At 36.0% G+C, this 57129-nt stretch overlaps 1 protein-coding gene across 3 annotated transcripts; it reads left to right on the forward strand.

Annotated features, from left to right (window-relative positions):
* The first annotated feature begins 18261 nt into the window (after positions 1–18261).
* On the forward strand, positions 18262–38958 carry Cep97 (centrosomal protein 97). Of its 3 annotated transcripts, XM_026403552.2 has the most exons (12): positions 18262–18335; positions 20271–20413; positions 21336–21494; positions 22475–22576; positions 25200–25313; positions 25853–26019; positions 28848–29012; positions 29688–29821; positions 30265–31033; positions 34468–34543; positions 36305–36982; positions 38438–38958. In XM_026403552.2, the coding sequence occupies exons 1-12, from the start codon at positions 18293–18295 to the stop codon at positions 38444–38446; spliced, it is 2559 nt and encodes an 852-aa protein (XP_026259337.1). In that variant the 5' UTR covers positions 18262–18292; the 3' UTR covers positions 38447–38958. The 3 variants fall into 3 exon arrangements, with proteins under 3 accessions (XP_026259337.1, XP_026259336.1, XP_026259338.1); XM_026403551.2 differs by lacking the exon at positions 38438–38958 and having other exon boundaries at positions 36305–37098; XM_026403553.2 differs by lacking the exons at positions 18262–18335; positions 38438–38958 and adding an exon at positions 18606–18911 and having other exon boundaries at positions 36305–37098.
* The last annotated feature ends 18171 nt before the right edge of the window (positions 38959–57129 follow it).

Below are 57129 nucleotides of genomic sequence, written 5' to 3' on the forward strand. Positions count from 1 at the left end.
GGAGGGAGGGGGAAGTGCCCGGGAATGATATTGGGCAAACTGTATTGTTACATCGTGTGCATGTACGAATATGTAACAGCAAATCCCATCCATATGTACAACTGTAATGCACTAATAAAAATGTAAAAAATAAAACAATGACATCCAGAACTGTCTTCCATAGTGTTGGCACCTTGCGTTAATTATAATTAACATTCGTTGAGACCTCTCTTCGTGCTAGGATTTGTTTTATAGAGTTTACATACTTTAGCTGATTCATTTTTACAAAGTTCCTATTGAGTATGTGAGGAAACTGCAAAATTACATTAGCAGATCTGAGAGGAGTTCCTTTGTGGTGAATGGTTGCTTAGGGAAGCTGAAGGACCTGATGGAGAGTGAAGCTCTTTCCAGGCCTGTTGGAGGACTCAGGCCTCAATTTCTTGAGTTGTTTTTTTTTTTTTTTTTTTTTTTTTTGTAATTCTAGATAATTATCTAGTATGTGAAGGGGGACAGTCAAGAAGCAATCCTTGAATTCTTGAATGGGAGACTGGCATGCACAATACATGAATAGGAAACCAATGAAATGATTTAAATTGTACTTTCTAACAACAACTCGTCCAAAAATGTTTTGTAAGGTAGATGATATGAAGAGATTTGGAATGTTCAGTGAGATGACTGATGTCAAGAAAGTATAGAATTATGTTGAACCAGTCAAGAATGAGTTAAAAGAGATTTGTGTGGAATCAAAAGGCAGAGCAAAGAATTTTTGCTGGACTAACTCTGACCAGCTGTTGAAAATGCCTAGTATACTTGGAAGCTGTTTGCTTCCTTAGGCTTCTGTAGCTTGATGAACTTAGCCATGGGATTTTTATCCAGCTCTATTCTAAATCATAGCTAATTTTAAAATGACTTGTGGGGGTGGGGGGGATGGGGGGTGTTAATCTGGCATTGAACCCAGGGGTGCTTAACCACTGAGTCACATCCCCAGCCTTTTTTATGTTTTAATTTGAGACAGGGTCTTGCTAAGCTGTTTAGGGTCTCACTAAGTTGCTGAGGCTGGCTTTGAACTCATGATCCTCCTCCCTCAGCCTCAGGAGTAGCTGCGATTACAGGCCTGTGTCACCATGACTGGCAAATGTTTGATCTTTTAAAGAAAAAAATCTGGAATAGTCCTGACTTCTACAAGTTGCAAGTCTCAGCTGGATGTGAATAGGGGTTGAGTCAAGATCTACCTGCAGGATTACAGTCCCATCTGTTGGACAGAATCTCAGAATTTATATCCCTGTCCAGCATTTTAGAAAGATGTTGGGTGGTTTTGATCTTTGAAATTCATTTTAGCCTGACTAGTTTTATAAAGGAAAAGCAGGAAAGTGGATCTTCAGAGTTTGAGCTGCACATTTTGCCCTTTCCTGAAGGGCATTCTTGAACTGGTATTTCAAGGGTCCTTTGTAACAGGCTACTGGTATCACAATTTAAATTGTGATCAAAACACTTTTAGAGTAGGAAGAAATTATACAGAAACCCCTAAGAGAATTTGTCTTACTGTTAATAAGCGCAACTTCCAATACCATCCATATTTTTTTTGCTCATTTTATCTTTGCTTTCTCTTATCAGAGGCAAAAGGCTTAGCTGCATTCAGCTCTCTTTTATTTACTTTTGGAGTACTTATGAACCAAACTTGGTGCTGCTCTTTTCAGCCTCTATAACTTCTTTAGCAGTTTTAAACTGCTAAAGGCTGACATGGTGGCATGTTCCTGTAGTACCAGCTACTCGGTAGGCTGAGGGAGCCAGGCTGGGCAACATAGGGTAACTGCATCACAAAAACACAACAACAATAGATAATTTAGGGTATAAGAAAAATATGATGATGGGAGCTAGGTGAATAGTGGTATCATTGTTAAGGGAGAAGAGATAAAGAAGCAGGTTTCTTCAGGAGAAAAGTTTTTGAAAGACTAGGATGCTCATAATACAGGAAAATAGCTGTGTGGTGGGAAGTTCAGATGAGTGTTTAGGATATATTTTAGGAGTAATGAACTTATTTATGGTGACAGTAGGCTATGTAGGATACCCATCATCTAGTATCAAAGCCTGGCTTCTCTGGAAGCAGTTACTGAGACTGAGTTTGGGGTTCAAGGTATTTATTGCAAATCAAGTCTTGTGAAAGGAAGAGGGTGAAAGCAGTATTAGGCAGAGGAAGACATTGAATACATTATGGACTCAATTAAAACCTCAGTCAGCTCTGCAAGCAGGAGTTCCCTGAAAGGGATAGTTGGGCAGAAGTGAATTTAAGAATGAGGCAGAGACACATTCAAGGGACAATGGGCTATCACAAGAGTGAGACATCACTAGGGCAGTAGCGCACACCTGTAATCCCATCTACTCTGAAGGCTGAGGCACGAAGATCACAAGTTCAAAGCCAAGCTTAGCAAAAGTGAGGTGATAAGCAACTCAGTGAGACCCTGTCTCTAAATAAAAGGCAAAATAGGGCTGGGGATATGGCTCAGTGATTGAGTGCCCCTGAGTTCAATCCCTGGTACCCAAAAAAGAAAAAAAAAGAGTGAGACATCATTTGGGGATAAAGCAAAAAATACAGGGGCCAGGGTTGTAGCTCAGTGGGAGAATGCTTACTTGACACATGTGAGGCACTGGGTTTGATCCTCAAAAATAAAATAAAGAAAATAAAGGTATTCTGTCTGTCTACAACTAAAACAAAATATTAAAAGAAAAAAAAAAAGTGCTTGGCGCCGTGGTGCACACCTGTAATCCCAGCAGTTCAAGAGGCTAAGGCAGGAGGATTGAGAATTCAAAGCCAGCCTCTGCAATTTATAGAGTCCCTAAGCAGTTCAGTGAGACCCTGCCTCCAAATAAAATATTTTTTTAAAAGGGGTGGGGATGTTGCTCAGTGGTTAAGCACCCCTCAGTTCAATCCCCTGTACCAACAACAACAACAACATCAAAAAGATAATTCAAGGGAGAGTGAGAGAGAGACTCTCTTGCCTGGGATTCTGGGCTTTTCTTTCTTTTTCTTTTTTAGTTATACATGCACACAATATCTTTATTTTATTTATTTTTATGTGGTGCTGAGGATTGAACCCAGGGCCTCACATGTATGAGGCATGCACTCTGCCACTGAGCCAAACCCCAGCTCCCCCAGGGCTTTTTTTTTAAGAACACTTGGTGAAGAGTGGGTATGGGAAGATAATGTGGGGATGACATCAGTCTGAAATCACAAGATGTTTATGGCGGTTTGATCATTCTCAGGATCCTTAGGGTAAAGTGCTCTCCACTGTTTGATCTGAAATAGAGAATATTAAGAAGTACCCTACAGTACAGATTTCTTAAAATATTGTCTCTTTTTTTGCTTAGTCTGTTTACTAAATGGACTACTAAATAGTACACAAGGTAATTTTGATAAGTGAGTGAATTTACAATAACTAAGATTTGAAGGTTTCCCAGAAATTTGGGAATGACAGGCCTGGGACAGAGAACTGGATTGGGGAGTAACAGGCCTGGGAAGAAAGGTATGCAAAGCATTAGCATAAGGCAAAAGACTTTTAAATTCAAATTATATTTTCTAGCTAGGTGTGATGACACAAGTCTGTAATCCCAGTGACTTGAGAGGAATACAGGTTCTAATCTGAGACCAACCTGGGCAATTTAGCAAGACCTTGTCTCAAAAATTTAAAAAAGGACTGGGGGATTGGGGTTGTAGCTCAGTGGTTGAATGCTTGCCTCAAACATGTAAGACACTGGGTTTGATCTGCAGCACCACATTAAAAAAAATAAATAAAATATTGTGTCCATCTACAATTTACAAAAATGGACTGACATATAGTTTAGTAACTTAGTGATAGTGCCCCCTGGGGTTTGATCCCCATTACTACCCGCCTCCAAAAAAAAAAAAAAAAAAACCAAAAAAAAAAAAAAAACACCACCCCTAAAATTATATATATATATTTCTTTCTACCTGTTTTTGTTTGTTTGTTTGTTTGTTTAACCTCAGGGCAATTATTGCCTACCAGAATGTCTTGTGTTAGGCCAAATGGCCAAGTGTCATTTTACCTCCACCTTGCTCAGTCACAAGATGTGAGCTGCCACTTGAAGGTCAAGAGAAAGTGAGGAGAGATAGAGAGAGAGAGAGAAGAAGAAGGAGAAGGAGAAGAGAAAGAGGAAGAAGAGGAGGAGGAGGAGAAGAGAGAGGAGAGAGAGAGAGAGAAAGCGAGAAATGACACATGTTTGTCAGAGCTGACAAATAAAAGCCATCTCTCTGTAGGAGAGAGAGGCAAAACAGGCTTGAGTTCTGGGACTTTTATGAGGGAGGCTCAGGAATCAAAGCAGGGTGAGTCCTAATTTGGGCGTTAAGGGTTGGGTTGGTATGAGGGAATGGGTGACCCTTTCTCAGAAATGCCCATGGGCAGGAAAGCAAAACTTTTTCCTTAAAATGGCACCTTTCACTTAAGATGGCCATCCAGATGTTAAGCAAAGACCTTGTATTAGGCAGCAAGCCCTTGATTGAAGAGGGATCTAGAGAGTGCTTCTGTGTGTCCCACCCAAAGAAAAAGTGAGTCAGCAAAAAAAATTAATCTGGAAATATAAGTTTTTAAGGGATAGGAGAAGAGCAAGAAGAATCAGCTGAAGGAGAGTAAGCAGATGAGGTCAAAGATTTTCAACAGTGCTAAAAACTATATAAAGTTTAAGTGAGACAGTAACAGGAATGTGTAAACATGAATGCCTTTGGAATGAATGACTCAAGTGTTACTTTTTGTGTTTCCTTCTAACAGTATTCTCTTAACCTGTGAAAAGAGTCTAGCATTTTTAGACTCTTAGCACTGAAGGATATGGACAGTAGGTCCCAAGGAGGGAACTGTTCCTCTACCTGTCCTCCTGCCCTGCCCTAAATTAACCCTGCCACCAAAACTCCTCCCATGACCTGGCCATGCCTACCAAAATGGTCTGCCAAAAGTAACTAACTCCTCCCCAAAACTGGCTCTGGTAAAACCTTTTTTTTTTTTTTTTTTTTTATTGATTGATTGATTGATTTTATTTTTTTAAATACACGACAGTGGAATGCATTACAATTCTTATTACACATATAGAGCACAATGTTTCATATCTTTGTATATAAAGTATGTTCATGCCAATTCATGTCTTTATACATGTACTTTTTTTGCATTACAATTCTTATTACACATATATACCATTTTTCATACAATTTTTCATAATGGTAAAAACTTATAAAACCCAGATTCTCGTGGTGGCCTACTGCCATCCATTCCAAACCCCAGATGTGCCCCACCTGCACTGGCCTGTTGAGGTTTGCCTCCATTTTCTTTTTATTTTTGTATTCTCTTTCATTTGCTTTCAAACACCATAGTTTCCTGCAGTTCACAATCCCAAGACCCTAAGGCATTGACTTTAGGGAATATTTTTAAAGGAATGCCTAGTAACTATATTAGAAAATAACTAGGTTAAACAAATAATACAGTGCTTCTTGATAGAAGGGCACAATAGTACCTATGAAACATTCTTTAATAAAATCTAAATCTACTTAAGCTTTCATATCTACAAATCTTAGGAAATACAAGGGATGAAGGAACATGTAAATCAACTATAGAGATGTAGTTGGCAATATTTAGTGTGTGAAAAACAGGATAAGAATTTTTTCAACAACATATAAACTGAAAAGAGATTAGAACCTATAAATAGGACCAGCACATAAATAATCTGCAGGGGAGAATAAAAGTGAGCTGGAAAAAATATGACTCTATTTAGTTTCTTCTGCTATGTATCCCTGAACTTTTATAGTATTTTTTTCACTTGCAATATAATGTTAGGCTCTTAGACCAGGATATATACTAGGCCAGTGCAGCCTTCCCTGGTGCCCAGGAGCCCAACATGTTTGCTTACACTCAAATGGCCCACTAGCTCTCGGTCCTGGCTCCAACAGGCAGTGCCTTAGTGGGGACCAGAAATCCTAGCCAGCCATATTCCGTTGCCTTCCTGGCCAAACGTACAGCAGACAGGCAACCTCTTCTCCCTACACCCAATTTGTTTTGTACCTGGATCTTGGATGAATCATCAAATCAAGTTGTTTGCCCACTTGGGGGACAAGGGATGTAGTCATGGCAGCAGGGAGCATCATGGAACTGCTGCATGTGAGCAGAAGCACCAAACCCAAGGTACTATTCTTTATTATTTCATTGTACTTCACTTACAAAACAAAATCAAAGATAAAGTTAAAACTTTCAAGGTAGCAGCTGCAGAGTATTATACTCAGGTATGGACCTCTCCTTAGTTTGGTGCCTCATGCAACTATAGTGCTTGTGCTAATTGAAGCTGGTTCTGCCTGAAAAGAAATTTATAAGCCTTGTCACTAACTAATTGCAATGTATGGATTTTATTTAATCCCTGATTTGAACAAACAAGCTAGACAGATTATGGGGGTAATTAGAATACTACTTGGATTCTTTTTTGAGGGGTACTAGGAATCGAACTCAGAGATACTCGACCACTGAGCCACATCCCCAGCCCTATTATTTGCATTTTATTTAGAGAAAAGATCTCACTGAGTTGTTTATTTCCTTGCTTTTTGCTGAGGCTCCTTTTGAACTTGTGATCCTCCTGTCTCAGCCTCCCTAGCCACTGGGATTAGAGGCCTGTACCGCTGCACTGGGCCTGCTTGGATTTTTTTATATGAAGATTTACTACCAAGGCTGAGGGTGTGGCTCAGTAGTGGAGCATTTGCCTAGCATGTGTGAGGCACTGGGTTTGGTTCTCAGCACCACATATAAATTGGTTCTACCACTGGGATTGTGGGTTAGTGGTAGAACGCTTGCCTAGCACCTGCGAGGCCCTGGGTTCCATCCTCGGCACCCCATAAAAATAAATAAAATAAAGGTACTGTGTCCAATTACAACTAAAAAAATAAATATTTAAAAAAATAAATAAGTAAAATAAAGATCAATTGACAACTAAAAATTCTTTTTTAAAAAAGATTTACTATTATTTTTTAGATGTTAAAATCATACTGTGTTATGTACTTTTTAAAAACTCTTATTTTTAGAGATATATACTAAATATTTAAAGATTATATAATGTGATAGCTGGCATTTGCCTTAAAATAATCTGAGGTGTTAATAGAAAAGGGAATATCTGAAAAAATCGTTGTCCAGGCATGGGTAATGGTTAAAGTTGGTTGTTGGGTATCAAGTCTCATCAAAATAGTCTCTATATTCTTATATACTCTTTTAAACACTTTCCATGATAATTTTCAATTATGATATGCCTTAGGATTGAAAAACTTGAAGTCCCACAATTCAGTCCTGAAAAATGGAATAAGCAACATTTGTATTATTTTTAATTTAAAAAAGCATATTAGGGCTGGGGTTGTGGCTCAGCAGTAGAGCGCTGGCCTAGCACCTGCGAGGCTCTGGGTTCTATCCTCAGCACCACATAAAGTAAAATAAAGACATTTTGTCCACCTATAACTAAAAAATAAATAAATAAATATTTTTTTTAAAAAAGTATTTTAGGGGCTGTGATTGTAGCTCTGTGGCCGAGCGCCTGCCTAGCACATGTGAGGCACTGGGTTAGATCTTCAGCACCACATAAAAATAAAACAAATAAAATAAATGCATATTGTCCATCTACAACTACAATAAATAAATAAATCATTTTAAGGGACTGAGAATATAGCTCAGTGACAGAGTGCTTAGCATTGTTAGGCCCTTGGCTCATCGCCAGCCCCACACACACAAAGAATTTTTTTGCTTATTTATGTATTTGCAGTGCTGGAGTTTGAACCCAGGACCTTGTACATGCTAGGCAAGCACTCTACCATTGAGCTACAGTTACTCTCCCCAAATAGTTTAAAATAACAACTTCATACAAGAATGTTTATAACATATTTATCCATAATAATAACATATCCATAATATAACATTTTTATCCATAATACAGAAATATAGAAAACAGTCTAGGTGTCCATTACAGATAAATATGTAAACAAATATAATATACCTTTATTTAATATATTCAGTAATGAATTATTGATTTATATATCAACACTGATGAGTATCAAACATTATGTTCATCAAAAGCCTTACATAAAAAAGTAAATACTGTGTACCTCTGTGTGTGTGTGTGTGTGTATATATATATATATATATCTCAAGTTTTACATTGTACAAAACTAACCTTTAGTGGGAGAAAAATCAGAGTAGTGCTTGACTCTGACTGGGCAAGGAAAAGAGTAACTGGGAAGGAGGGAACTTACTATGTTAATGGTAATGTATACTTTCATGAATTAATTACAGCTTGTCAAAAATCAGAATATTCAATATTTAAACACTTCATTGTATATGAACTTTATTGCAACAGAAGAAACTAGTAGAGAGGCATTTTGCTCTAGTGTAATACATGCTGAAGTGTTTAAAGATAGGTATATTTAGATTAAAAACATGGTGGATAAATGGATAGATATGTGACAAATATAATAAAATGTTGACAATAGGCTGAATGGTAGGTATAGTGTTCACTGTGAAAGTCTTCCCAATTTTCCATTTGAAATTTTTCATATTTTGGGAAACTAAATAAAGGGAGCCCTCTTGTGGCAAAGTGTAGTATTACTGATTGTTTGAAAAAAACAAACCCAAGCAGGGCCTGATGGCGCCTGTCTGTAATCCCAGTTGCTCAAGGGGATCAGGGGTTCAAAGCCAGCCTCAGCAATTTAGCAAGCCCCTGTATCTAAATAAAATATTTAAAAGGACTGGAGATATTGCTCAGTGGTTAAGTAACCCTGGGTTCAATCCCTGGTACCAAAACCAAAACAAAACAAAAACTAACAAAGCATGTTTTTTATGTGATTTGATACAATAATAACTGCTTATTATTTTTCACATACTCTATGAATTTGCAGGGATGGGTACTGGGGATTTATCCTAGGGGTATTTTACCACTGAGCTACATCCCCAGTCCTTTTTTTTTTTCAATTTAGTTGCTAAGGCTGGATTTATAATCTTCTTGCTTCAGTTTCCCTGAGTTGCTGATATTTGAGGCATGTGCCACCATGTCTTGCTTACTCTATTGATTTTCTTATGTGCTCAAGTTGTCTATTTAACTGGAAAACTTTCTTCCTCCTCACTGATTAACGTCTTACTTAGATTTTACTTAGATTTTGCTAGAATAAAGTTTGGCAAGCTTTTCCAGTAAAGGAACAGAGAGCAAATATATTAGCTTTCATGGGCTAAAAGGCAGAATTGAAGATATAGCACAGGTACTTATAATATAAGAAAGAAAAATAATTTCCACAACACTTTAATTACAACTAAAAAATAAATATTGGTAAAATTAAACTTCTGTGAGGATAGACATCTTGCTTTTTATTTTGTAGCAATGTAATTTTTGTGTGTGTGATTAAAAAGTATTATCAAATGATCAGAATTAACAAACTTCCAAGAATTAATTCCCATGTCACTCAGTGTTCCATAAAATGATTGAGAGTCTTCATTTAGAAAAATTTCAATCTTGGCCTTGAGCTTTTTTTAAAAAAAAATTATGATAAAACATCATTGCTGTGTAACAGGTTAAATCAGGATATTCTACTGCTATTTTGATAAAAATTCATGGGCTGACAAGTTATGTTCATGAGGGTGAATGAAATTTATTGTTGATATTGCTCATTCAATAATACATAGTAGATTCAAATTCTTTCCAGTGTATCAATTAAAAATATAGAACTTAAATGCCCTCATTTTCATTAGGCATGAAAATCAGTGAAACCAAGCCTTTTAAAAATATTCTTGGGCTGGGGTTGTGGTTCAGTGGTAGAGCACTTGCCTAGCACAACTGAGGCACTGCATTTGATCCTCAGCATCACATAAAAATAAATAAATAAATAAATAAATATAGTGGAAAAAATATATATTCTTGCCTATTTTATGCAGCTATTTGTGAATTAGCCTCCATAAGTCTGTTTCTTCAGTCCATTAAAACACTGACTCATTGAATAAACAGAAATAAATGAGCTTTGACAGTAATTCAAGACCACTCTCAGCAACTTAATGAGAACCTGTCTCAAAATAAAAATAAAAAGGACTAGAGATGTACTTAGTGGTAAAACACCCCTGGGTTCAATCCTCAGTAGCCAAAAAAGTTTATAAAATAAAAATGTTACAGGAAGCTAAAGTTAATTTATTGGAGAACTTTTTTCTTTCTCTTTTCTTCTTTTTTTTTTTCAGGGGATTGAACCTAGGGGCACTTTACCACTGAGCTACATCCCCAGCCATTTTATTTTTTATTTTTATTTTGAGATAGGTCTTGCTAAGTTGCCCAAACTGGCCTCAAATTTATGATCCTCCTGCCTCAAACTCTCAAGTTGATGGATTTAAAGACTTGCACCACAATGCCTAACCAAGAAAAAAAATTTAAATTTATTGTAACCTAAATTTAGTGTTTATAAGTCTATAATGATATACAATAATATCCTAAGACTTCATATTTGTTCACCACTCACTCACCTAGAGCAACTTCTAGTCTTACTAATTCCATTCATGGTATGTGCCCTCAACAGATATATACCTTTTTGTTTCCTTTTTTTTTTAATGTACCATTTTTACTGTATATTTCTATGTTTAGATACACAAATGCCATTGTGTTACAATTGCCTAAAGTATTCATGCTGTACTAGTTTATAGCCTAAAAGGAAAAGGCTATGCCATAAAACCTAGATGTGTAGTAGGTTGTACTATATGGGTTTATATAAATACACTCTATAATGTTTGTTAGCAACAGAATCACCTAACAATACATTTCTTGGAACATATCCTTTTTGTTAAGTAATGTGATTGTATGTATGATTGATTTTAGAGAATTGGCTCACATGATTTTGGAGGCTGACAAATATAAAATTTTCAGGGTAGGTTGATAGGCTAAAGATCTGGAAAAGAACTAATGCTGTATGTGGTTCAAATTCTAAAGCTGTTTGCTGCAGAATTTCCTCCTGCTCAGGGGAGGGCAATCTTTTCTTCTATTCAGACTTTCAGCTGATTAAATGAAGCCTACCCTTATTATGGAGACAGTCTGCTTTACTCCAAAGTCCATGAATTGACATGTTAATCTGATCCAAAAATACTCCCACAGAGACATCCCAAATAATATTTAACAACATATCTGGGCACTGTGGCCCTGCCAAGTTGACATATAGATGAACCATCACACTTACTTTAGTTTTCTTTCTTTTTTTTTTTTTTTTTGGTACTGGGAATTGAACCCAGGGGTACTTTACCACATAACTATATCTCCAGTGTGAATATATATATATATATATATATATATATATATTAATTTTGAGACAGGCTCTTGCTCAGTTGCTGAAGGTCTCACTAAGTTACTCAGGCTAACCTGGAACTTGTGATCCTTCTGCCTCAGAATCTTAGGAGAGGGATACAGCCATGTATCACTGTGCCAGGCATAACTTCTCATAAGTTTAATTTACAGCTGGAAGATTTTGAGACTTTTTAAAAGATTAGAATTTGCTGGGCTTGGTGGCACATACCTGTAACAAGTTCACAGCCAGCTTCAGCAACTAATTGAGGTGCTAAGCAACTCAGTGAGACCCTGTCTCTAAATAAAATACAAAAATAAGGCTGGGGATGTGGCTCAGTGGCCAAGTGCCCATGAGTTCCAAACCTGGTACCCCTACACTGCCCCCGACCCCCGCAAAAAAAAAAAAAAAAAAAAAAAGATTAGAACTTTTGCACCTGTAATCCAGCAGTTAGGGAGGCTAAGGCAGGAGAATCACAAATTCCAGGAAACCCTCAGCAATTCAGTGAGGCCCTAAGCAATTCAGTGAAACATTGTCTCAAAATAAAAACTAAAAAAGTGCAGTTGTAAAGTGCCTCTGAATTAAATCCCTGGTACCCAAAAACAAAAGAAAAAAAACACATAATTTTTTAAAAAAATTTCACTTAATTTTCCTTTCTTTTTTCTTCCTGTTTTTTTGAGACCACATTCCCTGTCATCCCGCTGTGTTTTTTTTTTTTTTTTTTTTTTTTTTTGAGACAGAGTCTAACTTGCTTAATTGCTGAAGCTGGCTTTAAAATTGTGATCCTCCTGCGTCAACCTCCTGGGCCACTGGGATTAGAGGCTTGCACTACCTCGCTGGCTCTAAAACATTCACTTAGTTTTTAATTGGATCATTTGTATTATTTTACAAAAAATGTCAAAGGGATGAAATTAAAACATCACAGATTCCTTTATTACTTTAGAACAATAACACAAAAACTTCCTTATCTAAGTAGATAAAGACACCAGACAAGGGCTGGGGTTACTGTAGCTCAGTGGTAGAGCACTTGCTTAGCATATGTGAGGCACTGGGTTCCATCTTCAGCACCACATAAAAATAAATAAATAAAATAAAGGTATTGTGTCCATCTACAACTAAAAAAAAAAAAAAAAAAGACACCTGACAAACAACACAGTGGCTTTGTTTTTTTTTTTAGAGAGAGAGAGAGAGGAGAGAGAGAGAGAGAGAATTTTTAATATTTATTTTTTAGTTCTTGGCGGACACAACATCTTTGTTGGTATGTGGTGCTGAGGATCGAACCCGGGCCGCACGCATGCCAGGAGAGCGTGCTACCGCTTGAGCCACATCCCCAGCCCCGTGGCTTTGTTTTTGAAATCCACTTAAATTTCACCTATTATTTTTCTCATTTCTTACTAATATATTGGGGAAAATATTTTAGAATCTCATCTTGAGATGGCTAATTCGTCTATAATCATTATTTTGGGCCCTAGGCATGCATTCTGTTTAGGATTAAGAGTGTTTTGTCCACCCTCCTGAAATTTCATTGTTTGGGGAAGAATGGGTTACCTGCTCACATCTAGAGGAGTGGTGGAGGCCATCATTCACTGGTCCCTAACCTGTTTTGTTTTCCTCTCCTTGACAGAGCTTCCTATTTGTCCATCAATCTCTGGCCAGAAACTCAGCTGGAACCTCCTTATAATATAATGGAATAGCCATAGCCAGTCCCTGGGTTAAAATAGTACTGTAGAATTTTATTGTTGAAATTCTTTTACTTTGGTTCTAAATTTCCTTTTGATTTAGAGACTATGTCTGCAAGATCATAATTTCAAGAGCTACAACTCTTCTTTTAGACCAGTGTACAGACAACACACATGAAACTATCAGTGCATAACCCTTTCTACTCTTTGGGGTTAACGATCATGTGTGTAACTCCTGTTAAAATAATAAAAGCATAATTCTGAATTTAGAACAATTGACTCTTGTTTTTATTGTTTTTCTGATTGTATGAACAATAAATGATTTCTTAAACATCCAAGAACACAAAATAATGTGTAAAATACAAGGTGAAATCACCCCCTTAGAGCTGCATTTTCTTATACGGTAGGCTTCTAGCCACATGTAAGCTAATGAGCATTTAAAATGTGGCTTGTCCTCACTGAGACATGCTGTAAATGTAAAATATACTTTGAATTTTAAAGACATAATTAAAAACAAGAATGTAGCTAAGCACAGTGGCATAGGCTTGTAATTGCAGTGACTTGGGAGGATGAGACAGAAGGATTGCAAGTTTGAAGCCAACCTTGGCAATTTAATGAGACCCTTTCTCAAAGTAAACAAAGCAAAACAAATTGCTGGGATTTAGTTCAGTGGTACAGCATCCCTGGGTTCAATCCCCAGTATTTACATAGAACCAAGAAAAAAAATAAAAACCCAAAACAAGAATGTAAAAACATTAACATTAATTTTTAAACATGCATATGTTGAAAGGAAAATATTTTTTGGTATATTGAGTTAAATAAAACAATATGTTTCTTTTTACTTTTTAAAAATATGACTTAGAAAACTGAAAATTTCATAAAATCTATACTTTTTTTTTTTTACTGCAAAGTGCCACCTCTTAACAATAATAATTTTAAAAAATCACTGCCTTTTATTGAGGTTTACCATACGCTACAGATACTGTTTGGGGTCTCTAAGATTTTTAATTGAATTATCATGGTGGTGATAATAGTTTGGAAATTATCATTGCCATTTTTCAGAAGGCAAAGCACAATTTAAATGACAAGTCCAAGATTAGGAGAAACATCACATATATTTCTATATGTAAATAGGTTACACATAAAAATATATGAAATTAGGGGAAACATTACTAACATATAAAGTAGTTATCACAAAGCCTAGCATATAGCAGGAGATAAATAATGATAATAGATAATAAAGAAAGTTAATGCTCATTTGGGGCTTCTAGATAACTTTAAAGTGGATATTTCATTGTAGCAGTCTCCTTCCTTGTTATGGTTCATAAATAAGGTTGCAAGACCTTAAAGGTCTACCAATGAATAATAACCAAGAAAGGGCATATTTAATTTAATGTACCTAAATCTTTGAATAAAGATTTGTGTGTGTGTGTGTGTGTGTGTGTGTGTATGTGTGAGATATTGGGGATTCAATCCAGTGGTACTTCACCACTGAGCTACACTCACACTTTGAGACAGGGTCTTATTAAATTGCCAAAGCTGGACTTGAACTTTCAATCCTATGGTCTTACCCTTCTGAGTAACTGGAATGATAGCCATGGGCCACTGTGCCAGGCTAATGACTTTTTTATGGTAAAAAAAAATTGGCATATTTTTAAAATCTTTACAGTATTACAATTCATTATATTAATAACAGTTTTAAAACTTGAAAACTTAAAAACTATTATGTTTATTTCTCTAACAGATAATTAGAAAACCACCTTTGTTTTGTCAAGGTAAATTGTACTAATGTTGTTCCAGTTTTTTATCTACTTAGTACTTTGCGTTGTCTAAACTATATAATACTCTCCAGAAATCCACTATTACAACAATCTCCTTCCTGCTTCGGATCTACATTTCAGTTTATCCTTGTTATATGAGCAGTGTAACTTTTCTAAAACACAAGCTCCATTGTATCAATCCCTTACTTAAAAACACCAAAAGAAAACTAGTAGATTGAAAGGTGGGAAGCAGAGTGAGGCCAGTAGTTTATAGGTGACCTTTGAAAGTTGACTTTCAAGTGGGAGCTTTTGAGAACGGGATTAATTCAATAAAAGGCATTGTTTTACTTGGTTCATGCCAGTATAGTTGGCAGATGAATTAGAGCCAGCAAAGATGAGTCAGGGCAATTGTCTGTTGGGGATCAGGTATACTGGACTGATAGAAACAAAAATGTTTCTTGTAGACCCTGGGCCTGCCAAAGAAATACTACCTTGCTGAGAGGCTCACAGTTTTAATTAGTAGAAAGCTCCAATTTTTTCAGAATTTGTAGGGTTAAATATATAGAAAATTAATCAATTTAGTTAAAAGGGTAGCCATTTGATTTTGGACATAAAATCTGTATCTGAAGCACAAAAGAATTTCTGTGCTATGACTGAAGGGTTGCTGAGTCATTTCTGCATGTGAGACCTTGCCCAGGAACATCTGGACTTTTTAAGAGCCATGACTATGCTTCTGCCATTAGGATCCTAGAGCAGGTAAACCAGTTAAAACTTTATTTTGGTTCTTGTTGGGGTTACCAGTACCCCGGGAGAGCAGATTCCTGTTTGGAGCTATGAACTGGCCAGGAAAATAAAGAGTCTGAAAATAATCAAAAAGGAACAGAAGACAATAGACAGAAATAGTTATAAAGGCAGGGCATTGGTGGGTCTTCCAGCCTTGATAGGAACTGGAACTGAACAAGGGAAAAAGGTCCAAATCCTTTTTTTAAGGGGAACTATGTCAGATGGGTTTCAGTGTGGTAGGCTTCTTGAGGAAAACAAGTTGGGGCTTGGCAGGTTCCACCATCTCCAGGCAGCTGCGTTTGAGCCTAGGGCTGTGAGCTAAGTCAGGGTACCAGTATGATCTGGGCTTTCTTGGATGGGGGAATTTCACCTAGGAGTTCCCAGAAAAATAGCCTCCCTACCTTATGATATTCAAACAAACCCATAATTTATACACAGTTTCCAACAAGTTCTTGCTGTAAATTTGCAGAAATCTGTGATTCTGAAGTACTCTCTAAACTTCCAGAATTCCCTCCCAAGTCATTACTGTCAACATTTTGTTCCTCCCTGAGCTAGATAGATAGTCTTTTCAATCATCCTGGCTCATTTCAGGTGTGAAAGAAATGTGACCCTTGTCAGAATAAAAAGGGAGTCACTTTTGTCAACCCTAACAACAACCATAAATAAAGCTGGAGAATTATGAAGGAAGGATTTCTTCCTCATGATTCTATTATAATAATTATCATAAGAGATTCTGGCAGAGCCACAAGCTTGCACAAAAGCCACCATAACCATACACAAAAACCAACAAACCAAAAAAAAAAAAAAAAAAAAAAAGAACATCTGCCCAGTAACTGTTCACCTTGGACTGACTCCACTTTTTAAAATTTACCTTTGTGACTCAGATTGTTTCAAAATATCTGATGTAATCTTCATTTTTGTCTTTAAAAACATTCCCTTGGCTTAGGGATGCATGTTGCTCAGTGATAGAGCACTTTGCCTAGCATGTGAAGCCTTGGGTTTGATCCCCAGATCCACAAAACCAAAAAATAAAACAAAAGCAAAAAATAAAACAACAAAAACAATTCCCTTCCCTCAACTTACTAGAATATGTTAGTAAATCAGGCCCATTTTACCTGCCATGCAGTAGGCCACTCACTGAAATGTCCAGTTTTGCAAAAGAGAACATGTTTTGTCACAATGTGGCCAAGTGTGTACAGCCAGGAGAGCAAGTCTCAAGTCTACTTCCAGGAAGACATGGTTTGAGATATGTATGAGCAGGTACAGGGAAAAGTGACTGGAGGTTAACTATGAGAAGGTGGAGGGTTAGGTCTAGGAGGTTTAATCAGTAACTAAGAGTGGGTGGTTTATTCAGGTTTCCCCTCCATTTCAAATATTCCCATAGTTTACTATGGTAATCACATTCCCATCAGAGGGCTGTTCTATTCCCAAATAAATTCATTGGAGAATCTCTCTTTGGTTGTTTTTTATTTTAGTTGACACAGATAACAGGCAATATTCTTATTTGCTGTTCTTACACATATAATAAGACTGTGTTCTCTAGGAAATGGGTCTCTTGATTAAAGGAAAAAGAATACTCTTTCTCATTGCCTCTTCAGATCCAGGTTCAGACTAATCCCGTGGGAAATAGAAAAAAGCTAAGGCAAATGAAGCCAGAGGTACTAGAACCTGGGAAGGAGGGAGTCCTTACAGAATCAAATGCCTTAAAATCTAGAGGCTTGAGTTACTCGATTTTCCCAAATTATCAGAGACTGGAGTACCATTTCAGAAAGAGGGGAGTTCAGTATAAAATGGGAGAGTTGGTAAAAGAAAGCAGAAGTTCCCTTTGTATATTTGGTATACAAATTTGGTATCAGATTATTTTTTCACTTCCTGTGAGCACAACTTCTTTAGCACCCTTCACCTGCATGCAGCCTGTGCTAATGTCTTTTCACTTTCTACTTCTGAACTGTTTTAAAGTAGTAAAGTAGCTCCATTTTGCTTCCCCAATCAAGTCATTCCTGAAGATTATAATTTACCTTTATTTCTCCATTTTTTAAATATTAAGTTCATACTTAAAATTACACCATTTAGTATGTAATAGGTATATAAAAAATGTAAGCCTACTCTCCTTCAATTAGATAATGTAATTCCTGAGTTTGGAAACTATATGTTAAACTTCTTTTGGATTATCTGGAAAAAAAATTATGAGCTCACGCTTATTAAATATACTCCCAGGTCAGAAGTTCTGCCAACTATGCAAGAACAACTGCTTAAAAGCAATGTATAACAGTTTCTCTTTCGGAATGCTTTAAACACTTTTAACTAAAATTTCATATAAACGTATCCATCCGTTTTGACTCAACAAGATCGCCAAGTTATTCTATGGCTGAGTTGATTGAAATCTTTAAACTTATTCAGAATTGTCACAAGAAGGGGCAGCCTTCACTGAGACTTCTAGCAATCAGCTCCCAAATTCGGTCCTCAGTAAGGAGCATCCTTATAATCATCCTACGATAAAAGCTTCAAATTTCGCAAACACCTGGGCAGGGTGTGAAACGATCATCTAACAATGCCATTTGCTTACCCGTCAAATAAGGCAGTTGACTAGGGTCCCTGAGCTCACTACCGCTCAGATCTTAGCTCGGGTTCACATCATTAGGCAGCCAATTGAGCCGTCTGGGTGCCGTGCATCCTGGGAGTTGTAGTTTCCGGCTCTTTCCTGCAGACCACAAGCTCCACTGAGCGGCTGGAGGACGGTTGCTTGGTGTTATTAGCAAGCGGCAAGTATGGCTGTAGCACGCGCTGATGCGACTTTGCCTCCCGGAGAAGGTAAGGCGATCCATACCCCAGAATCCCAAAGTTTACTCCAGCCAGCCGAATTAAACAGATGCCTGGTAGAGGGGAGAAGCCTGGGTTTAGAGATGCAGTTCTGGACCAGTTCTTTTGATGCGGAGCTGTGGGCGACGCGCAGGCGCGCTGCCTTCTGGGAGTTGTAGTCCGGGTGCGCTGTCCGGCTCCGCAGCGGCGCGGCGAGGGCTGTACTGGGGACTTCAGTCCCCAGGAGCCTTCGCGACGCCAGTCGTCCGCGTCCCGCGCTCCCAAGCCTGGCTGGGCGGTGGGCTTCGGGTTGCTGTGACCTTTCTTAAACGTTTACTTTGAATTCGGGAATGCCTAAAGGGAATTGGCAGGATCTATCTGTTTTGCTTCACGCGTCCGTGTTCCCCCTCGGTTCTAAGAACGTTCAGGAAACATTTCCTCAGACTCTTCTCCGTAGACTGACTTGGAACCCTTGGAAATGGCCACTAGCCGTGATAAAAATCTAGGGGTGATCCAGAGCCCACGGTTCTCTATCCCTCGTTCTGCATCCTGGGTCGAGTTTGATCGTTGCTGAGCAGAGCGCGAGGTGTAAGTGCTTTTGGGACCCGGAGATACCCCTGTGGAGTGCCGGACCTGGGCTCCTTTGTTTTGGTTACGGCTCTGAGGCTGGTAGCCACCTTGTGGATTCTTGGCTGGACCGAGGTCGAGGCTCGTCTCCACTACTCAGACCCGGGACTGGTTGTCTGGGAGCCGTAAATTCTTGGGGCAGGAGTCGGTAGACGGTTCTAAGAGGTCTGTCGATCTCTTGGAATAGTGTGAGGAGATTGCACTTTCCTGGGACATCATACAGCTTTCAACAACATTCCCAGAGGGGCTCAAGACCCCTCACATGCTAAAAGCCTTTAGGTAATAGGAAATGTTGAGATCCGCCGGGAGTGCAATCACGCCTGATTATTTTCCCGCAGTAGTCCTAATCGAGGTAGAAATTTGAAATTGGCAGTTTCTCTGGCCCCGCCCCTTCTGATAGTTGCTTTTCTTAAGAAATCTCCACCTCCATAGCCCACCAAGGCAATTTAACTGACGATAATAGCAGTTAACGGTTATAGAGTGATTTTTTATGAGCCCATTTTCTGAATGCTTTGCTCACCTCATTTGTGTGTGTGTGTGTGTGTGTGTGTGTGTGTAACAGCATTTATAAGGCAGGTGTTATAGGATAAATTCCCATTTTACAGAAATAGAAAAAGTGAGCTCAAGAGACATCGGAAACTTGCTTAGGATACCAAAGTGGTTTACTGGTGGAGCCAGGATCTGAATGTCTATTATGTTACCCTAAAGAGCTTTCCTCAGCATCAGACTAATGTAATAAGTGTATTATTCTATTTTATAGAATTAACTGAACTATGCTTTGATTTTCAAATAGTTTGGGCACTTACAGATAGGCCTATAGTTAGGTTGTAAGCAGGTTGATATTTATCAAACGTTTATTTCCATTAAAAAATGCCATTGTTACTTACGTACAAAATATGGAAGTAATAGCTCATACTTAAATGTGAACAATTTCAAAGGATTATAGAAACTTGAATATCACAAATCTAGTTGTAATTTGATATTTCTGAGGAAAAATTAGTTATTGAATCTGTGGTTATTTAGAACTCAAGATTGCTTTAGCTTTACATTTTTAAAAAAAATTTATTGATTCTTCTTACTTATATATGACAGTAGAATCCATTTTGATAAAATTATACAAGCATAGGATATATCTTATTCTAATTAGAACTTCATTTTTGTGGATGGGGCACAATAGTGGGAGCTTTAAAATTTTGATGTTTATTATGCTGTAGTATTTTTCTAACTTGTATAGAGGTTTTATTAGTATAATTCCATCCCTCTGCTCAGCTGTCATATTTTTTGTGTGTGTTTTCTAACAAATTTTCTTCTCTTTTCAAGGATCAGTGGTCAATTGGTCAGGGCAGGGACTACAGAAGTTAGGTTCAAATTTACCCTGTGAAGCTGATATTCATACTTTGATTCTGGATAAAAATCAGATTATTAAATTGGAAAATCTAGAGAAATGCAAACGATTAATACAGGTGGGTGTTGCTATCCGTGAAATAGCACTGATTTATTATTAAACAAAATAAAGCAATAAAATAACCTGACAAAAAGTAATTCTGCAGGCCTGGAAATCGGTAAATGTTGCCTCAAATTTTTACATGACAGTTTCTCTTGAATATGAACACATATGTGCTACATTTAGAATAGACTAGAGAAAGAAGCATTATTAAAGAGAGAAAACATTTTATGTTGGTAAAATACTGTGTTAAGATAAACTTTTTAGGGGCTGGGATGGTGGCTCAGTAGAAGAGCGCTTGCCTAGCATGTGTGAGGCACTGGGTTTGATTCTCAGTACCATATATGCATAAATAAAAATAAAGTTCTATCAATAACTAAAAAAAATTTTTAAAAAAAGATAAACTTTTTACCTAATAATGAGAGTAAAGAGTTTATTCAACCATTCATCATCCAAGAAATGTTTATTGGGTCTCTGTCATGTGTCTAAGTTCTAGGTTTTGACTCAGGGCTTACATTCTCAAATTGTTGCTTTGTTAAAAATATCTTTAGAGGCTGGGGCTGTAGGTCAGTGGTAGAGCCATACCTTGCATGTGTGAGGTAGTGGGTTTGATCCTCAGCACCACATAAAAATAAAGATATTGAGTCCATTTACAACTAAAAAAATATTTTAAAAAAAGGTCTTTAGTGATTGAAGGAGGTCTAATCACTCAGTTGTACCTGTGTTTTCTGTTGCTTAGGAACAACAACAAAAAACTAATACTGCAAATAATAGATTTAGATGATATATGTGAAAGGTACAAATTGGGTTTGTGTGTTTTAAACCACTGTAATGTGAAAATAATATACACATGTATACACATATAGACACATAAACATACACACACACACATATTTGTTTGTTCCTGGGAATAATGATAATAATATGTTTCCTTTCTACAGTTGTCAGTGGCTAATAATCGGCTTGTTCGGATGATGGGTGTGGCCAAACTGACCCAATTGCGAGTATTAAATTTGCCTCATAATAGTATTGGCTATGTGGAAGGGCTAAAGGAACTAGTACATTTGGAATGGCTGAATTTGGCAGGAAATAATCTCAAGGTAAACTGTGTATTTTATTTTAGTAATTAGGTTTTTTAGTTTTTTTTCATTATAGATCTATTTTCTATAAAAAAGAAAAATTGAAGCAGTATAGAAATAAGTAGTTTAAAAAAATGAAATTATTCCCATTCTCCAGGGATAACGTTTGTCAACATAAAGTTTAAAAAAATCTCATTTTTAAACACACAAAGCAGTATTCTTGTGAATGGGAACAAGAATCCATATTATATTTAGGAAAAAGGTCAATCAAACAAATACAATGGTAAGGAGAGAGTTTATGTCCTGCTGAATTAAGCATTAAGTAATATTTAATGGTACAATAGAGAATATACTGTTTTAAAAGTCATGATATCTGGATTCTAGTCCTGCTTCCACTACTTAGAAACTGTATAATTTTGGATAAGTTAATAAGTGTTTCTTTGTCTTACTTTTCAGTGGACTAGATTAAATGATAGTAATAGCTACCTTTTGTTGAACAATTTATGCTAGTTATTCTCCTAGTGCTTTATCTGCTTTAGGTCATTCAATCTCACCACAGCCTACAAGGTAGGTATAGTTATGATGCCAATTGTATAGATGAGGAAATTGAAGCATAGAGAAGTTAAATAACTTGCCTAAAGTCATACATCCAGGAAGTTGTAGAGCCAGGATTTAAATCCAGGCTGTTTGGCTACATTCTAAACTTGTAAACTCTGTATTAATTTTCATGTTATTACGGTTTTTTCAGACTAAATATCTAGGATGGTATGAACTGCTTGCTAGTCCTCTGTTCATAGAGGAATTGTGAGAGTGGAAATTTGTAGCATGATAGTTTATTAAATTTTGTTAGCGCTCTTCCCCTTTCTCTTGTTCAACTTTGCTGCCCTGCTTCTAATAATAATAAGATATGGTAGATAACTCTTTCAGCTTCAGGAACTATGGAATAATTTTAATTTTTTATTTTGAGTGCAATAAGTAATGTGATAATTTTCTTGTGGTAGGCCATGGAACAAATTAATAGCTGCACAGCTCTACAGCACCTTGATTTATCAGACAATAATATACCCCAGATAGGTGATTTATCCAAATTAATATCCTTGAAGGTAAGCATGTTTTCTCTCATTTCTGAAATGGTATCCCAAATAACAAGAAAATATTATCTGGTTGGCCTCAAATTAGCTTCCCATATATGAAGAACAGATTGTTTTTATTATGATAAGAATTCTATTAGAGTACCAAAATAAAGTATGAAGTTTTTTATAGTTCTTTTCTTTTTTATCCTATCTTCTCTCTTTCTTTTTATTGTGGCAGAGTCTCAGTGTGTTGCCCAGGCTAGCCTCCAAATTCTGGGCTCAAGCAATCTTTTAATTTCAGTTTTTCAAATGCTGAGGCTATAATAATACCCCACTATGCCTGGCTTTGTTGTTAGTTTCTATGACTGATTTGTTTTATGTGAAAGTGATCATTGTAGCTAAGATTCTTATTTACCATTGTGTGCACATGATAGAATTTCCTTCATGCTCAACCAGCAAACATGCTAGTGGTTTTAGTTATATAGTAAAAACACATTAGTAAGGTTGAAAGTAACAAAACCTGAACTTGAGTCTTTTTTGTTTGTTTGTTTGTTTGATATGGGGTCTTATGTTTTGTTGTGCAGCTCCTGAGCTCAAGTGATTCTCCTGCTTTAGCCTCTTAAGTAGCTGGTGCTAATATGTGCTTGCAACTTACAGGTGTGCACAATCATGCCTGGCTGAGTTTAGTTGTTTTTTTGTTTTTTTTTTTTAACACTTAGTGTTGCTATTTTTTTAGTAATAGTTGCTACTTAATTAACAATTAATTTCTCTTTACTTTAAAAGATGAACACTTTTTATTATTTATTTTATTTTTTTTAAAGAGAGAGAGAGAATTTTAATATTTATTTTTTAGTTTTCGGCAGACATAACATCTTTGTATGTGGTGCTGAGGATCGAACCCGGGCCGCACGCATGCCAGGCGAGCGCACTACCGCTTGAGCCACATCCCCAGCCCCAACACTTTTTAAATAAATATATTTAGTTGTAGAGTGACACAATACCTTTATTTATTTATTTTTATATGGTGCTGAGGATCAAACCCAGGGCCTCACATGTGCCAGGCAAATGCTCTACCACTGAGCTATAAACCCAGCCCATAGAATATAGTACTTTTTAATGAAGGGTAATGTATCATGCAATCAACAGATGAAATCACAGCTTCGAAAAACATATGTAGGCCTTTTCTGTATTTTTGATTCATTGGATAGTAGTACTTAGATCAGAATAAACTCATTAAACCTTAGAAGCAATATCTTATCTCTGTGTTTCTTCAAAAATCACTTTTTTTGGGGGGGATGGGGGGTGGTATACCAGGAATTGAATTCAGGGGCAGTTGACCACTAAACCACATCCCCAGCCTTATTTTATATTTTTTTAGAGACAAGGTCTCACTGAATTGCTTAGCACCTTGCTTTTGCTGAGGCTGGCTTTGAACTTGGGATCCTCCTGCCTCAGCTTCTGGAGCTGCTGGGAGAAATCACTTTTAGCAACAACTATACTAAACACGTTGATGTAGACAGATACTACTCTAATAGATACTAAGAGAATTCAAATGAACTAAAGATAATTGAATATTTTAATTAGTTTTTGTTTTTTTCTGGAATGGAAACATGATTACCAGATCAGAATCCTGAATATTCAGAGTCTTGTTTTTATTCTTGTTTGTTGTTGACTTAATGTGAATCAGCCTCATATGCAAAATGCACATTCTGCCTTCCTCTAGCTTTTTTTTTTTTTTTTTTTTGGTGTGTGTGTGTGGTACTGGCGATTAAACCCAGGGCCTAGGACATGGTAGACAAGCACTGTAGTGCTGAGCTAGATCTGCAACTTTTTATATTTTATTTTACTTTATTTTTTGAGGCAGGACCTTTCTAAGTTGCCTAGACTGGTTTTGAATTTAATGATATTGCCTCAGCCTTCTGAGTTGCTGGTATCATAAGCATGCACCACTGCACCTGGCTTCCTCTAGCTGTTAGTTACCAAAAGAGTGTAGTTGTAACCTATGGGCTATTTTATTTTTTTTTGCTGTGTTAAGAATTAAATCCCGGGCCTTGTGCATGCCAAGCAAGTGTTTTATCACTGAGATACTCCCTAATCCCTGGTTGATTTTCTTTTTTTTTTTTTTTTGGTCTGTTTGTTTGTCTTGTTTTTTATTTTATTTTTTTATATTTGTGGATGGTCAGCATGCCTTTATTTGTTTAGTTTTGTATGTGGTGCTAAGGATTGAACCCAATGCGTCATACATGCTAGGCAAACACTCTGTCACTGAGCTACAGCCCCAGCCCTGTATGATTGTTTTAATGACTTTTTATTCACTTTTTTCATCCTCTATTTTGGTGTTTTGAAGGAAATGAATGAGAGTATTCAAAATTGCTCTCTGTATTTAATAAGGTAAATCTCACAGTATGCTTGGACAAGTCTTTAACTTAGACAAGTCTTTAACCTTCCCTGAGCTTAAGATGCTGTCATGAAAAGACAAAGTTGGTTCAGAATATATCCTAGGTCCCTTTGAAGTATTAATAATCTTTGATTTATGTGCAATGACAAGTATAACAAAATAGATTCCTTTATTCTTGCAAATGCCATTTTAATGTTGTCTGACAATTTATTTGTACTTTATTCATTGGTAATTCATACTGTTTTTATGTTCAAGACCCTGCTTTTACATGGAAACATCATCACCTCGCTTAGAATGGCACCTGCTTATCTACCCAGAAGTCTTGCTATACTGTCTTTGGCAGAAAATGAAATCCGGGACTTAAATGAGGTAAAATTTGAAGATATTCTGTGGGATCCAGGATATTGGAAGGTCCAGGAGATGCATTGGAGAGGTTAGTGAGCTCACTTTTAGACTGTGAGCATCTTGGAAGAAAATCCATCAAGACGAAACACTTGGCTCTAGATAATTGTTATTTCCCCCCCACCCCACTTTTTCTGGATGTAAGTCACACATTAAGGTTTAATTTCATTTGTTATACTGTAGCTATCACATTGGGAAGTGATTGGTGATAGTGAGACATCTACATTTCAAGGGTTACTAAGGCACCCTATGTTTTCAAAATAGGAGTATCTCTCCTAGGAAATAGTGCTGATACTTTTTAAGGGAATCTGTGCAGCAAGGACAAATGGTCATATTGTTGCAATTTTGGAAGTCTGTTGCTAATGAAAGAGTATTACTTATTGCTTTTCAGAACAAGAGGTAAATTGTTAAATTCTAAAATGCTGCCAAAGATGTGTAATCAGCGGAAACCCCGTGCTTGACACTGAATAGTCCATTTTGTTCAACAAATATATCCTTTGTTCCAGATCTCTTTTTTGGCATCTTTAACTGAACTGGAGCAGTTGTCGATCATGAACAATCCTTGTGTGATGGCAACACCGTCCATCCCCGGGTTTGACTATCGGCCATATATTGTCAGCTGGTGCTTAAATCTGAGAGTCCTAGATGGATACGTGATTTCTCAGAAGGAAAGGTGAACATGACCTCTTTAACATCACATGAATCATGGAAGACCGAAAAGATTTCTAATGTATTACAGATTAATAAATTGGATATTTCTGAAAATGTTCGTTTAGAAATTAAGAGCATTACTGCAATCACATAGCAGGCTATATGCTGATTATTTAGGATTGTCTCTCCCTTCTGCATAAGAGCAAGAAGACAATGTGAGCCCCAGAAGTTGTGGGTAGTGAGTCTAACTTAGTGCCCAACCTTATAATAATTTAATTTTGAAGAGTTCTTTTGTTAATAAGTTGTTTGGAACTTGAAACAGTTTTGCATAGATAAGAGGTTATAGATATTGTGGAGCATCTTTGATCAATCCCACAAAAGCTTATAACCTATCATGTAATTAAGTGAAATATTAATGATAGTATCTTAGGGCTAGTGATGTAGCTTAGTGGTAGAGTGCTTATTTACCATGCACAGGGCCCTGGGTTTGTCCCTAGCAACACATACTCACACCCCCACCCCCACCCCCACCACCAACAACAAACAACAAAACAAAACAGATAACAATAAAATTAGAACCCAATTACCTTTTATAATTCATGCAGAGAGTTCCAATTTGGAACTAGTAGCAGACATACCAATTGGTCTTTCCCTTCTCATACCTGAGAACTGGCAGAACTGAAACTTCCCCCTCTCTGGATCATTGATCCTCTCTGTGGCTTGGACTGGGACCCTGACAAGTGGAATCTTCTGGATACTGGTACAAGATCAGTAGAATCAGCAATTTAGAAGAGTTAAGGAACTAGGATGTGGACAAGAGTCAGGGAATTAGAGGGGATGAGATGAAAGTTACTCTTTTTACCATGCCTCATTTCACTCTTTGCTCTTAGTACATACACACATGCATTCATGAACATAGCACTTACATTCTCCCTCACTTTTTAAAATCCTCTGTACTACAGATAGGTTACTTGAGGGGTTTCCTCATAGAGGATGAGTGGCATATTGTAATGAAATTTCCTTCTTGAAATTTCATGTAGTCGCTGGATAGAGTAGGGAACAGTGAGGAATGGATGGCATCCAGGAACTAAATAGTGGTGATGCTGGTACAGATTAAAAGATATATGTTAGGTCTAGTTTGCTTACAAAATGGGTGGCTTTTCCTTTTTCCTGAAATTAGTGTTGCTCTGAGAAGAAACCTTATTTTGTTTCAAACTGATTGGTTCTAAAATTAGAATGTAGGCTTACTTGAATTATCTTCTGTGGCTCTTCCTTTAGGAGAAAGAAGATATAATTATTGCATTTTTCTATAGTGGCAGCGTTTTCATATCTGAGAAGCATTTTTATATCTGGTAAGGTGGACAGAGATAATGACCTTCCATAATAGCCCAATTTCAACATGGCCAACCTGGTTTCCTTTATGTACCTTCATTTACTCCCCCTTTTTCTGAATTATTTTGAAGGAAATCTCAGTTTACATATCATTTCATCTGTGAATATTTCAGTATTTTTCTCTAAAAGAGCTTTTAAAGTGGTAATCACAAAACTAATATTACATGTCAAATAATTAAGGATAATTTTGTAATTACAGATATTCAGTCAGAGCTTACATTTCTAATGGTTTTTCTATTTTTTAAAATGGATTTTTTTTGAAATAAGATTCAAATAAGGCCATGTTTTGCAATTGGTTTAAATTGCTCTTAAATTTCTTTTTTTAGTGTCTTAAAATATCAATTTTATTTATTTGTTTTTTAAAACACTTTTTTAGTTTCCGATGGGCCTTTATTTATTTACATGCAGTGCTAAGAATTGAACCCAGTGCCTCATCCTTGCTAGGCAAGTACTCTACCACTGAGGCCCAGCCCCAGCTCAATTTATTATTATTACATGCTCCATAGATTGATTGTGCTGATTGGGTGGTTTTCACTTGGGATCATATGTCCCTGCAGTCACATCACATGGGACTAGAGTCATCTGAAGGCTTGACTTGACTGGATGTCCAAGATGACTCCCTTAATCCCTTAAATCTATCTTTGTTTTTTTTTCTTGGTTGTTGAAGAAATTGAATTATTTGGCTTAAAAAGTTTTCCCACTGTCTGCTCATTTTGCTGGGTATGGTTATTTCCTATGTCTTTAACATGTTCTTCTCTCTTCTGTACTACCTGAAAATTGGTAACTGGATATGAAGATTTGATCAGGTTCAGGTTTTTTTTTTTTTTTTTTTTTTTTAAGGTAAGACTACTGCTTTGTGTCCTCTATTGGATGACATCTAGTGTCTGGTTGTCTCTCATGATTCTGATCAAAGCCTAAAACAATTAATTGATTAACAGTTGTAAAATGGTAAAATTCTAATTCTATCATTCAGTTTTTTATTATGAAAAATCTAGGTTACCCATTGGTATAGTTTGTATAAGAAATGATATTTAATTCTTGCCTTTATTTACCATTTTTAGAAAATGAGTTGGTGGTTTACTGGCATTCTCTGTGACTAGTTTTTTATTTTAAAAATTGTCATGAACTAATGGATTTAAATGTTGTTAATGTACACAAGTACTTCAGTTTGATAAGATGAATGGAGAAAATACCGATTGCTTCTTTGCAAATAATTTAAAAATATTTGGAGTCATTAATTCAACCTATGGAAAATCCTCTAAGTAAGAATAAAGCTTTAAAACATTATTAGAGTAAGAGAAATGAGTCAGAGCATAGATTTTTTAAAACTTGAATGGATTTATGAAAAATAGCCAATGGCTTTATAAAGGTTAATTAAGAAGGAATGTCATTGTTGCTTAACAATGTATTTTGAACACCCCAGTGTCATCCTCTCTTCTTTATTTCTTTCAATTCCAGTTTAAAAGCTGAGTGGCTATATAGTCAAGGCAAGGGGAGAGCATATCGGCCTGGCCAACATATCCAGCTTGTTCAGTATCTAGCTACAGTCTGCCCTCTCACTTCTACACTGGGTCTTCAAACTGCAGAGGATGCCAAACTAGAGAAGATTCTGAGTAAGCAGAGGTAAACCCATTTATTTGTGGCAGTTGATGAATTCACAAGTGAAAATACCTCTAAGTCTTTTGTATGGTTAAGCCAGTGTTTTTGGCCTATATCTCCAGGCACTTATGCCCCTTGTCACTGCAGTAGTTCTGAATCACACAAGTGTAGCTTGCTCTGTGGCATCTGTATTACCAATAATTTCCCCTTAATGAGGGAGGAGCCAAGCAATATGAGCTGGGGGAATGGAATTTTTAAAACTATGTACTTGTCAGGGGCTGGGGGTTATAGTTCAGTGTAGTAGACTTCTTGCCTATCTTATTCAGTCTCTAGCACCTCAAAAAAAAATGTATTTGACTTTTTAATGTAGGTGTGTCATAGGTTTTTAAAGTCTAATATTAAGAAGTATAAAAAAAAGAAGTGTAACTAGAAGCATTTAGTGGTTACTTTATCAGAGATCCTGTATTTAAATATTTCTGTATGTGTATACATGTGTATATGAGGCTGTCTATGGAATTTAAAAATGTTTTAACCTTTTTTTTTGGTAGTGTTTCCAAATAAGACTATAATTTGCCAGTGATTAATGGTTCCTGCTTTGTAAACTTGTAAACTTCTACCTTTTTGACATTGTTACCTAGGAAGAATAAGAGCTTTCTTTTTTGTTTTATGCTGGATAACATCAGATGTTTTGATTTTTAGGTTTCACCAGAGACAGTTGATGAATCAAAGCCAAAATGAAGAGATGTCTCCTCTTGCTCCTATTGAAACAAGGGTACCCCTTGTACCTGAGCATTCAAGCCCTGTTCAAGATTGCCAGATAGTCCAGGAAAGTGGTAAGAAATTAATTTATTTCTATTCACTTTTCTTCAGGTCATTTGATTTATTTGGTATCATAATATAGAATAAGTACATATTTCATAATTTCTTGTTTAACTTCACTGATCATTTGGATTTGCTATTTTATAAATGTATATGTGTGTGTGTGTGTGTGTGTGTGTGTGTGTGTGTGTATGTACATTATAATTATTGCCTCTAATTTTAAAAAACATTTCAAGGACTATTAACCTTTTGTATGGACTTGAGGCATTGAGTATTATGATTATTACAAAAATTCATATTCTTAATAATGTTTGGTTTGATGTTTTAGGTATATTGGAGAAAATCACTGAAGACATTTTATTGTATTTTATTATATTTTAAGGAATAGATTTCATTAAAAGCATACAACTAACAAAACAATTTAATGATTTAAATGATACTCTGTTGATTCTTCTAGAACCTGTCATCCAAGTGAATTCTTGGGTTGGGATAAGCAGTAATGATGATCAATTATATGCTGTTAAGAATAGCTTTCCAGCCTCTACACACACTACAAGATATTCTCGAAATGACCTTCACCTGGAAGACATACAGACAGATGAAGACAAGTTAAACTGTAGTCTTCTCTCTTCAGAGTCTACTTTTATGCCAGTTGCATCAGGACTATCTCCAGTATCACCTACAGTTGAGCTGAGGCTGCAGGGCATTAACCTGGGTCTTGAAGATGATGGTGTTGCAAATGAATCTGTGAAGGAGCTGGAAAACCAAGATTTGGATAAGGAAGAAGAAAAGGCTTTATGGGTTTCAAATGAGGATTCTGTTCAGATGCTGAAAAGTAAGATCAGTTCAGAGATAAATGAAAAAGCTGTGTCATTACCTTGTCCTGCGCCAGCAATAATCAGTGCTATCTTGAAGGATGATAATCAAAATCTTACGTGTGTGTCATCTGGACAAAATGTTTCCCATACAGAGATAGATAGTGAGGAAACTATGTCTCAAACAACTTCAGAGAAATTTCCCTGCAGGATTTTAACCCAAAGATCTGTTGCTTTGGGACAAGATAAATGTACACTTCAGAAATTGAATGAAGCAGCCACAAAGCTTCAAGCCTATTGGCGGGGCTTTTATGCCAGGAACTACAATCCTCAAGCAAAAGAGGTGCGTTATGAAATCCGACTGCGCAGAATGCAGGAGCATATTGTCTGCTTGACTGATGAAGTAAGGAGGTGGGTCAAAAATCTTGTTAGGTGCTGTTTTGTCTGTTTGAAATATTGGTTTCTTAAGTCATTTGAACACTGTGCTGTTCTGGTCATGACACTTTTCATGCCATGTAGCCACTGTTAGCTTACTTGGTTGTCTTGTAGAATATACAGAAAGCATTTTGAGGGTACAGATTGTCAAATGCATCCCTATCCCCTTCAGAGCAATTGCTGCATGGATGCAGTATCACAAAATGTTGAATCAATGTGAGCTATAAAGGCATCTATAATTCTAAACATAAAAAGGTCCAGATGATATAGCAAATTTGGATAAGTAAAAGAGAGAAGATGAGGAAGTGTAGATGACATAGACGTAGAGAAAATAGCACAGACTTAAAAGGGACTAAAATTTTGCAGTTACAATAAGAATTCTTTCTTTTTTAAAAAATTTTTATTTATTTATTTATTTTTAGTCATACATGACAGTAGAATGCATTTTGATAAATAATACATAATGGAATGTACATACATCAATCATATTGTCTATTTCTTTTTTTAATATGCATGTATGTTTTAGATGTAGGTAGACACAATACCTTTATTTTATTTTTATGTGGTGCTGAGGATCAAACTCACTGCCTCATGTGTGCAAGGTGAGCACTCTACCATTGAGCTGCAGTCCCAGCCCTGGAATTATTTCTTAATTCCATGGCTCATATGATTTACTGACTACCAACCCAAGAAGATTAGGATTTAATTAGCATTGCAGCTAGCAATATTTATTCAAATTATCAGATGGAAAAGGAGAAAGCAGCAAAGGAAACTGAGAAAGGACAACATGTATGGTAGGAAAACTAGGAGAATAAGTGTCCAATTCCACAGGAGGAAGGTGTTTTAGGAAGGATGAAAAGGGCCTTAGGAAGGAGAGAGAACTAGACAGTAGATTTAGCAGTTGGAGCTTGTTGGTAATTGTGTTGGTGACCCTTAAGACTATTCTCAGGTGTTATGATTTGCTAATGTACTTACAGAACTCTGGAATATTCTTTTGTTCATGTTTATGGTTTATTTTAGCAAAAGCATACAGATTAAAACATCAAAGAAAAATGGCACATAGGGCAGAGTGAAGGAGAAGCCAGGTACAAGCTTCCTGTTGTGTTCTCTTGGTTGCGTTGTACAGACAGGGCTTAATTCTCACAGCTATGATGTATGACAACACATACAAACTCTTGTCAAACAAGTATGCTCATTTTGAGTCCTGATGTTCAGTGTTTTTTTTTTTAATATTTTTTTGTAGTTGTAGATGGATACAATACCTTTATTTTATATATTTATCTCTATGAAGTGCTGAGGATCAAACCCAGGGTCTCACACATGCTAGGTAAGCGCTTTACCACTGAGCTACAACCCCAGCCCCCAGGGTTTTTATCTGGGGGTCAGTAACAGGGATCGAGTGTTCATGTGTTTGACCTTAACTACTCAGTCATCAGATTCCTTAGACATCAGACTGATGCACTGTGGCCTAAGTTCCCAGGTGAACAAAACAGGTGTTCACTAGGAATCACATTGTTGGCATAAACTATCTGTTATGACTCAAGACTCCATGAATACAAAGATACTCTTCAGACAGGATATTCCAGTGGCTTAGATTGGAGGTTATCAACCAGGAGCCAATCAGGGGCAGGTTCTGTCTTTGGAAGATGCAGGCTTGAATGTGTCAGTCCTGCTGAGTTAAGCCTTTGCTACACAGTGACTTTCCTACGAGCACCTTTAGTGGTGTAGGAGGATGAAAGCCAGTTTGAAATTGGTTGGATAATGAATGGGAGGTAAGAAGTTTAAAGAATGAGTATAGCCAACTCTTAGGAAGTGTTTCTTTGAGAGTCGGTGGTTGCTAGAGGAGAATCTGGAGTTAAAGAAGATTCTCTTTTTTTAAAGATGGGAAATACAGAGTGTATTTAGGTGTTGATGAGAATGATTCAGTGAGGGAAAAGCTGATGGTGTGGAAGAAAAAAGGGAGAAGCACAGGATTGAAGTTCTTGGAGTACAATAAGAAGGGATCCTGTGCAAAAGTAGAGGAAGGTGGCGTGAGGTAGAAGCAGGAGAATGTAAGGTGGTGTGTTTGATGGTGGGAGGATGGGAAAATCCTGTCTGATGTGTGGTCTTTTTTAGTAATATATTAGTTGTGGTCAATATTTGAAAATGAGAAGAGAAGTGAGGGTTGAAATATGAGGTTTGAGATAGTCATCTTAATAGTGAATATATGAGAACTGGATGTTGTGATGCACCCAGCAACTGTGGAGGCTGAGGTAGGAAGATCATGAGTTCAAAACCAGCCTTAGCAAAAGCAAGGTGCTAAGCAACTCAGTGAGACCCTGTCTCTAAATAAGGCTGGGGATGTGGCTCAGTGGTCTAGTGCCCCTGAGTTCAATCCCTGATACCCCAAATAAATAAATAAATAAATAAACAAACAAACAAATAAATAAAAATAAAGGAGGGTAAAGAACCATTTGAAAACAGCAGTGATAAGCAATTTTCTGACATTGATGTACAGAAGGCAAAAATAGCTTCCACTTGAGAAAGTGATAACGTTCTCAAAAGTGGGTCTTCTTTGGCCAAGGAAAAATCCAAAGAGAAATTGAGTGGAAAGGGAGTTTGTGATCATAATTCAGAAGTACCTGATACAGCAGAATGTCTTGAGGGAGCGGGAGAAAGTAGAGAATTGGGCCTGAAGTTCAGAAAAGGGCTAGAGGCATAGCTCAGTGGTAGAGAGTGCTTGTCTCACATGCATAAGACCCTGGATTTGATCCTCAGCTCTGGGGGAAAAAAAAAAAAAGTTTGGGTCAAAATGGTAGTGACAGTTGGATAACTGAGGGAATCTTGGTTTGGTATGGAAATGGCAGCAGTGAGGGTTTGTGACAAAATTATGGAGATGGCAGCAGTGAGACCAGAGCTAAGACTTCTTAATAAATAAGAGGAGTGATAGATCTCAGAGGTCTGTTGATAGGAAGGAATATGTCAGGGACTAGGGCAAACAGGAAAGTAAAGTTCGATGGGATTAATCCTGCCAATCTTAGACGAGGGTATTTCAAGGTGTGATCATAAGTGTTTAAGTGTGAGCCTTAACTTTTTGGATGTTTTGAATCCTTTCTGCACCTCCACCCCCTTAATGTATTTGGCTAGGAAATTGAAGGCAGATAAAGAGCCATTTGATATTTTATTTTTTTAATTTTTTATAATAGACAATAGTTTATAGAAGAATATCTGAATTTCAGTCACATCTTATTTAGTTTTTACTTTGAGTCATAGTTTAAAACTAAGGTGTCAGTTTAGATATTCTAAAAGTAGGAGAGAATTATTAGATTTATTAATGTCTTTATACTGCATGTGTTTATACTGTAGTTATATTAGGTAGTACAGGTCAAAGCAGCCTTCCTTGATCAAAAATGTATTTTGAATTATTGTAGATTAAGAAAAGAAAGAGATGAAGAACATGTTAAAAAAATCGTGCAAGAAGAGGCTGTCAAATTCCTTTGGAACCAGGTAAACCCCCTTTTATTAAGAAAGCATACTAGATTCATTGAAACAACTATAGAGTAATCATGTATATTAAGTACCCTTTTTTTTTTTTTAATTTTTCTCTGTTTATTTGTTTATTTTTGTGGTGCTGGGGATCAAACCCAGGACTTTTTACACATGCTACCACTCTGCTGTATCCCCATGCCTAACCACTTTTTCTCAGTTAAGGGTGTATGTAGTTTTGTTCCTTTTGTTTGTTTTTGTACAGGGATTGAAGCCAGAGGTGCTTAATTTAAATTAAATGCTGGGGTTGTGACTCAGCATTTAATTTCCTGCTGAGTCACAACCCCAGGCCTTTTTATTTTTGGAGACAGGGTCTCAATAAGTTGCTTAGTACTATAGTGATACAGCCACATCAATGTTTATAGCTCAATTCATAATAGCTAAGCTATGGAACCAACCTAGGTATTCTTCAACAGATAATGGATAAAGAAAATGTGATATATATACACAATGGAATAATACTCAATCATAAAGAAAAATGAAATTATGGCATTTGCCAGTAAATGAATGGAACTGGAGGCTATTATGCTAAGTGAAATAAGCCAGTCCCACAAAACCAAAGGCCAAATGTTCTCTCGGTATAAGATGCTAACATACAATAAGGGTGGGAGAGGGAAGAATAGAAGTTCATTGGATCAGACAAAGGAGAAGAAAGGGAATGGAGGAAGGATGAGAATAGGAAAGACAGAAGAATGAATTAGACATAATTTTCCTATGTTCATATATGAATACATGACCAGTATAACTCCACATCATGTTCCACCACAAGAATGGGAAGTTATACTCCATGTATATATAATATGTCAAAATATATTGTATTATCATGTATACCTAAAAAGAACAAAAATTTAAAAAGTCACTTAGCGCCTCACTAAGTTATTGAGACTGACCTCAAACTTGTAACTTGGGAGGCTAAGGCAGGAGGATCACAAGTTCAAGATCAACCAACTTAATAAGGCCCTAAGGACTTAGCAAGAACCTGTTTCAAAATAAAATATTAAAAAAAAGGTTTGGGGATGTGACTCAATGGTTAAGTGCCTTGGGTTCAATACCTGATGCCAACAAAAAAAAAAAAATAAAGGTCCTATTATCAAGAATTTGGGATATTTTTTGGCATTTTAGGAAGTTACATATACTGTATTTTTAGATAATAATTGAAAACATGACTATATTGATATCTAAAATGAGAATTATGTTAAAGGATCTACTTAAAAAAATAGGATCTAACCTGTCTTATTGAATAATTCTTGATGTATATTTTGTACATTATTGAACCCTTTTTCAGCTAGACAGGTACTGTTGTGCTTCTCGTTTTTCTGGTAGAAGCAAGAAAACTGCTTGGCCCATTCACACTGTCCTGGTGAGGGCCTCTTGTTACCAAGGACATGTTCTAATTGTGCTAGCTTCGTTAAGGCTAGGGCTGCTATAGAATGGATAAGTGGGGTCGGGTAGTTTTTAAAATTCCAGTTCTGCTATTTACTAACCTTCATGACTGCTGAAAATAAAAGCTCAGAGAACTGTTTTAAAACTAGCGTGATTTAAATTTTTTTTTTAGTTGTAGATGGAGACAATACCTTTATTTTATTTACTTATGTATGGTGCTAAGGATTGAACCCAGGGCCTCACACATGCTAAGCAAGCATTCTACCACGGAGCCACAACCCAAGCCCCCAAACTAGCATGATTTTTATCTTATATAAAACTGTACTCTCTGGTTTATAGGTAAGGTCTCTACAAGCTTGGCAAAAGACAGTGGATCAGCATTTAATTTCCTGGCATACTGATGTTCCTCCTATATCAAGCATTCTGGCACCATCTAAACCTTCATTATTCACCCAAAGTCATGAGCCTTCTTCTGATTCAAATTCTGATTGGTTCATTGCACATGATGAAGTTCGTCAAGAGAAATCTTTACCAGAATTTCCAGACTCTGGTTTTCATTCCTCCCTAACAGAACAAGTTCACCATTTGCAGGATTCTTTGGATTTTGAGAAAAGTTCCACAGAAGGCAGTGAAAGCTCCACAATGGGGAATTCCACTGATACAGTCAAATATGGCAAAGAGCCAGATGTAGGGGATGTTAGTGAAGATCGTGGTGACTGGAGTAAGGAAAGCTCAAATGATGAGCAGGATAATAATCTGCTTGAACAATATTTAACTTCAGTTCAACAGCTAGAAGATGCTGCTGAGAGGACAAATTTTGATGAAGGGTCAGGAGATAGTAAGCTCCACATAGCTTGTTCTTTGGAAAAGTTAGATGCTTTGTCTGACAGTGCTTCCATAGGTGAGACTCATGGTGTATCTCCTACTTTGCAAAATGAAGTCAGCCAGACGCCAGAGAATTATAAATTAAATGCAGAAGTCCAAGGACAGCAGCCAGAATGTGATTCCACATTTCAGGTATTGCATGTTGACGTTATTGTGTAGCATGTCTGGCTTCTAGGGAAGCAGAAATCCTAACATTTTCTTAATGTTCTCAGTTACCTTTTTTTTTTTTCTTTTTTTTGAAGGAGAGCAACCTCTATCCATTTTGTTACTATTTATATAAAATTTGTATTCTTGTCTCACTTTTCAGATTCTAGGTACTAAGCTGAGTCTTAATTTGATTTGCTAGCTTTATATATCTATAATGTACCAAACAATATTTATATTGAAAGCTATATGCACTTTATTTCTTAACAATTGAATTAACAATGTTTCATTTATGTAATTGTTTCCTTTCAAAAATAAATTAGAATTTTCTAAAGAAAATTGAAAAATTTACCTTAATGATAAATAGAATTTTGGTTCTTTTGTTCTGGGGAAATTAATTATGTATTAAACAATATTTTATAATCAATTTATATCAATATAAATGTTAACTGTGAGGGTTGTGAACTATTGAAATTTGCCAGTCTACTTAGAATAAGAACATGTTTCCTAAGACCTTTTCTTTTTGAGTCAAAAAAAGCCTTCTTATAAGCAAATTTAGAAAATGAAAGTAAGATTATAGGATACTTATTTTTGTTTTGTTTTAGTTTGAACCCAGGGCTCCAAGCATGCTAAGCATGAGCTCTATCACTGAGCTATTTCCCATCCTCAAGATTATAGGATTCTTAGTGGGAATGACTAAATTGTCTCATGAAAAATTGTAGTTTATGTCATACATGAGTTTTAACATATAAAGTAAAGTGTTCCATCTGGGATTAAAATCAAGCATACTTAAGAGAGGTAACCTAAAAATATTTCTTTTTGATATGAAGAAAGGAGATACTAAGCTCCATTTACTTGTTAATGATGTCACTGCAAACATTTATCTTTTCATCAAGTGCTTTTTTACCCTGCTGATTGAGAATTAATGTGCCATTACATTGCCAGAAATTAATGTATGTTCATCTCTGTTCCTGCTTATAGTTTTTTATGTATTTCAGCAGAGGGTCCAAGGCCATTCATTTCACTTTTGACCTCTGCCCTATAGTGAAGAATATTTAAAATAAGATTAGTGGTAGAATGTGAATGATTTTTTTTTAAAGATTTATTTTCTGTCTACTCTTTGAAAAAAAAGTGCCACATTTGAAAGATAATGGTGGTTAAGAAAAAATAAACCTCACCTCACTTTAGTTGTTTAAAAGAATATATGTATGTAACTTCAGGAAGACTTAAGACTGTGTTTTAATGTTGTAGGTAGGTACATCTGTAAATCAAGGATAATTTTTTGGAAGCTTAGTATTTTACTCTTTTAGCACATTCTAATATTATTGGATAACACATATCTAATTTCCCTTAAACTATGGACATATACCTATTTAAAACTATGATAACACTTGAGTGTTCTCTAAGTTTAGGTGCTAAATATGTATTCATAATTCTCTTTAGAGCCATTAGATCCTCTTCTTTGAAATTATATGAAATAAAAACTTCTGATCCTTCAAGAATAAAGTTGAACTGGGTGTAGTGGCTGGCGCATGCCTATAATCCCAGCAGCTCAGGAGGCTGAGACAGGAGACTCTCAAGTTCAAAGCCAGCCTCAGCAAAAGTGAGTTGATAAGAAACTTAGTGAGACTCTGTTTCTAAATAAAATACAAAGTAGCACTTTGCATGTAGGTCAGTGTTTGATTGTCCCTGAGTTCAGTCCCTGGTACCAAAAAAAAAAAAAAAAGTATTAATAAAGTTGAAGATCACATGGTATAGTTTGTTGATAGTTAGAAACATTTGTGTAGTATAGTCAGATGTATTTTTCTCAGTTTATAAATAAACGCAGGTTGAGAAAGCTTGGATTTCATTTTCTGAAATCTAGAACTCCTTGAAAAGGAATTGTTTTCTGTTTCTTATATGCAAAACAGCAATCTTATCTTCAAAAGGATTTTTTTTCCTTATGAGGCATGTGTAACATTGACTGCATGTTAAATAAAAATTGAATTTTTACTTTTTGAATAATGCTTACTATCTTTTATGGATGATGAATTTTAATTTCTTCTTAAATATATCATATTTTTCTATTTGTAAAGTGCCTCCTTTGCTGCACATACTTAACTAGAAAAACCAATTTGCACTGCACTTTTACCAAAATACTGCTTCATGGTATGTTGATTTTTCAGAAAGCTTCTGAAATGTCATGCTTCAATATTACTTAAGTAGGTTTCTGCTAACATCTTTTTTTCTCTTTTCTTTTGTTAAGTAAGGGCAAATACAGCTAAATTTATTTTATCATCAGCATGTCACCAGGATTTTCTTTTTTGCCTTTGGTTTGTTTTTCTAGCCCATAAATATTATTCAGCATTCATTATAATAAATTTAGCAAATTATAATAATTTTTAATATTCTTCTTTGTGTTTTACGTTTTCTAGCATTTAGAAGTATAAGAAAATTAAATAGCCAACTCTCTTAACTAGACAGAGTATGTTGAATGTAGATAGAATGAAAATAATGTAAATTAGAATGTAGGAAAACTGAGGCATAGACTTAATACATTTTGATGGGTTTATAATGTAATTTGAATATCTAAGATATTTGGTTTTAACTCTTATGATGTATTCATTATCTTGACTGAAGAGGGAATAGGTCTGGTAAAATTTGTGAAGTTGAGCTTTCAGCATGGTCATTTGCCACTTTTCTAAACCAGAGAGGTTTTGTTCAGTTGTACTAATTTAATTCACATTAGTTCTCTTGATTTTTGGAAGAGCCTTAGTAATGTATATTTATATAATACATAAAATTTTCTCATAAAAGGCTGAATTTGATCTTATTTTATCTTCAGTTTTACAGAACAACAGTTTTATAATTTTAATTCTCCTGGTGGTTCAGAAAGCTTTAATCATGACAGTTGATGATGTTCAATTAGTTTGCTTTTATAAGTTTAATTATAGAAGACATCACAATATGCATATTTTAGGAAGGTGTTTAGCTACACAATTGTTTGTATAAATGTAAATAACTATTTTTTAATAATGTGAGTGCCATTCTTGAGTGTGTTTTTTCTTTGTTTTGGATTGTTTTAAATATATAATACCATCATAATGTATTTTTCTGTTATCTACTAAAAGAAATCTATCTAGTTCGTTCTTTTTTTTTTTTTTGATACTGAGGATTGTGAATCTTGTGAATGTTATCCCTAGTCCTTTTCATATTTTATTTTGAGACAGGATCTTGCTAAGTTGCCCAGGCTGACTTCAAACTTGTGATTGATCCTCCTGCCACAGTCACTGAGATTGCAGACATGCAGTGCTGTGCCAGCCAAGTTCTACTTTTTGTAAAGATTTTCAGAAGACACAGGCTTTATATGTCATACTATTTCCTGTGGTATGTTTCTTTGTGCAAAGTTTTCAAATTGGATTTATGACATGAATAATATAAATGAGTCTGATCAATTTCCCATTCATAAAAAGAGAATTCATTGTTTAATGTATATTTTATTTTGCCACACCCCTTATTTAAAGGTATTTATTTTACTCTAATGTTTTAAATTTTAAATATGTGTGAACACTAATTCTGAAGTGAAACAGAAAGGTTATGTAAGGAACATTCTAAACTTTTTTTGTTTTGAGAAGGGTCTTGCTATATTCCCAGTTGTCCTTTAACTCCTGGGCTTAAGTGATCATCCTGCTTCAGCCTCTGGAGTAGCTGGGAATACAGGCATCTACATATTTTATTTTTCTTAAATTTTTTTTAATTGTAGATGGACACAATACTTTTATTTTATTTATTTTTATGTGGTGCTGAGGATTGAACCCAGGGCCTTCAAATGTTGTGGGGCAGGTCACTTAGAAAACACATCAAGTCCCAGTTTTGTCCAAATTGAAGAATCTTTATTTAGCTGGCCAGCTGGTGACTGCTCTTTGTAGGACCCATAACTGTCTCTGCAAGGAGCAGCCCCAAGCCTGAGCATTTTAGGATATTGAAAGTTAAAAATCACATCCGGGTTGATGTAGCTGCAGGCAAGCAGGTACAGAAGCTGAATTGGGCAGTTAGTGAGACAATGCAGTGGGTACATTGGTACTTCCCACGGGACTTTCCAGTTTGGGATAGCAGCAAGCAAGCAGAAGGGAAGGGGGTCAAAATGACCCTAGTTGAGTACAAGTTAGAGAATGGTTACTAACATCTAGACAGTCTCTGACAAGGTACGTTACCAAAAAAAAATGGAAAGCAAAGAGAACAATTTCACATTGTATAAGAATTGCTATTTTGTGTTTCCAAGTGTGTTATGCTAGGTAACTATTAATGGGTACAGAGGTGGGGCTTTCCCATGGGAGAAGCATTTCTTTCATGATATGGAGTCTCAGGGTAAAATGGAGTCTGTTTGGTCATTGCCATATAGCCTGGCCCATAACATTCCCCACTGGTTTTATGGAACTAATCAAACCATTGATTAATCATCATTGGTATACAGTTGATTATAGTGAGTACAGGGGACCATCTGTTTTACAGAATTTACTTTTTATATATATCTTATTAAACAGTTGAAAATGCAGGGTCCAATTAAAAACCCTAAGAGGACAAACAGAAATGGACTGGCTACAGCTGATATAAGAGTAGTTAGCCAAGGGGACCAGGAGAACAAATTTTGATACCAGTTTCCTCATGTTGTCTTGCTTCTTCCCTTTCCTTTAATCGCTTTCTGATTAGAGATAGACTGTCTCTTACCATTATCGAGTGATTAGTATAGAAGCAACATGTTTCCCCTAATGCCATACATAGGCTTCCCTGTTTTAAGAGCAAGAAATCTAAACCTCTTCTGTTTTGTAATACCAGTTCTGCCAGGGAATCAAGAGAGGTCTCAAATCTGTTCACTGATTAATAGTTCCTTCAGATCCAAATCTATTTGTTTGCTCAGGGCTTTGAAATTTTCATTTCTAGTTAAAAGGGCTACTGTACCCAGGGTCTGAAGATCCCGCAACCTTTGGGCCCATTAGTAGGGGAACTAGTACAGGGGTTGTACTTCTAGGATGGTATATGAGCCCCAGATGTTTTTGTCTAACTTCTCGTCTAGCTACCATTATAGTAGCACACTTGGGGAATAGTGTGAACAGTCACACAAATTTGTCCCATCTTAATGTGCCAAAAAGCTGTAGGACAAGCAGGGAGTTACTCTTGATAGGCAGGCAAACCAAATACCTTCTGGAGCCACACAGAAATTAGAAGACTCCTGGAGTGTATTTAATAATACCTGGGTGGAAAGACAGGAATGTCAGTAGGGGAGTTATGTATTTGGAATGGAAGCATAAGCCTTGTTCTTATAAGTTTCCTAATGTTTGACTCCACCTTTTGTAGTCTAAAACCATATTAATCATAAATGGCTGTTGTTATGATTTGAAACCATAAACAAATGTCATGAGATCTAAAATCATAGGCTGAGCAAGAGAAAAACATGATTTAACATTTTATGGATTTAAGCTGGCCTTCATTTTGTGATTTAAATCAATTATTTATCTATTCTGACTGTAATTTTCCCCTCTAATGTTAGGGACCTCCTCCTACTGTAAGGAAAAAGGACAATGACTGCTCTTGGTGCTTTGAGCTGAGAGGGGGCAATGTGCAGTGGGGCAACCAGTTTGGAGTCCCTTTTTAGAAATTGGGTGGGTCAAGGAGTCCATGGTAAAAATCTGGTTCAGGAAGAACCGGTTGTAAATTCACCTGGGGGTGGGCATACAAAATAGCAGTTGTAGCATCTGGAACCTGTCAGTGAATATCCTGAAGATGATAGAAATCAATAATTGTTTACCAGGAGGTGGAAGACCTGAGAAATTGTCCCCATAACAAGGCCTAACAAAGCCTAATAAGGCCCCTTTTTAGGGAACATAAATCTTTAACATTGTCAGAGTTAAAAGGAATGTAGACACAACATTTAGTTAAGTTAGTTAATGTCATCTGATTTTTGTAAAATATCTTTTTTATTGGCATGACCTCTGTGTTCAGTAGAGATCCCTTTGTTACTTAGGGCTAGATAATTATACTAGCAGACATTGATTAAGTCTACCTGTGTAGGAGGTTAGGAAGATCTGTAGTCCTTAAACTGACTAAAAACTTCTGGCTCTGGCAGTTTCTATTGATAGTTATCAGGCATCCTTGCCTAAGAATCTCTCTTCTGTTGCCTCTTACTTATTCTTGGGGGTGCTAACACAAGTGTACATCTTAAGTTAAATTAAAATATTGTTTGTTTTTAATTGCCCAGGAATGGCTGTGCTTTGGTTTTAACTGTTTTTGCTAGGTGTTTAGAATCAAGCTGGTCAAACTGACCTTGCTCCTATCTATTGGTAAGAGTCAGCTGAGTTCCCTTGGAGGGCAATCTTGGGGAAATCATGAGCAGCATTCTAGTGCCATCTGCGTTAGGATGGGTCAAGGTCTTGCTGACCATGTGGCTTCCCTTGGAAGCATCAGGCATGTCTCCCCTTTTCAATAACCCTCCTCTTTTGCAGCATGCACACTCATTGGCTTTCTGTTCTATAGTGGTCTCATTAGTCTCCCTTATCGGGAGGTTATGTGGCCCAGAGTTGTAAAACTCGTCTCCTTTTTCCTGGGTTCAGGCTGACTCAGAGGGCAAGAGCCAAATATCGGTTTTCTTGGCCCCTTTATTTTAACCTGAATCTTTAAGCCTTAGTCTTAAACATCCAGCAAGTTATTCTTATCAGTCTTAAACTAAGAGTACTGGCCTTTAACTTTAATGTTTATAACTTTACAGTAAAATTTTTTTTTTAGTTGTACATAACACTATCTATCTATCTATCTATCTATCTATTTATTTATTTATTTATTTATGTGATGCTGAGAATCAAACCCAGTGCCTCACATATGCAAGCAAGTACTCTCCTGCTGATCCACAACCCTATTCCCTTTACAATTAATTTAATCCCTTTGAATTACTGTCTACAGCTGGTGGCTTAATATCTCAAATTAATTTAGGTTGTGTGTTCTTGAAGTTACCTCTGCAAAACATTAACAGACATCAATTATAAGGAAAATACAAAGTGAAATAAACAATAGTAAAAACCTATTTAGCTTGTATATAATCTTGAACCTTGGCTGAGTTATACATTATATCCCCTATTTGAGATCACTGTGATCTTTACAGTAAAGTCAATCTTTGAATACAACTTTAAATCAACTGAAGTCTGGCCTACTTTGAAGTCATTCTGACATGCCGTAGGGTGGGAGGTAGAGCCTTATCTCAGCTAAGGCTGGGCTCTTCACAAATCTTAGGTAAAGTATTCTAGTTCTGAAGCTGAAATTTGTCTCTCTTTTTAGATATCATTTTATAAAGTTTGCATATATTGTTTCCTGAGTCTGTATGAAAGTTTGCTAACTCAATGTGACATTACATCTAAAACATGAATCAAGGAAAGACTGAGAGCTCTTAACTTTTGTGTGGAAAAGTGGCAAAATGTTTTACAGTATTAACCTTTAAACAGATCAGTTTCTCTTTATCTTTTTAGTGGTGCTGAGGATTGAACCCAGGGCCTTAGTGCATGTGAGACAAGCATTCTACCAACTGAGCTATGTCTCCAGCCCCTCTCATTGTCTTTTAAAATACCTTTCAATTTTTGTATCACAATGTAAAAAGTAACATAAATTTTGGTTACAAAACATCAAATGATATAAATAAATCCCCAATAAAATCTGTTATCTTTATAAGTTTAAAATTATCATTACAGACAACTTTAATTTGGAGAACACCAGCTTGGTAAAATGCTCCTTTAAACCTTTTACCTTGTATACCTTGTATACCTGAAAGATATGAACACATTTAATATGTAAAGAAGAGTAATGTACCACAATTACATTGATGTTTTTATAGTAACCAAGTTTAGCTTTTAAAGAAAAATCTAGACTCTGTAATGTAGAACAATATTCTAAAATAACAGTTGCTGTTTAACTACAGATGTACAAACCTTAATTTCTCCAAGATTAGTTGCTCTAGAGAATAAAACCTCAGATACAATGTAATTAATATATTAAAAAGTTTTTTTTTTTGAGAGAGAGAGAGAGAGAGAGTGAATTTTTCAATATTTATTTTTTTAGTTCTTGGCGGACACACATCTTTATTTTTTTATGTGATGCTGAGGATCGAACCCAGCGCCCCAAGCATGCCAGGCGAACGCGCTATTGCTTGAGCCACATCCCCAGCCCCTGTTAAGAAGTTTTTGCCATTTTAACATATAGGTCAAACTTTGGTTTTTATCAGCATATTAATATTTGTTCTTAGGGAACAACCTTGAATAGTTTCAACTATTTGTGTTACATATATAACTAACTTAATTATGTATAAACCTTTTAATATTTATTCTTTATTATAGACCTTTATATTGCTTAATTAGACCCTCTTATTGTTTACTTAGATGTATTATAATTATACTTTACCACATAAAGACTTTCTTAAACATTTTTTTCTAAATATATTTTATATTTAGAACCTTTTAATAATTTTTAATCCATTAATCCCTCTTTGTTTATACCTTGAAATAACCCTTATAAATTTCTGAATTTTGATAAATTACTCCATTTTAATAAGATGAAATACTTCGTTATTTACAGTACAGTAATTGAAATGCAGTTGAAACCTCTTGACCCCTTATGTATAAAATTATACCTATTGGCACTTTTAACTTTTAGTAACCTTGTTTTTGTGATAACAAAAAGTAATTTTAAATTCCTTTTTTTATTTTTTAATTTACCAATTTATGAAAACACCAATAATGTTTAAGTATTTTACCTTATGGAGTTTAAGGAATTAAGAGTACTTGATATTATATTTAACAGTTAACATTTAAACTTTGTAAACCAATCAGATGTCTGTAACAAACACATCCATGATTAATTCCATACATGTCAGATCTAATTTACTTATTAAAAAAAAATAACAAAATCAATATATCAGACAAATGCATTGAACAATATTAGACATTTTTTTCTGTTGAAGAGAAATCCTAGAGACAATGGATATTAGACACTTTATAGACATTAACATTTTATTAACAACTGTTTGACCTTTTAGAAACAAAACTGTGCATGAGTAACTTTGAAGACATTTTTACTTTTATTTATTTACCCAGTTTGAGTTCAACCTTTTAAATCATATGAATCAAAGGTATTTGGATGCACTTTTTAAGTTTTAATTTATGAGCTCATATGTCAATTTTTGGCACCAGATATATGTAGACCTGGCAGTACATGTAGATGGACAGTACACCTGTGCACCTACACAAGACAGACAAACAAAAGCTTTGTAGGTTATTTTTAAAAAACCAGTTAGATTGAGAGTTAACCATTGTAAATTGGCCTTAGAACAAAGCAGAGTGTAATCAGAAAAAACATTAACCTACGCCTATCAGATCAAAATCATGAATTTAACAAATATAGAATTTTAAAAGCCTTCCTGGCCTTCCTCCTGAGGTGATCCTACTTATCAAAGCTAAAAAGAGTTAAGGGAACATAGACAAATAATGGGGACTTATTCTTCCCTGTAGGAACTTCCCAAAGAAACAGCTCCATTGTCTCCTTGGGAGAGTCCCCCTAGGTTGGGGTCCCATTCTAAACTGGTTTTTCTGGTTTCTTGGATAGTGGCCACCAAATTTTAGCCTGACATTGAAAAATCTTTAGACCATTTTTAATAGTTGGGAGTTATTCATGCTTGCAAATACTGAGAGACAAAAGCCAAATTTCCTAGACAAGATTATGCTTTTTGTTATAAAATTTAGAAGTAATAATTTTATAAAATACTTTAGTCCTAATCTGCCTTCTATAGGAACTGAATTGGCCTCCTGGCCCAGTTCCTAAATGAAGGCAATCTCTAGAATGCCTTTTTATACCTTTAGCTTTTACTTTTGACCTTTTTTTTTTAACCCTTTTGTCAGCCATTTACATTTTAATGTAAGCTTTGGTGAGCACAGTAAAAACCTTTTAAACCATTTTTTAACATTAGAAAAAAAACTGACATAGAAATGAACACGAAACAAAAAAGGGACAAACAATAACAAACAACAAATAAGAAAAAAACACAAGACAGACAATAAAACACACAACAGGTAAGGTGCCAAGGACAAGTTTAACTGACAGAAGACCAGATTCAGACCAGAGGATTGAGTAAACCAGACTTGGACCAGACAGAAGACCAAGGAAAACCACACTCAGAACAAAGGACTTAGTAAAAACCAGACTTGGACCAGACAGACGACCAAGGAAAACCAGACTCAGACCAGAGAACCAAGGAAAAACCAGACCAGAGGACTGGACCAGAGGACTTGGTAGCCCTGGACTCCAGGAAATAATGCTGTGTCTAGCTTTTTCTGAGCCTCTCTAGATCAGACTTTTTGCTCAGGGAAACACAGATGACTCTTAGTACTTTTTGGTGGGTGGGGGTTGGTGAAGGGATGGCCCTAGGCCTGAGGAACTGGCCTGAGGAACATCTCTCAGAGGCCTTCTCCTAGGCGATCTCTTCACCACTTCACCTCCCTTATTGGTCTCCGGGATGCGAGAAGAGTAGATCTTGCTGGGGCCTTCAAATGTTGTGGGGCAGGCCACTTAGAAAACATGTCAAGTTCTTTTGTCCAAATTGAAGAATCTTTATTTAGCTGGTGACTGCTCCTTGTAAAACCCATAACTGTCTCTGCAAGGAGCAGCCCCAAGCCTGAGCATTTTAGGATATTTAAAGTTAAAAATCACATCCGGGTTGACGTAGCTGCAGGCAAGCAGGCACAGAAGCTGAACTGGGCAGTTAGTGAGACAATGCAGTGGGTACATTGGTACTTCCCACGGGACTTTCCAGTTTGGGATAGCAGCAAGCAAGCAGAAGGGAAGGGGGTCAAAATGACCCTAGTTGAGTACAAGTTAGAGAATGGTTACTAACGTCTAGACAGTCTCTGACAATGTACATTGCCCAAGAAAAATGGAAAGCAAAGAGAACAATTTCACATTGTATAAGAATTGCTATTTTGTGTTTCCAACTGTGTTATGCTAGGTAACTATTAATGGGTACAGAGGTGGGGCTTTCCCATGAGAGAAGCATTTCTTACATGATATAGAATCTCAGGGTAAAATGGAGTCTGTTTGGTCATTGTCCATATAGCCTGGCCCATAACAGCACATGCTAGGCAAGCGCTCTACCGCTGAGACTCAACCCCAGCGCTAAACATTTTTAATGATTCTGCTTTCACTGATGAAGCCCATTGTGCCGTACTAAAATTGAAAGTCAAGTAAATAAAGCACTCCTCACAGCCTTGGAGAGAAATGGATAGTTGTCTTTTTAAAATGTGGTGCTTCTTATCTATGTATGAATAGAAATCACACTAAATTTTAATTTCTTTGTTGATTTTAATTTTAATCTGCAGTGGCTTTGTTTGCTTTCTTACAGATTTAATTATTCTGAAACTTTTTTTTTTCTTTAGCGGTGCTGGGGATCAAACCTAGGACCTTGCACATGGTAGGCAAGTAGTATACCACTAATTTACATCTCCTCCCCCATGTTTTGTAATACTTTTAATATTGACAATAAGAGTTTTAAAATAATTTTATTTTCAACTATTTTTAGATTTCTTTTTAATTTTATTTTAGAAATAGAAGATTTAAAGTGGTTATCACCTGTTTTGATATTTTGTATTATACTTGATTTAACATGTATTTAATTTTCTCATTTTAAATAAAAGGTTTATACATTTGAGTGCTTCAACTTTATTTCTGTGATTAGTAGTAGTAATGGTTATTATTCATTTTGCTTGCAATCAATAGGTAAAGTTCAGAGCAGACTGCAATAGAATTGTTCTGAGGAAGGTCCAGAGTGTTGTCATAAGTGAATTTACAGAAGAGTCCTAGCCTCATGAAAATGGATATAAGTGAAAGGAATGCTAATTTAGTCTTTTTTTTTTTTAAAGAGAGAGTGAGAGAGAGAGAGAATTTTTAATATTTATTTCCTCTGCAGACACAACATCTTTGTTGGTATGTGGTGCTGAGGATCGAACCCGGGCCACACGCATGCCAGACGAGCACGCTACCGCCTGAGCCACATTCCCAGCCCCCTAATTTAGTCTTATTCAGCACAGATTTTATTACCTCTAGGATATTCACTGGAATTCTGTGGGTAGAGGAGAGCATATATTATCTTCCAAGAGCACATTGTCAGGGGTTGGTGAGTACATTGGGCATTGAAAGTGTTAGTAGTGAGTTTAGTAGAAGCCTTCTCATTTGATAAAAATAGGAACAATAGTTGGTTGGTGAATTAAAAAATCAGTGTGGAGAATCATAAAAAATAACTTCATATATCATAAATTTTAAATATCTTTATTGAGATTAAATTTGCTTAGAGTAAACTGCATATGTTTAAAGTGAGGAATTTGATAAATATTAACACATAAATGTGCTGATAAAACCATCACAACAATCAAGATGATGAATATGTTCATAGCCACCAAAAGATTCCTCATTTTTTAATGACACCTTTTTCTGTCTAGTTTCTTTTCCTTAACATAATTATTTTGAGATTCATGTGATTCCTTTTATTTCTGAGTAGTATCCTGTTGTTTTTATTTACCATAATTTATCCATTCATCTGCTAAAGGATATTTGGTTTGTTCCCAGGTTTTAGCTATTAGAAATGAAGCTCCTGGGGCTGGGGATGTGGCTCAAGCGGTAGCGCGCTCGCCTGGCATGCGTGCGGCCCGGGTTCGATCCTCAGCACCACATATCAACAAAGATGTTGTGTCCGCTGAAAACTAACTAAATAAATAAATAAAAGAAATGAAGCTCCTATGAATTTTTACCAATGTCTTTGTATAGACATATATTTTTATTTGTCTTGGACAAATGCCTTGGAGCAAGAATGGCTGTATCATAGAATAGTTATATCCAACTTTTCAAGAAACTGCCAAATCAGTTTTGTTTTCCAAAATGTTTTTGTTTTCCATTTTGCATTACTACCAACAGTAAAGGATAGTTCTGTCTATCCTACCTCACTAATATTTGTTATAGCCAGTCTTTTTAATTTTGGTCATTTCTGGTGGATGTCTAATAGTATATCCCTGTGGTTTTAATTTATACTTCTCTAATAACTAATGATATTGAGCATCTTTTAATTTGTTTATTTGCTGTTTATCCTCTTTGGTTAAGTGTCCCCAAATTTGGCTAAGTATTTTATAAAATTTGCCTATTTAAAAAGCTGTGTCATTTCTTATTTTGAGATGTTAGAGTTCTTTATATAGTCTGCATGTATCAAATATTTTGTCCTGGTCTGTGTGTTGCTTGTTGATGTGTGTGTGTGTATGCATATATACATATATATATATTTGGTGGGGGGGGGGGTTCTAGGGATTGAACCCAGAGTCACTTTACCACTGAGCCACATCCACAGCCCTTTTTTATTTTGAGACAGGGTCTCACTAAGTTGTTGAGGCTGGCCTCGAACTTACCATCCTCCTACCTCAGCCTCCTGAGTCACTATGATTACAGGTATGAGCTACCATGCCTGGCTATAATCATGTTTTTCTTTCTTTCTTCTCCTTTTTTTTTTTTTTTTTTTTGTTGTTGTTGTTGGTACTGGGGACTTGAACTCAGGGGCACTTAACCACTGAGCAACATTTTTTAAAAAATTTTATTTAGAGACAGGGTCTCACTGAGTTGCTAAGCACCTAGCCATTGCTGAGACTGCCTTTGAATTCTAGATCTTCCTGACTCAGCCTCCTGAGCTGCTGGGATTGCAGGTGTGCACCACTGTGCCCAGCTATAATTATGTTTTTTGAAAAGAAGTTTAAAATTTTGATGAAGTCCAATGTATTAACTTAAAAGTGTTTGTACTTTGTGTGTTATATGTAAAAAATCTTTGCCATGCTGAAGACCACTAAAACATTCTTTTTTTGTTTTCTTCTAGAAGTATTGTAGTTTTAGTTCTTAGGTTTAAGCTTATTTACCTTTTCAGGTTATTTTTATGTATGGTATGAAACAAAATTTAAGGTTTCTTTCTTTCTTTTTTTTTTTGTTTTGTTTTTGTTTTTGGTGCTGGTGATCAAACCCGGGGTCTTGTGCATGCCAAACATGCCATACCATTCAGTTACCTCCTCCAGCTTATATCTTCTATCAGTTACAAATATCAACTCAGAATGTATTAGACTTAAATGTAAGACCTGAAACTATGACACTACTAGGAAAAAACAGGGAAAATACTTCAGGACATGAAAATGGGCAAGCATATTTTTTGGACAAGACCCCAAAGCACAGAAAACAAAAGCAAAAAATAGACAAGTGAATTGTATGGAACTAAACAGCTGCACAACAAAGAAAACAATGACAAGCGTGAATAGATAACCTACAAAATGGGGAAAAAAATTGCAAACTATACATGTGACAGTGAGTTAATATGAAGAATATATAAGGAACAAAAAGCTAAACATCAAAAAAATTTTTAAAAATGGGCATTAGCTTCATTTATATATGATGTGTCAAAATGCATTCTACTATCATATTACTAATTAGAACAATTTTTAAAAAATATTTATTTTTTAGTTTTAGGTGGACACAATATCTTTTATTTTTATGTGGTGCTGAGAATCAAACACAATGCCTCACACATGCTAGGCGATCGAGCTACTACTTGAGCCACATCCCCAGCTCTAGAACAAATTTTTTAAAAATCAAAAAAATTATATAAATGGGCAGTAGAACTAATTAGACATTTCTCAGAAGGATACATACAAATGGCCAATAATTATATGCCAAAATGCTCAAAAATGTTCAATATGACTATGTCATCAAGAAAATGCAAATCAAAACCACAGTGAGCTATCATCTTACCTCACTTAGAATGGTTGTTTTAAAAAATGAAAAGTAAATGCTGATGAAAATTCAGAGAAAGGGGAACTTCTACACTGTTGGTGGGAATGTAAATTAGTTCAGCCATTATGAAAAGCAATATGAAGTTTCCTCAGAAAAGAAGAACTAGAACTATGAGACCCAGCAATACCATTACTGGGTTTTTATCCAAAGGAAATGAAATTGGTATTTTGACAAGACATCTATACTCCTATTAGCATATTCACACTCACATTCACCCATGACCAAGAGATGGAAATGATCTAAGTTAATGAACAGATTTAAAAATGTGGTATATAGACAAAAATTGAATACTATTTAGACATAATGAAATACTGTCATTTTGATAACGTGGATGGGACTGGATCATTATATTACGTGAAATAAACCAGGCACAGAAAGACAAGTACTGCATGATGTCACTCATTTGTGGAATTCAAAAAAGTTTGCTCTAGAAGTTGAGATAGAATGATGGTTACCAGAGGCTGGGGAGAGTGCCAGGGAGGGATGGGGAAAGGTTGATCAGTGAGTACTGAGTTATGGCAGAGAGGAGTTAAGAAGTTTGGGTGTGCTGTTGCACAGTATGGTGACTATAAATAACAGTTATAGGGCTGGGGATGTGGCTCAAGCGGTAGCGCGCTTGCCTGGCATGCGTGCAGCCCGGGTTCGATCCTCAGCACCACATACCAACAAAGATGTTGTGTCCACCGAGAATTTAAAAAAAAATAAATATTAAAAAAATTCTCTCTCTCTCCTCTCTCACTCTCTCTTTAAAAAATAAATAAATAAATAAATAAATAAATAACAGTTATATACTACTCATTTCAGAAAGGTAGAATAAAAAATTTGGAATGTTTTCAACATAAAGAAATGAAAAATGGGAAGATGGATACATTTAACCTTATTTAAACATTATACAGTATATACAGTATTGAAACATGGTACCTCATTAATATCTACAATTTTTTTAACATGTCAAAAATAACTACTACATTTTGCCATTTCAATATTTCTTTAAAATGGAGTGAGAACCTAAAAGAATTTACAAAGCCATTTGAATTCAGAATACTTCTAAATTTTGATAATTTCTCTCTCTGGTCTTTAAGTCAATAGAAGTCCCGCCCGCCCCCCCCCTTTCAAACAATATACTTCTGAGTACTTCCACAGCATGTAACTTTGTTTTTCTTGACTATTTTATCTTTTTACACTTGATTTCAAAGCTTCATATAATAATAGGTAATTAGAATATGTGACTAACAGTAACATAACTGGCATAAACTGGTTTGGAAACAAATATAACTCAAATGGGTGGAAATAGGAAGGAAGAAGTCAGCAGGGTAACAAAGCTTTTCTTGTATCTTCTCATGCATCTTTGAAAGGAAATAAGATCTCTTTGCACCTCAGACAAGGTTCTTCCAAATCTAGATAATTTAACCAACCTGGGAGGTTATACCCTTTAAAAATGTGTCTAAAATGAGACTGACTCGAAGTTTGGTGATTAGTTGGATGTCAGTGCTTTATCACATGGTATCTGAATTAGTAAGAATAATGGTTGCCAAACTTGCTGATAATCAAATCTTGGGAGTACACATTGTATGATTCTATCTATATAACATTCTGGAAAAGGCAACACTATAGGGAGAGAAAAGAGGTGAGTGGTTGCTAGGCATTGAGGAAGGGATTGACTTTTATAAAGGGGTCACATACAGGAATTTTTGTGTAATGAAACTATTGTATATCAAACTGTAGTTGTGGATATGAGTCCATTTCTTTGTCAAAGTCTATACAACAACATATTAAAAGATTAAACTTTACTGTAAGCAAGTTTTATCACCTTCCCAAATCTGAACTATGATGTTAGAGGAATCTCAGGATGGAATATAGACTATGAATAAGAAATCCTACTGTTTAACAAATGTATGACATAATCTCACTGAAGGAGATGAACAAAAAGGGAGATAGCCTAAGTAATTTTGGAAAATCTTTTTGACTGGATAGTGTAAGGCTAAGACAAAAAATAGGGGTGGGCATGGTTATGACCTCCTGTAACCCCAGCTAATTGCAAAGCTGAAGCAGGAGGATCCCAAACTCAAAGTTACCCTGGGCAATTTAGCAAGACCCTCTCTCAAAAATAGAGCTGGGGTGGAGTGCTTGGCTAACATGCACAGGGCTCTGAGTTCAAAGCCCAGTACCACATAAACCACCACCACAAGAAAACAAACACTTGTTCACAAAAAGCAAACAAACAAACAAAAAACTGTACTAATAGTACAGAAACAGTATACTCTAGTTGATAAGTTTGTTTCTTACAGGGTTATAAATTATCAGTTATTTTACTACATGTATACTAGGGTTAAGAGTAAATATAATGATTGCTAGGTATCTTATTGGAGAAAGAAATAGGCATAGGGAAAATGCTAGAATGAAACTTGTGATGCTTCATTCAAGTTATATATGTCAATATCAACTAATGTTTATATTAATTTATATACAGTTGTGGAACTAAATATAGGAATGTGTTTATACGTGGGTTAGTGTACACACATGTACTTCTGGTGCTTTTGGTTGAGACATCCTAGAAAGAATGATGCTGCCATAGCAAAAAGCACACTTAGCACCCAGATCTTGGTCTCTACCAATTTTCAATACAAGAAAGCCCAGAACATCTTAAAGTGCCAGAAATATAGCAGTGCTTAAAAAAAAAAGAAAAAAAGAAAAGAAATGACAGAGCATGTCAACCTGAAAGAGCTCCAGTGGCCAAAACTGTAATAATTTGAGCAATAATAGCTTTGTATTATAACCCAAGGAACAAAATAAATATCCATAAGTGTACCCTGATAAACAAACTGTTAAATAAATAAATTAAGCTGGAAGAAGGGAAAGCTATTTCTTACAGGAGCTTTCCAGACAATGAATGTAGAGGAAAACAGAAAAATCATTTAGAAAACTGATTAATGCTAAAATTGGTGGACAGAACTTTAAAGAGAGACAGGATATTTACATTGCTTCAAAGTTTTTTTAAAAATATATTTTCATTTAGTTGTAGATGGACACAATACCTTTATTTATTTTTATGGTGCCAGGGATCAAACCCAGTGCCTCACACATGTGAGGTAAGCACTCAACCACTGAGCCATAACCCCAGCCCCAAAGTGTTTTCCCCTAAACAAATATTGATTATTAAGGTGGTTTTAACATATATCCACAAGTTCTCTTATACTTCTTCCTTTAGAAACTAGAGCTTATTTCTCTTTCCTGAGCTTAGGCTGGATTTAATGGCATGTTTCTAACAAATAGAATATGAAAAGGGAAAATTAGAAATTCTGTGGAGAAACCTAGATATCACTTAATCAAGTGATCAACATTGACACCATGAATGATAAATCATGTTACTCTGATAGGCTTCCTGCTCTGATGTGATGAGAGGGACACTTCACTTTAGTATTCTTCTTCCAAATGCAGACCCCTGAAAAATTGTGAGTAAACAAAAGACAAACCCAAATTGAAGGACAGTTTACAAAATGCCTGACCAATATTTTTCAAAAGTTTTAAGTTCACACACACACACAAAAAAAAGAAAAGAAAAAGGAGTGTTTGTCAGTTTTTCTGTCACTGACAAAATATCTGAGGAAAACAACTTAAAGGATGAAAAATTTATTTTGGCTTATAGTTTCAGTCCATGACTGCTTGGCCCCAGTGCTATGTATGAGGCTGTGCTGAGGCAGAATATTATGGGGGCGGGGGGAGCATGTGGCAGAGCCGAGAGCTGGTCCACTTCATGGTGGCTGGAAGGAGAGTGAGAGGGAAAGGGAGAGGGAGGTTGTGGTCCCAATATACTTCCTCCAATTAGGCCCCACCTCCATCACTTCCCAGTAGCACCACTAGTTGGGGACCAAGCCTTCAACACAGGAGCCTTTTGGAGACATTCCAGACCCAAACTGTAACACAAGGAAAAGACTGTCACAAATTGGAAAAGACTAAGGAGACAAGATGAATAAATGCAACATAGAATCCTGAATCATAAAAACAACATTAACGGAACAACTGGTGAAATCCGAATAAAGTCTACAGAAATAGTATTATATTGGTCTTCATTTCATAGTCTTGGTAATTGTGCTGTTGTTACATACAATATTAACTTTAAGGGAAGTTGGATGAGGGGTATATAGGTACTCTACACACTAGAGCTCTTTGTTACTCCTCTTTTCTTTAAAATTAATTGAATAGTTTTAACATAAAAAAGATTTTTAAAATCTGTAGAGTGCTGGGCTTGGTGGCATATGCCTGTAATCCCAGCTATTCAAGATTAAATTTGCCTGGGCAATTAAGCAAGACCCTGTCTCAAAATAAGAATAAATAAGACTGGAGATGCATTTGCCTAATATGTTTGAGGCCCTAAATTCAATTTGTAGGACTTAAAAAAAAAAGTCTGGAAAGCTTAACATAATGCAGGTATTACATATTCCTGCCCTTGAGACTCTGACTCAGCAGACTGGAAATAGGACTTAAAATTCCTACTTTTATGTGTGTGTGTTTGTGGTGCTGGGTGTAAGCAAAAATAACTGAAACAGGAGCAGACCTCAATGGATCACCAAGCTGTCTTTATTAAGCATCGGTGGAATGGCACAGTTTCAGGGGAGAAATTAGCAATTGGTTGCAAGAGGGGTCTGTTTATAGGTTTTAATTGGAGTTAATTTTAGCAGAATGTTTATTGTGACTTAATCATTAGAGACTTGGGTAGTCAGGAAACTAGTTGTGCAGGTTCAAAGTCCAAATCAGGAAAACAGCTGTAAAAGCTTCAACACCCATTGATACTGGGATGAAAGTCCAGATCCTAGAGCCCAAGAGCCCATTGTCCGCCTTCTCCACCCAGGATTCATAGTTACTGGGAAAGGATGAAAGTCCAGAGCCCAGAGCCGATTGTTTGCCTTCTTCATCCAGGACCAATCCTTTCTCCCTGAGGGTTGTTATTTTATATCCTTCACTGGGTATTGAACCCATGGCCTCATGCATGTTAACAAATGCTCTACCTATTTACTGATGTTATTCTGATTATCAGTGGAATTTGATTTGAGCTGGAGAAATAAAGACCAGGAAAAAAAAATCTAGTATCTCCCCAACCCATATTTGTACAATTACCTATCATCAATTATAAGTTCAGAAAAGGAAAATAACTGGGCACAGTGGCCTGTACCTGTAGCTGCAGCTACTGGGGAGAGTGAGGAAGAAAAATTGTGTGTTCAGGGCCAACCCGGACAGCCTAGTGACATCTTGTCTCCAAAAAA

This window comes from Urocitellus parryii, chromosome 2, assembly GCF_045843805.1.
Source record: "Urocitellus parryii isolate mUroPar1 chromosome 2, mUroPar1.hap1, whole genome shotgun sequence".
Classification (NCBI taxonomy): domain Eukaryota; kingdom Metazoa; phylum Chordata; class Mammalia; order Rodentia; family Sciuridae; genus Urocitellus; species Urocitellus parryii.

What these genes read in the sequence shown, in the direction of transcription:
- Cep97 (XM_026403551.2), top strand. Translation starts at nt 18,293, where the DNA reads ATGGCTGTAGCACGCGCTGATGCGACTTTGCCTCCCGGAGAAG. An exon ending in GACTTTGCCTCCCGGAGAAG is followed by an intron (nt 18,336 to 20,270) that starts GTAAGGCGATCC and finishes TCTCTTTTCAAG; the next exon opens with GATCAGTGGTCAATTGGTCA. An exon ending in CCAAATTAATATCCTTGAAG is followed by an intron (nt 22,577 to 25,199) that starts GTAAGCATGTTT and finishes TTTATGTTCAAG; the next exon opens with ACCCTGCTTTTACATGGAAA.